Raw genomic sequence first — 72089 nt, forward strand, 5'->3', positions numbered from 1 at the left:
TCAAGGAAGAAATAGCGAGGCATCTGGATGGAAATTGTTCCATTGGGCAGACGCAGCATGGGTTCAAAAAGGGCAGGTCGTGCCTAACTAATTTAATGGAAATTTTGGGGACATTACCAGTGCGGTAGATAACGGGGAGTCAATGCATGTGGTATATCTGGATTTCCAGAAAGCTTTTGACAAGGTGCCACACAAAAGTTTGCTGCAGAAGATAAAGATGCATGGCATTAAGGGTAAAGTAGGCGCATGGATAGAGGATTGGTTAATTAATAGAATGAAAGAGTGGGGATTAATGGGTGGGTCTCTGGTTGGCAATCAGTAGCGAGTGCTGTCCCTCAGGGGTCACAATTGTTCAGAATTTACATAGATGATTTGGAGTTAGGGACCAAGTGCAATGTGTCCGAGTTTGCAGATGACGCTAAGATGAGTGATAAAGCAAAAAGTGCAGAGGATACCAAAAGACTGCAGAGGGATTTGGATAGGTTAAGTGGATGGGCTTGGGTCTGGCAGACGGAATACAATGTTGCCAAATGTGAGGTTATCCATTTTGGTAGGAATAACAGCAAAATGAATTATTATTTAAATGATAAAATATTAAAATAAGCTGCTGGGCAGAGAGTCCTGGGTGCACTAGTACGTGAGTCTCAAAAAGTTGGTTTACAGGTGCAACAGGTGATTAAGAAGGCAAATTGAGTTCTGGCCTTCATTGCTGGAGGGCTGGAGTTTATAACTAGGGAGGTTATGGTACAATTATAGAAGGTGTTGTGAGGCCACACCTGGAGTATTGTGTTCAGTTTTGGTCTCCTTACCTGAGAACGGACGAAATGGCGCTGGAGGGTGTGCAGAGGAGATTTACTAGGTTAATCCCAGAGTTGAGGGGATTTGATTACGTGGAGAGATTGAGTGCACTGGGACTGTACTCGTTGGAATTTAGAAGGATGCGAGGGGGGGGGGGATCATATAGAAACATATAAAATTATGAAGGGAATAGATAGGATACATGCAGGCAGGTTGCTTCCACTGGCGGGTGAAAGCAGAACTAGGTGGCATAGCCGAAAAATAAGGGGAAGTAGATTTAGGACTGGTCTTAGGAGGAACTTCTTCAACCAAAGGGTTGTGAATCTATGGAATTCCTTGCCCAGTGAAGCAGTTGATGCTTCTTCATTAAATGTTTTTAAGATAAATATAGATAGTTTTTTGAAGAATAAAGGGATTAAGGGTTATGATGTTCGGGCCGGAAAGTGGAGCTGTGGCCACGAAAGATCAACCATGATCTCATTCAATGGCGGAATAGGCTCGAGGGGCCAGATGGCCTACTCCTCGTCCTAGTTCTTTTGTTCTTACGATCTGTACCTGCCCTGAGAGTGTTTGATGGTGACAGTGCAGAGGGAGCTTTACTCTGCATCTAATCCTGTGCTGTATCTGTCCTGGGAGAGTTTGAAGGGACAGTGTAGAGGGTGCTTTATATGTATCTAATCCCGTGTTGTACATGTCCTGGGAGTGTTTGATGGGTACACTGCAGAGGGAGCTTTACTCTGTGTCTAATCCCGTGCTGTACCTGTCCTGGGAGTGTTTGATGGGGACAGTGTCGAGGGAGCTTTACTCTGTATCTAACCCCGTGCTGTACCTATCCTGGGAGTGTTTGATGGGGACAGTGTCGAGGGAGCTTTACTCTGTATCTAACCCCGTGCTGCACCTGGCCGGGGAGTGTTTGATGGGACAGTGTAGAGAGAGCTTTACTCTGTATCTACTCCCGTGCTGTACATGTCTTGGCAGTGCTTGATGGGGGAAAGTGTAGAGTGAGCTTTATTCTGTCTAACCCCGTGCTGTACCTGTCCTGGAAGTGTTTGGTGTAGACAATATAGACCGAGTTTTAAATCATATGCTTTCAAGCTGTGGGTACGTCGGGGGGGAATAGCCTATCAGGGGAAAACAGCAGCGGCCAGTCAGTGGCACCACGGCTGGTTCTGATGTTCAGCAGGGAGGGTCAAAGCGCAGAAGAGCAATAGTCATAGTGGACTCTATAGTCAGGGGCACAGAGATGCGTTTCTGTGGACGTAAAAGAGATTCCTGGATGGTATGTTGCCTCCCTTGTGCCAGGGTCCAGGATGTCTCTGAACGGGTAGCGGACATCCTGAAGGGGAAGGGCAAACAGGCAGAGGTCGTTGCACATATTGGTACGAACGACATAGGCAGGAAGGGGACCGGCAGCAGAGTTTCAGGGAGCTAGGAAGAAAGTAAAAAGACAGGACCTCAAGGGTTGTAATCTCAGGATTATTCCCTGTGCCACGTGCCAGTGAGGCTAGAAATAGGAAGATAGAGCAGCTGAACACGTGGCTAAATAGCTGGTGTAGGAGGGTGGGTTTCAGTTATCTGGACCACAGGGAGCTCTTCCGAGGCAGCTGTGACTTTTATAAGAAAGACGGATTGTATTTGCACTGGAGAGGCATAAATATACTGGACGCGAGGTTAGCTAGTGTCACACGGGAGGGTTTAAACTAGTATGGCAGTTGTTGGGCACCGGAGCAAGAGGTCAGAAGGTCAAAGAAATGAGGGAGAACTAGGAAATAGGGCCACTATGGCTCTGAGGAAGAGCAAACATAGAGATGTTGCTGAAAACAGCGGGACTGGTGGCCTGAGTGCATATGTTTTAATGCAAGAAGTATAACAGCTAAGGCAGATGAACTTAGAGCTTGGATTAGTACTTAGAACTATGATGTTGTTGCCATTATAGAGACCTGGTTGAGGGAAGGACAGGATTGGCAGCTAAACATTCCAGGAGTTAGATGTTTCAGGTTGGATAGAGGGGGGGGGGGGGGAGAACAGGGCCGGAGGAGTTGCGCGACTGGTTAGGGAGAATGTCACAGCTGCACTGCGGTAGGCCACCTCAGACGGCAGCGAGGCTATGTAGGTAGAGATCATGAATTAGAAGGATACAGTCACAATGTTGGGGGTTCACCACAGGCCACCAGCAGCCAGAAGGACATAGAGGAGCAGATTGGTAGACAGATTTTGGAAAAGATGAAAAGTAATAGGGTTGTTGTGATGGGAAACTTTACCTTCACCAAAATTAACTGGGACTCAATTAGTGCTAGGGGCTTGGACGGGACAGAGTTTGTAATGAGCATCCAGGAGGGCTTCTTAAAACAACATGCAGATAGCCCAACTAGGGAAGGGGCTGTACTGTCCTGGTATTCGGGATTGAGACCGTCCAGGTAGTAGACGTTTCAGTAGGGGAGCATTGCGGAAACATTGACCATAATTCAGTAAGTTTTCAAATGATGGTGGACAAGGATAAGAGTGGCCCTAGGGTGAATGTGGTAAATTGGGGGAAGCCTAATTATAACAATAAGAGGCGGTAATTGAAGAACATAGGTTGGGGCGGATGTTTGAGGGTAAATCAACATCTGACATGTGGGAGGCTTTCAAATGTCAGTTGAAAGGCATTCAGGACCGGCATGTTCCTCTGAGGAAGAATGATAAATATGGCGAATTTCGTGATCCTTGGATAACGAGGGATATTGTAGGCCTCGTCAAAAAGAAAAAAGGAGGCATTTGTCAGGGCTAGAAAGCTGGGCACAGACGAAGCCTGTGTGGAATATGAGGAAAGAAGGAAGGAACTTAAGCAAGGAGTCAAGAGAGCTAAAGGAGGTCACGAAAAGTCATTGGCAAATTGGTTTAAGGAAAATCCCAAGGCGTTTTACGCTTACATAAAAAGCAAGAGGGTAACCAGGGAAAAGGTTGGCCCACTGAAGGACAGGGGATGAATCTGTGTGGAACCAGAGGAAATGGGCGCATACTAAATGAATACTTTGCATCAGTATTCACCAAAGAGATGGAATTAGTGGATGTTGAGTCTGGTGAAGGGTGTGTAGATAGCCTAGGTCCCATTGAGATCCAAAAAAAGTTTTTGGGCGTCTTGAAAAATATTCTGGTGGTTCAGTCCCCAGGGCCTGTGGAAACTACCCAAGAACACTGAAGTAGGCAAGAGAGGAAATTGTTGAGGCCTTGTCAGAAATCTTTGGATCCTCACTGTCTTCAGGTGATGTCCCGGAGGACCGGAGAATAGCCAATGATGTTCCTTTGTTTAAGAAGGGTAGCAAAGATAATCCAGGAAACGACAGGTCGGTGAGCCTTAAGTCAGTGGTAGGGAAATTACTGGAGAGAATTCTTCGAGACAGGATCAACTCCCATTTGGAAGCAAGGGGTCGTATTCGCGAGAGGCAGCACGGTTTTGTGAAGGGAACGTCATGTCTTAATAACTTGATAGAGTTTTTCGAGGAGCTCACAAAGATGATGCAGGTAGGTAGTGGATGTTGTCAATATGGACTTCAGACAAGGTTCCTCATGGCAGACTGGTACAAAAGGTGAAGTCACACGGGATCAGAGGTGAGCTGGCAAGGTGGATACAGAACAGGCTAGGTCATAGAAGACAGAGAGTAGCAATGGAAGGGTACATTTATGACTGGAGGGCTATGACTAGTGGTGTGCCGCAGGGATCAGTGCTGGTACCTTTGCTGTTCGCAGTATATATAAATGATTTGGAGGAAAATGTAACTGGTCTGATTAGTAAGTTTGCGGATGACACAAAGGTTGGTGGAATTGCGGATAGCAATGAGGACTGTCAGCGGATACAGCAGGATTTAAATCGTTTGCAGACTTGGGCGGCGAGGTGGCAGATGGAGTTTAATCTGGACAAATGTGAGGTAATGCATTTTGGAAGATCTAATACAGGTAGGGAATATACAGTGAATGGTAGAACACTCAAGAGTATTGACAGTCAGAGAGTTCTAGGTGTACAGGTCCACAGGTCATTGAAAGGGGTAAACAGGTGGAGAAGGTAGTCAAGAAGGAATACGGCATTCTTGCCCTCATTGACCGGGGCATTGAGTATAAAAATTGGCAAGACATGTTGCAGCTGTATAGAACCTTATTTCGGCCACACTTGGAGTATAATTTCCAATTGTGGTCGCCACACTACCAGAAGGATGCGAAGGCTTTAGAGCGCGTGCAGAATAGAGTTACCAGGATGTTGCCTGGTTATGGAGGGCATTAGCTATGAGGAGAGGTTGAATAAACTTGTTTGTTCTCACTGGAAAGAAGAAGGTTGAGGGGCGACCTGATCATGGTCTACAAAATCATGAGGGGCATAGACAGAGTGAATTCCAGAGACTTTTTCCCAGGATAGAGGGGTCAATGACTGGGGGGGGGGGGTCATATGTTTAAGGTGCGAGGGGCAAGGTTTCAAGGAAATGTGCGAGGGAAGTTTTTTTACACAGAGTGTAGTGGGTGCCTGGAACTCGCTGCCGGAGGAGGTGGTGGAAGCAGGGACGATAGTGACGTTTAAGGGGCATCTTGACAAATACATGAGTATGATGTTAATAGAGGGATACGGACCCCGCAAGTGTAGAAGAGTTTAGTTTTGGCGGGCAGCATGGTCGGCGCAGGCTTGGAGTGTCGAAGAGCCTGTTCAAGTGCTGTACTTTTCTTTGTTGTTTGTTCCTTGTATCACAACCTGTGCTGTACTTCTCCTGGGAGTGTTTGATGGGGACAGTGTAGAGGCAGCTTTAATCTATATCTAACCCCGTGCTGTACCCATGCTGGCAGTGTTTGATGGGGGACAGTGTAGAGGGAGGTTTACTCTGTATCTAACCCCGTCCTGTACAAGTCCTGGGACGTTGCGATGGGACAGTGTAGAAGGTGCTTTATTCTATATCAGCTGTCCGAGTGCTGTTATACCGACACTAGGTGAGGCAACACCCTGAATATTGCGTGCAGTTTTACTCTCCCTACCTAAGAAGGGTAGAGTTGCCATTGGGAAGGTTTTTTTCGCCTGATAGCTGATTGGTGGCACTGTACTACGAAGAGAGAGAGGAACAATTGTGCCCAATTTCAGATCTGATTGAAACGCATTCAATTCTTGCAGGGAAATACAGACTAGAGGCAGGAAGGATGTATTACCTGGTTCGGGAGCCAAGGTGCAGGGGATACAGTTCAAGGATCCGGGATAGACCATTTATAGGACTAAGATTAGGAAATATTTCTTCACTCAGAGGGTAGTCAGCCTGTGGAATATTCGACCCCAGAAGGCAATGGAGGCCAAGTCACTGAATGAATTGAATATAGAAACATATATATATATTTGATTTTATTGGCAGCAAGAGGAATGTGGAGGCAGCGCAATATGACAGTGAAATCGAGGATCAGTCATGATCACATTGCATAGCGGAGCAGGCTCGAATGGCCGAATGGCCTACACCAGCTCCAAATTTCCATCACCCTTCGTCTGTTCCTCCCTTTCTCCCCCACTGGCCCCGTGTCTCCCTCTCTGCCCCTGTGTCTGTCTCTTTGTCTGTCTCTGTGCGCCACTCTGTCCGTGTCCCTCTCTCTGTCTCCCTCTGCCTCTCTATCTTTGTCCGTCTTTCAGTATTCTTCTCTCTTTGTCAACCTCTCCATGTCCTTCTCTCCGTGTCCCTATCGCCATGACTCGTTCGCCGTGTATCTCTCTCCACGTATCTCTTTCCATGTGTTTCTGTCCGCGTCTTTCCCTGACCCTCTCACTGTGTTCCTCTCTGTCTACATCTCGCTCTCAGTATTTCTCTCTGAATATATTCTTCTCTATATCTCTGTGCGTCTGTCTCTATGCGTCTGTGTGTGTGTGTGTGTGTGTCTCTCTCCGGGTCTCTCACTCTCTCTTTCTCGCTCTCCCTGTCTCTGTGTGTCCCCTCTCTCCCATCCTGTGTTTCTCTCCCTCTCACTCTGTATACCTGAAACTCCCGTGGAGTTTCAGAGATGAGCAGTTTTTCCACAGAATTTGAGAAAAAATTGCAAGGACTTTGTTATAGACTTTAAAACAATTTAGGCAAAATTTATGAATGTTTCGTTCTTTTGGAAAAATATCTGTAAAAAGCTGCTGAATTCAATTTCTACTGAGTATGTTTATATTTACAGGGATATGGGGTTGGGAATGTTTGAATGGACATTTCTGTTTTGTGCCGAAGTAAAGTGTAAATTTACTGACAGAAGCTATTTACAGTAAGTGTCCCGAGACAGTGAATTGTTTCAGTGATGTTGACGTCTCCGACACATCAGAAACACGAAGTAAATATTTTTGAAAAAGAGAGATAGCAGGAAATCCCTACAATTAAGTGTGAGGTCTAATCGGTTTCTACCGCGCTCTTGGTCCTACCTTCGAGCGGCAGAGTGGTTTGCGCTGCTGCCTCACAGCTCCAGGGACCGGGTTCAATTCCGGCCTCGGGTCACTGTCTGTGTGGAGTTCGAACTTCCTCCCAGTGTCTCTGTGGGTTTCCTCAGGGAACTGCGGTTTCCTCCCACAGTCCAAAGATGTGCAGGTTAGGTAGATTGGCAATGATCAATTAACCCTTAGTGTGCAGGTATTGGGTATGGAGATAAAATGGAGCCGAGGGCATAAGTGGGGAGCCCTTTCTAAGGGCCGGTGCAGAATTGATCGGCCAAATTGCCTGCTTCTGTACTGTAAATCCCATGGTTCTCTCTGTTTCCCTGCAGTGCTGCCGGAGGCCATTCGATCCATCGATTCTGTACTGGTCTCCGAAAGGGCACTCGCCCTCGGTCCAAGCTGCATCGTACCCCGTGGTCCTGCACATTTATCATGGCCAATCCACCTAACCTGCACATCGCTGGACTTTAGGAGGGAACCGGAGCACCCGGAGGAAACCCACACAGACACGGGGAGAAAGTCTCTGCACACAATCAGTCTCTAAGGTTTGGAATTCATCTGGGAGCATGGCATAGTGAGGCAAATGAACCCCTATCTGGAACTCACTCTTGGGTGTCTGTTATTCTGAATGAAAGATCATAAGACATTGGAGCAAAATTAGGCCACTCGGCCCATCGAGTCTGCTCTGCCATTCAAGCATGGCTGATATTTTTCTCATCCATATTCTCCTGCCTTCTCCCCATAACCCCTGATCCCCTTATTAATCAAGAACCTAGCTATCTCCGTCTCAAAGACACTCAGTTATTCGACCTCCGCAGACTTCTGCTGCAAAGAGTTCCACAGATTCACCACCCTCTGGCTGAAGAAATTCTTCCTCATCTCTGTATGAAAGGGTCGTCCCTTAAGTCTGAGATTGTGTCCTCTGGTTCTCGATTTTCCTGCAAGTGGAAACACTCCAAGTCCACTCTATCGAGGCCTTGCAGTACATGTGAGTTTCAATAAGATTCCCCCTCATCCTTCTGAACACCAATGAGTACAGACCCAGAGTCCTCAACCTTTCCTCATACGACAAACCTTTCATTCCAGGGATCTTTCTTATGCACCTCCTCTGGACCCTTTCCAAGGCCAGCACATTCTTCCTCAGATACGTGGCCGAAAACTGCTCACAATAGTCTAAATGGGGGTCTGACCAGAACCTTATACAGCCTCAGAAGTACATCTCTGGTCTTGCATTCTAGCCCTCTTGACATGAATTCTAACATCGCATTTTCCTTCTAACTGCCGTTTAAAGAACAAAGAACAATGAAATGTACAGCTCAGGAACAGGCCCTTCGGCCCTCCAAGCCCGTGCCGACCATGCTGCCCGACTAAACTACAATATTCTACACATCCTGGGTCCGTATCCCTCTATTCCATCCTATTCATGTGTTTGTCAAGATGCCCATTAAATGTTACTATCGTCTCTGCTTCCACCACCTCCTCTGGCAGCGAGTTCCAGGCACCCACTACCCTCTGCGTAAAAAACTTGCCTCGTACATCTACTCTAAACCTTGCCCCTCTCACTTTAAACCTATGCCCCCTAGTAATTGACCCCTCTACCCTGGAGAAAAGCCTCTGACTATCTACCCTGTCTATGGCCCTCATAATTTTGTAGACCTCTATCAGGTCTCCCCTCAACCTCCTTCGTTCCAGTGAGTTAACCTGCCCATTAACACATTAACACATTAACCTGTCCTTTTACAGATCTTTGTATCATCTGCAAACGTAGAACAGTTCCTTCTTCCAGGCGGTTTGTTCTTTCACCTTTGTTTGTTCCCACCTTGTTATCGAGAATCTCCTTTGCTCATTCTGAACCCCCTCACCTCGCGGTTTTATTAAATCTGATATTACCAGAAGACATAGGCCCGTCGAGACTGCTCCGCCATTTAATCATGGCTGATAATTTTCTCATCCCATTCTCCTGCCTTCTCCCCATAACCCCTGACCCCCTTATTAATCTGTTCTTCTGTCGGACCATTCCGCACGCTACCACGCATCTAATGTCCGGTTTTGTTGGATCGTCACTTGTGCAGGCAATTGGACCTTGTTTCGCTGGGATAGGATCGGTGACAAGCAGGAACAGACCAGAGCGAAGACAGCCAGGCCCGTGTGAGAATTTATCTATGTCTGAAACACATTCAGTGAATTGGCCTCCACAGCCTTCTGCGGTAAAGAGTTCCACAGATTCACCACCCTCTGGCTGAAGAAATGTCTCCTCATCTCTGTTTTAAAGGATCACCCCTTTAGTCTGACATTGTGCCTCTGCTTCTATCGTTTCCTACAAGTGGAAACATCCTCTCCAAGTCTACTCGCTCCAGGCGTCGCATTATCCTGTAAGTTGCAATAAGATTCCCCCTCATCCTTCTGAACTCCAACGAGAACAGACCCAGAGTCCTCAACCGTTCCTCATATGACAAGCTCTTCATAACCAGGTATCATTCTTGTGAAACTTCTCTGGATGCTATCCAAGGCCAGCACATCCTTGCTCAGATACGGGACGCAAAACTGCTCACCATATTCCAAATGGGGTCTGACGAGAGCTACGTACAGCCTGAGAAATACATCCCTGGTCTTGACCTCCAGCCCACTCGACATGAATTTGCCTTCTTAACTGCCGACTGAACCTCCACATTAACCTTAATAGAATCGTGAACAAGGACTTTGATGGGTCGTCACTTGTGCAGGCAATTGGACCTTGTTTCGCTGGGATAGGATCGGTGACAAGCAGGAACAGACCAGAGCGAAGACAGCCAGGGCCGTGTGAGGATTCACCACTGGCGGCTCCGTGTAATTTCGAAATTATGCTGACCTGGCATTATGGATTCTCAAATTGGTCATTAAACGAAACGGGCCAGTCTCGTATCCGGTGCGAGTGTAAGGGAAGGACGTGAATATACATGTGGACCATCTGTGGAGCTCAATGGAACAGATACCGAGGACTATCCACGGATCCAGTGCCTGGTGTTGTCTCTCCCTCAGGAGCGATTGCCGGTGGCACCCAGCAATGCGACCGCACTTTGGGACTCTGCAATATGGGATTTGGACCACTTTGACCAGGAGTCGGACATTGACGTTTCTGCCCACAGACATCGCCGCAGGTTCAGGAGTGATCGCTGAAATAAAGGCTGACGAATCACCCAGAAACGACGCTTCCGGGTCCATTTCACCCCTTCGGGCCTGGAGCACTTGTCAAAGGTAGCAATGAATTTCGCGCCTTCTGTCGAAATTGACGACGTGATGGACGTGGTTGTTATCCTACAAGAGTCCCATAACTCTGTGACGTCTGGGTCCCTGTGGCGTTAACTGGATCACAGCGACCCAGCTGTTAGGGGGGGGGAGATCTAATAACAGTTTCCTGGGACATCTGGAATATAAATAACCCGGCCCATGTGGGCTGGGCGCGGGAGACCCATTGGGGAATGGGAGGGATGTATAGTAACCAAAATAAAACTGAACGTTTCTCCAGCCAAATAGGCTTCCGAGTGGTCGCTTGCCTGAGATTGCACAGATACTATCGATGGGAATGGCCTCACAGACGAAAGCGGCACCAGGCGAGGAATTCAGTAGTTGCAGGAGATTACTTGAAGGGGAAGAGATGGGAATTCCTGTGGCCACCATTGAGTCTCCAACATGGCACGTTGAATTACAATTCCATAGCAATGCTCAAAGACACTGATTGTCAGACACCTCGATCTCATTTGTATGCAATGCCATCAACTGAAATATATATCATGAGGAACACATATTTTGTAACATTGAGGCGCTGACAATTCAGGTTCTTCAGTCCTTTCCTGGTAGCTTGACTCATGTTTACCGTTCTGCAGTTAGTAACATCCTGTGTTGTAAGATGTGTTACTGAACCAACAAACTGTGTACTTCCCTTATCTCCAGCCCAGTCACAAGGACAAGGAAGAAGGTGAACATCTATTTTGGCCTTTCTGAACATTGATACGAATCTCCTTGGGAAAAGCAAAATGTTTACTTTGTCAGTTCTGCTTTGGATCCGTGAGTATGGCTTCCTAGATTATTCCTGAATTAGCTGCATTGAGGAAAAGAGGTTCAACATGTAAATAACAAAGTGCTGAAACTGAGGAAATGGAGGTGCAGTGTGTAGCCAGCAATATGAACACTTTACATATTGAGACTCGAATTTATATGATTTGCATTTTTGAAATCGAAGGAATTTGCAAAAAAAGGAAAAGCCTTAATGGAATGAGTTGTTTGCATTGGATTTGGATTTGTTTATTGTCACGTGCACCGAGGTACAGTCAAAACTATTTTCCTAAGAGCAGCTCAACAGATCATTAAGTACATGAAGAGAAAAGGAAATAAAGGAAAATACATAGTAGGACAACACAAGGTACACAATGGAACTACATAACACCGGCATCGGGTGAAGCATACAGGGTGTGGTGTTAATGAGGTCAGACCATAAGAGGGTCATTTAGGAGTCTGGTAACGGCGAGTTAGAAGCTGATTTCGAGTCTGTTCGTGCGTGTTCTCAGACTTCTGTATCTCCTGTCCGATGGAAGAAGTTGGAAAAGTGAGTAAGTCAGGTGGGAGGGATCGTTGATTCTACTGCCCTCTTTCCCCACGCATCGGGAGGTGTACATGGTGTCACTGGGTGGGAGGCAGGTTAGTGTGATGGACTGGGCGGTGTTCACGCTTCTCTGACGTTTCTTGCGGTCCTCGGCCGAGCAGTTGCCATAACAGGCTGTGATGCAGCCCGATAGGATGCTTTCTATGATGCATCTGTAAATGTTGGTAAGAGTTAATGTGGACACGCCAAATGTCCTTAGTTTCCTGAGGAAGTATAGGCGCAGTTGTGCTTTCTTGGTGGTAGCATCGACGTGGCAATACTAGGACAGGTTTTTGGTGATGTGTCCCCCTAGGAATTTGAATATTTGAGTTTGGGTATCTGAAAGTGGAAAACGGGAGGACGATGTGTCCCGCTTCTGAAACCTCAACATACTTTATAAGAGACGGGCTGAATGGATTAAATTGGGAATGTAGATCCAGAGAATAGAAACGTAACATTCCAACAGAATAGAAGGAGGCCATTTATCCCATCCAGTCTGCACCGACCCTCTGAAACTGCGCCCTACCCAAACCCAAACCTATTCCCCCGTCCTCTAGCTGTTATCTGCCCTGCACGTCCCTGAACACTAAGGGGTAATTCTACACTCGCCAATCCACCCAACCTGCACATTTTTCGACAATAAGGCACACTTTAGCTTGGCCATAGCACCTACCCTGCAAATCTTTGGACTGTGGGAGGAAACCGGAGCACCCGGAGGAAACCCACGCAGTCACGGGGAGAACGTGCAGAGTCCACACAAACAGTGACCCGAGGCTGAAATTGAATCCGGGTGCCTGACAGTGTGAGGCAGCCATGCTAACCACTGTGCCACATGCCACCCCTGAAATGAAAATAGAAACAAAATATCTCAAGGATACATTTAGAGTCCAGAAATGTGCAGACCGGGTCCTGCTAAATTGCCCCTTATTGTCCGAAGGTTAGATAGGGTAATGGGGGCAGGGAGTAGGGATTGGGACTGAGGAGGTTGAATTCCAGAGATTGAATTGCAGATGAACCGAATGGCCTTCTGCAGCGCAGGGATTCTATGATTCTGCCGAACTCACTGCAAACTAGAAATGATGATAAAAGAAAGTTTGGAGACGGAGTTAACATTGACGTCTGGAGACGATGAATTATATTCAGCTCAGATGAGGTCAGGCGTGAAAGACGATTAATAAAAACAGTGAGGATAAACTGTACTGTTCGATAGTACCTGTGACACCATTCATTACCAAATGGAAATGGACAATGTTGAGCAAGAGGGACTGATATAGGAGGCAGGCGTTGCCACAGCATGTTGGGGCACGGTGTGGATCTAAATCCGTAGCTGGTGATTTGAGAGGATGGGACCTATGGGAAGTGTACTAACACAGACATGTCCAATTTGACACCAGGAGATAAAATTACTCAGTTGCTTCGAATGAACGAACACGTATTTTGGAAGAGAACAAGCAGGTGGGAGGGGGCGAAGAGAGATGGACGGAGCAAGGAAGGTGGTAATGATCAGGGAGGCTAAGTGAGACAATTACCAAACAGAACATTAATTCTCCGAACTCATATATACTTTATGGCATGGTGGCACAGTGGTCTGCTTGGGTTTCCTCCGGGTGCTCGGGTTTCCTTCTACAGTCGGAAGATGTGAAGGTTTGGTGGATTGGCTATGCTAACTTGCCCCTTATCTTGCAGGTTAGGAAGGGTTATGGGGGTTGCGTGGGAATTATAGGGCGGTGGACTGGGCCTGGGAGGGTATTTGTAACGGTCGGTGTTAGTCGAGCTGGGCCGAAGTGCCTCCTCCTGCGCTGTCGGGATTCTATGGTTCTATATTAGGAGTTGTTTATATCTTCCATTCTCCGGATATGATTGAATTCAGCGAGAAATACAGTAATTTTGTAGTCTGCCTACAGATGCTTCCTGAACTGCAAAGTGTCTCTGCATCACCTACTTCTCTATTTTGTTTCCCGTCGTTACCGAGCAACTTGCTGTCCAAAATATTGGATCCATCCAATTATTGTTCTCTGGGGAAGTTGTTCGCTCTGCATCTGAGGAGGTCAAAGGGCAATAAAAGTCACAAGCTGACTTTTTACACAAATCGTTATACAGGGAGACAGAGGATATGGAAAAATAGGTCTTTGAGCCAATCGATCAGGAGGCAAAGGTATTGGTTAGATGATTTTATGTGTGTGAATGGGCAATGGTTTCCGCGAGAGTTCCATTTGGCACGTACGCGGGGCTACTGCTGTTTGCTGTTCATTTAGCAATTTTGTCTTTACTGTTGGGGGCATGATTAGGAAGCTCTAATCTTAAGTCCCCCAACATCCCTCATCAGAATTTGCAAGAGCCGGTGCAGATTCGATGGGCCAATGGCCTCCTTCTGCATTGTAAATTCTATGATAATCTATGATAATTTCAGACTGCTCCTTATTCTGAGTCTGTGATTCTTGATTGTAGATTCAACAGCCATGGCAGGATGTGGGGCGTGTGGGGAAGGGATTATAAAATCTGTCCTGCCCTGTAATAGTTTTGTAAGTCCCAATTACATCTTTGCTTCGAAATAGTAGAGGTAACAGGCTCAGTTACCTCAATCGCTCCTCACTGGCGAGTTCCGCCATCCCTGGAATTAACTTGGTGTATGCTTTAAGGCACATCTGAAGTTCCTTAGGAACGGAGACAAACACTGTGCACAATACTCCCGATGCAGACTCAACACGTCTGTATCGCATTGCAGCAAGGCATCTTCATTCCTGTCCTCAAATCCTCGTAAATTAAAGGGCACAATGGCATTTTCGTTGCCAAATGCGGACTGCACCCACCAATGCCCCGTTGCCCTTCAGAAGGTGATGCTGTTCGTGAACCGGTACAGTCACTGGGGGCAGGTGTTAGGTCCTTATTTGAAGGAAATGTATGTTGCCTGGCACTTGCTCTGCCTTTCTGTTCATTTCCTACCCAACTGCATACTTGCACACTTATTCATGTCATATACCACCTGTCAGGAGCAAATAATGCGTGTCCTTGATATGTATGTCCCTGTCAGGCAGGGAGGAAATGGTCGAGTGAGGGATCCATGGTTTACAAAAGAGGTTGAATGTCTTGTCAAGAGGAAGAAGGACGTAAGGATGAGAAAACAAGGTTCAGTTAGTTCACTCGAGGGATACAAGATAGCTAGGAAGGAGCTCAAGAAAGGGCTTACGGGAGCTAGGAGGGGGCATGAGAAGTACTTGCCGCAGGACCAAGGTGATGTTAGGGCCGGTCACGGACAAAAGTGGGAACGTGTGCATGGAGTCTGAAGATACAGGAGAGGCCCTAAATGAATACTTTTCTTCAGTGTTCACAAAGGAGAGGGGCCATGTTGTTGAGGAGGATATTGCGATACAGGCAGCCAGGCTGGAGGACGTAGGTATTCGGAAGGAAGATGTGTCAGAAATGTTGAGAAGCCTGAGGATAGATAAGACCCCTGGGCCTGATGGGATATACCCTTGGATTCTTTGGAAGGCGAGGGATGAGATTGCAGAGCCTTTGGCTTTGATCGTTATGTCCTCACTGTCAGGAATAGTGAATTCCTCACTACAGGAATTGTGCCATGAGACTGGAGAGAGGCGACTGCTGTCTCCTCGTTCAAGAAAGGGAATAGGTATAACCCTGGGAATTATAGGCCGGTTAGTCTCACTTCGGTCAAAGGTAAATTATTGGAAAGGGTTCTCAGAGATAGCGTTCAAGATCATTTGGAAAGATACAGCGTAATCCAGGATAGTCAGCATGGATTTGTGAGGGGTACGTCTTGCCTCACAAGTTTGATTGTATTCTTTGAGAAGGAAACTGTGTACATAGATGAAGGTAGAGCAGTTGACGTCGATGCTTGGATTTTTGTAAGTCGTTTGATAAGGTGCCCCATGGTCGGCTCATGCAGAAAGTAAGGAGGCATGGCATAGAGGGAAATTTGGCCGATTGAATCAGTAACTGGCTATCACATAGAAGACAGAGGGTGGTAGTAGACGGTACATTTTCATCCTGGAGCCCAGTCACCAGCTGTGTACCACAGGGATCAGTGCTGGGTATTCTGCGATTTATGATTTTTATCAATGAATTGGATGATGGAGTTGAAGGTTGGGTTAGTAAATTTGCTGATGACACCAAGATTAGTGGAGTAGTGGATAATGTCGAGGGCTGTTGTAGGCTGCAAAGAGACATTGCTCGGATGCAGAGATGTGCTGAAAAGCGGCAGATCGAGTTTAACCCTGATAAATATGAGATGATTTATTTTGGTAGGATAAATTTGAATGTGGATTACAGGGTTCACACAGGTTTCTGTAGAATGTAGAGGAGCAGAGAGATCTCGCAATTCATGTCCATAGATCTCTGAAAGTTGCCACCCAAGTGGATAGACCCGTGAAGAAAGCCTATAGTGTGTTAGCATTTATTAACGGGGGGGGGGGGGGGGATTGAGTTTTACAGCAGCGAGGTTATCCTGCAACTGTGCAAGACGTTGGTTAGACCACATTTGGAGTATTGTGTGCAATTCTGGTCACATCATTATAGGAAGGATGTGGAAGCAGTGGAAAGGGTGCAAAGGAGATTTACCAGGATGCTGCCGGGATTGGAGGGTAGGTCTTATGAGGAAAGGTTGAAGGTGCGAGGGTTTTTCTCATGGGAGAGAAGGAGGATGAGAGGTGACTTAATTGAGATGTATGAGGCGATGAGAGGGATACATAGAGTGGACGTTCTGCGACTTTGTCCTCGGTGGATTATAGCTGTTACAAGGGGGCATAACTTTCAGGTTCATGGTGGAAGATATAGGAGGAATTTCAGAGGTATCTTCTTTACTCAGAGTGTGGCTGGGGCTTGGAACGCATTCCCAGATATGGTAGTGGAGTCGGACACTTCAGGAGCTTTCAAGCGGTTATTGGATAGGCCTTTGGAGTGCACTAGAATGATTGGGAGTAGGTTGATTTGACCTTAGTTTCAGACTAGTTCGGCACAACATCGTGGGCCGAAAACCCTGTACTGGGCTGTACAGTTCTATGTTCTATATTGAAAAACAATCCTAGCTATCGTGTTTATATCAGTAGCTAGCTTGCACATATATTTCATCTTCTCTCACCTTTTGCTTTTTTAGTTGTCCTCTGCTAGCTTTTAAAGGCTGACAATCCTCTGGCTTCTCACTAATCCTCGCCACTTTCTGTGCTTTTTCTTTCGCTTTAATTATGTCCCTGAATGCCTCGTCTGCCACGGGTGCCTCGCCCTCCCCTGAGCAGGTTTACTTCTCCTTGGAATGAATTTCTGTAGAGCCTCAACTCTGGCCAATTCCTCCCTCATGTCTTTGTCGTTACCCTTATTTGATTGGGAAATCGTTACATCTGATTGCAGCTTCTCCCTCTCAAACTCCAGGGAAAATTACTTCATATGTGGTCACTTCTCCCTCAGGGTACCTTCGCCTTAACTTCCCGAATCAAGTCTGCCTCATTACACATCACCAAATCCAGAATTGGCTCTGTCACAAGTTGCTCCAAAAAAGCATGTTCTCGACATTCCACAAATTCCTTTTCTTGGGACCCATTACCAACATGATTTTCAAAATACACTCGCATATTGAAGTACCCCGTGATTCATATCATATTGCCTTTTCGATCTCCTGATTTACTTTCTGTCCCACATTCTGATCACTGCTCGGGGAACTGTACATAACTCCCATCAGGACCTTTTTACCTTTGTAATTCCTCAATCCCGCAGAGTTTCTATGCATTCTTATCCTACATCGCTTCTTGCTTTCGATTTATCTTCATTCCTTACGAACAATTCAACCATTTGCCCATCCACCTGTCCTTTCGATAGGATCCATATCCTTTAGATCCCAGCCTTGATCCCCTTGCAACCCCGTCTCTGTGATGCCCACAGCATCGTACCGGCCAATGTCAATGCGCGTGACAAGCTCATTTTCCTTGTTTCGTATGCTGCACGCATTTACGCACAACGGCCTCAATGCTGCATTGACCACCTTTCTATCAGGTTGCCCCTCAACCTCTGTCGTTCCAGTGAAAACAACCCGAGTTGACCCTACCTCTCCTCACAGCTGACACGCTCCAGACCATGCAACATCCTGGTACATCTCCTCTGTATCCTCTCCTGCTGATAAGCATAGGAAGGGGTGTTGGATACCAACCATTCCTCAAGAAGAGCCATGGAACAGCAGGAAGGATTAGGATTGATAGCTTCTCACACCTTTGACCACCCTTCTCACACTTGTCACCTTTTTTGCTCTTCCTGAGGTTAGCTTTCTGCCACTTTCTATAATCTCTGGTCTATTACGTGTTCGGGAAACTTAACTAAACTCTCCTGAGCCTCGGTTCATTTAACTAGTTGAACGTCCGTATAATTAACCTGCCCTTCTACCCCCTCATATAACTTTGCTTTTCCAATTCTCCATGAAATTGAACCCGCCTTCCCCCACTATTAAGTTTAAACCCTATCTACAGCCCTAGTTATACGGTTCGCCAGGACTCTGGTCCCAGCATGATTCAGATGAAGACCGTCCCAACAGAACAGGTCCTCTCATCTCCAGTACTGCTGCCAATGTCCCATGAATTCAAATCCATTTCTTCCACACCAGCCTCTGAACCGCTTTCATGTTCCATGACAAGAAATTAGCACACACAAGTAATTCCTTACTGGTTATCTATGTCCAATCGTGACTATCGATTAAGGGTACATCATGCACATTATATGAGCACAATTAACAGATAAGATGCATGCTTAATTAAGCAATAAGATCACAACAAAGGCACTCAGAGCATCTTGATTTTTTGATATCCAATATCAGGGATGTAGCTATCAATCCTAATCCTTCCTGCTGTTCCATGGCTCTTCTTGAGGAATGGTTGGTATCCAACACCCCTTCCTATGCTTATCAGCAGGAGAGGATACAGAGGAGATGTACCAGGATGTTGCATGGTCTGGAGCGTGTCAGCTGTGAGGAGAGGTAGGGTCAACTCGGGTTGTTTTCACTGGAACGACAGAGGTTGAGGGGCAACCTGATAGAAATCTACAAAATTGCAAGTGGCATGGACAGAGTGGATAGTCATGTGCTTTTTCTTTGGGTGGAAAAGTCAAGAACGAGGCAGCAGACGTTTAAGGTGTGAATAGGAAAGTTTAGAGTAGATGTGTGATCAAGGTTTTTTTAAGAGTGTGGTGAGTGCCTGGAATGCGGTGCCCGATGACGTGGTGAACGTTTAATAGGCATCTTGAAAAATAAACAAAAAGGATGGGGCTAGATGGCAAGGTACCTCTGAATTGCAGCAGGTTTTAGTTTAGATAGGCATCGTGATCGGCGCAGCATTGGAGGATCAAATGCACTGTTCCGGGGCATCAGGAACATATATGAGAAAACAACATGTTCTGTCTGGCAAATTAATCTGTTGGACTAGGGTCAAGGCAACTCCAGGGATGAGAAACAGGACAGAAATGGGTTCTGAGATTGTCTGTTTTTCGGTAAAAAGAGAGGGTGAGATCAAAGCGTTATTGATCTCAGCCTTCCTCTCGTGCGTTCCATTTATGGATGAAGCAATTGGCTGAAATAATTAGGACTATTCGTCGACCGACAGAATTCACTTCCACTGCTGAGTGAATTTTCAATTCTAGTTTCAATTCCGAAATACTGAACTGGCTGGGAATATTATAGAAATCACAGAGTTCCTACAGTGCAGAAGGAAGTGCACCAGAATGATTGGCTCATCATGTCTGCACGACCCTCCGACATAGCACCCTCCCGAGGACCACACCATTTATCCGTAACACCACATAACATTTTGAACACCAAGGTGGAATTTAGCATGGCCAATCCACCTAATCGCCACATCTTTAGACATGAAAGAAGAAGTTATCACGGCCAACTCACTTAACATGCAAATCTGTGGACACTGAGCGACAAATTTAACATGGCCAGTCCAGCAACCGTGCAGATCTTTTTGCCATCCGCATTGGCCAATCAACCTACGCCCCACATCTTTGGAAGTGGGTGGAACCCGGAGCATCAGAATAAAACCCACGCAGACACGGGGAGACCGTGCAAACTTGACCCAAACAGTCCATGTTTGGAATGGAACCTGAGTACGCAGCACTGTGCGGGATGTGTTATCTAAACGTGTTACAATCCGAAATCGTCTTATTTCGCTCGTAATCATATACGGAGCTGTTGCTCGTTCTTGAGCAAGTAGCAAACGGAAGTATATCTGTCCCATGGTACAATGAGCGCTAATTGAAATGAAATTAAAACGACTTATTGTCACAAGTAGGCTTCAAATGAAGTTACTGTGAAAAGACCGAGTCGCCACATACCGGCGCCTGTTCGGGGAGGCTGGTCCGGGAATTGAACCGTGCTGCTGGCATACCTTGGTCTGCTTTCGAAGCCATTGATTTAGACCTGTGCTAAACAGCCCCTGAGAGGCAGATCTCATCAGGGATGGGACGAGTAAATATTATTCAGAGAAACATTTGAAGGGAGTGTCAGATACACCCACCCAGAAGCTTGCTGTACAATATGTTCATGCACCAAATTGGTGTTCGATTAGTCGTGTTTCCTTGTGTTTTACCTGACGACCACTCCGAACATCTACGCGTCTGTGGCGAATTCAAGTGGTCAATGAACTGTTCAACAGAGTAATCCCTCAATACTGAGTGCTATGCTACTGTCGCCAATAGAGATAAGGAAAATAAGGAGAATGCATTTTCTTGGGGACCTCACCAGAGGCTCCGTCGATATGAACGATGATTGGATGAAGGATATTCGGTCAGCCAAGGCTTGCCACATGTTGCAGTAACACGTTCCATAGCATGAGAGAGGGGAGGGAGGTGGATTGGGGGTCATTGTGGACTTTCTCCGTTTCTCTCAGTTAGAACCTCCACACACCTCTTTCAATGGACCCTGACCCACCCTGTTGTGAGGCAAGGAGAGAGAATAGCAACACAGTTGCCACCGGGCCCTATCTATCCTCGCAACCTGTTTCACTCGCGTTATGTCTCATCCACCTTTTCCTGCTCAACTTGAAAATCTGTGGATCACGAGGTGCACAACTTTCAAACCATTATGCCACCCGTTGTCCAGACAGAAATTTTACTTTTAAAACGTTATTTCTGAATGGCATCGCCCTTGCCAGAATGCCATGTCCCTCTCCGTTCCACCCCGCCTCACCCCAACACCCTCTGCCTCCATCACTCACTTCACCACACACCGTGCCTTCGCACACTATACTCTGCTTCCTCTCTACACCCTCTGCCTCCCCATACTTCAACTCATTCCAACACCCTCTGTCTCCCCTCAGCACACCCACCTTACTCAAAGCCCTCTTTCTCACACTACCTGACTCCAATACCCTCTGCCTCCCCTCAGCACATCCACCATACTCCAACGCACTCTTTCTCACCCTACCTTACTCCAACGCTCTCTTTCGCACCCCACCTTACTCCAACACCCTTTGCCGTCCAACTCACCCCGCGTCACCCATTTACCCTCCGCTTCACCATCACACCCTAGCTCATTGCAATTCGCTGTGACTCCCCCACCTCACCCATACACGTTCTGCTTCCCCGTCACGCCTCCCCACCTCAATCCAAGACCCCGCCTCCGACACATATCCCTCACGACAGCACCCTTTGCCTCTCCCCACACCACACGCCACCACACCTGATTCCAGTACCCTGGACCTCCCCCACAGGACGCCTCACTCCAATAACCTCTGCCCTCCCTAACCGCACCTCCCTAGCCAGCATTCTATATTGTCTCTCTATCCATAAATGTATATTGTCTCTCGATCCATAACTTTATACTGTCTCGCTATCCATAACTTCATATTGTCTCTCTATCCATAACTCTATATTGTCTCTCTATCTATAGCATTATATTGTGTCTCTCTATCCATAACTTTATATTGCCTCTCTATCCATAACTTCATATTGTCTCTCTGTCCAGAACATTATATTGTCTCTCTATCCTTCACTTCATATTGTCTCTCTATCCATAACTTTATATTGTCGCTCTATCCATAACTTTATATTGTTTCTCTATCCATGACTCTATATTGTCTCTCTATCCATAACATTAAATTGTGTATCTCTATCCATAACTTTATATTGTTTCTCTATCCATACCTTCATATTGTCTCTCCGTCGAGAACTTCGTATTGTCTCTCTATTCATAACTTCATATTATCTCTCTATCCATTACTTTACATTGTCTCACTATCCATAACATTATATTGTTTCTCTATCCATAACTCTACAGAACATAGAACATAGAAAAATACAGTACAGAACAGGCCCTTATGCCGACTATGTTGCGCCGAACTTTTGTCCGAGATTAAGAAGAAATTAATCTACACCCCATCACTCTACCGTAATCCATGTACCTACCCAATAGCCGCTTTAAGGTCCCTAATGTTTCCGACTCAACTACTTCCACAGGCAGTGCATTCCATGCCGCCACTACTCTCTGGGTAAAGAACCTACCTCTGACATCCCCCCTCTATCTTCCACCATTCACCTTAAATTTATGTCCCTTGTAATGGTTTGTTCTACCCGGGGGAAAAGTCTCTGACAGTCTACTCTATCTATTCCCCTGATCAGTTCATAAACTTCTATCAAGTCGCCCCTCATCCTCTTCCGTTCTAATGAGAAAAGGCCGAGCACCCTCAACCTTTTCTCGTAAGACCTACTCTCCATTCCAGGCAACATCATGGCAAATCTCATTTACACCGTTTCCAAAGATTCCACATCCTTTCTAAAATGAGGCGAACAGAACTGCACACAGTACTCCAAATGTGGCCTTACCAAGGATTTGTACAGCTGCATCATCACCTCGCGGCTCTTAAATTCAATCACTCTGCTAATGAACGCCAGCCCACCATAGGCCTTCTTCACAGCTCTATCTACTTGAGTGGAAACTTTCAAAGATCTATGAACATAGATCCCAAGACCTCTCTGCGCCTCCACATTCCCAAGAACCCTACCGTTAACCCTGTATTCCGCATTCTATATTGTCTCTCTATCCATAACTCTGTATTATATATCCATTCATCACACCCATGTTGCCTATCTGTTGATAACTGTATATTTTATTCTCCGGTATCAGAGACTTGTTCTAATTGGAATATGTTCAGGAACGTTTTATTCAATTTCATTATTTTTCCCGTAATTGTGTAACTCTGCTTTTTACAGTTGAAGTCGGTGAGCTGGTCGGGGATGTCGAAGCAGGTGAGTAACACGAGCATAAAAGGAATTGATTTTCAATCATGTGGATCAGGTTTACACAGAATGTCTGATGCGGACTTTACTCTGCACCTTTGTTCTCTTATGTTTCTACTTCTCCCAACCAATCACCTTTAATTTTTGGAATGGCAATCACGGCTTCTCAAAAGTTTGTCAATTGTATTCGGCACAATTCCCACCAGTCACCGTGTGGGGGCTGTGAGGTTTAACATTACAGCAGTTACACTGGCACACTCTGTTCTCTGAATCTTCAAAGAACCATTCCGCATGTGGGTACAATTGATTTTAAAATGCACGTTTATTTCGGCGCACTAGATTTATTGGAACATTAAACACCGAACCTGCTAAATATCGACTTCTATGTTATTTCATTGAGGAATCGCATCTCGCTACTGTGATTGTGGAAGTCGGTTAATGCGATCTGCAGACATTAGTTTCTGCACATACATTGTTTTAAATGCGTTTTGTTTTTATTCCAGATCGTTTACGGAAACCAGTCGTGACTGTGGATCCAGCTTTTCGGAAGTTTATTACCGGAGAGAAAATAACTTTGAGTTGCCGGTGCGACTGTCCTGCCACACGGATCGAATATTTTCACAATGGGCAAGATGTTGATCATAAGGACTTTAAGAAAATACAATGCAAGACATATTTAGATCATTCCTTCTCTGTAGGCAGGGCAGGAAAGTATATTTGCCGATGTCAGACTTGGAAGAAGAACGGATGGATACATTCAGATGAGAGCGATCCCGTTCAGATACACATTGGAGGTAAGATACCAAACCTGAGTCCGCCTGTGTCATTACATCAACTGCCGATTGCTCTGAAAGTATCAGATCGGTTTCCCCCAAAGCGAATATCAATGGGATTCACTTTGGCCTTTGGACATTGGTCTGCCAAGCTAGCCACTTCAAATATTTTTGTTACATTTTTCCAGGCTAATGTCGGTCTCTTGTCGGCCAACAAGGAAGTAAACGTTCAGATTCCTCATCAAATGCTCGTTTTTAAAATTGAATAATCAGTATTATTTCTCGGGGGAACAATACTCCATCTGCCTAATTGTTCTGCATTGCATTACAAGCAGCGAGAAACAGTGTCAGCAGATTGCCAGGATCTGTCCCGTTCAGCACTCTCGGCTAACTGCTGAGGTGCGCACCTCCTGCTGGCAATGAAATTCGCAGCGGAGTGTTTGAAGCAATGTGTCCCTTTGAACGCAGAATCGGCTCCTACGGATTAAATTGAAGAATGGGTTTCCTCCGGGTGCTCCGGTTTCCTCCCACAGTCCAAAGATGTGCAGGTTAGGTGCATTGGCCATGCTAAATTGCCCTTCGTGTCCACAAAGGTTAGGTGGGGTTCCTGGGTTCAGTGGACAAGGCGGAGTTGTGAGGTTAGGTAGTGTGCTCTTTACAAGGGTCGGTGCAGACTCTCTGGACCGAATGGCGTCCTTCAGCACTGTAAAATCTATGATTCTCTGAGACCATAAAAACCTTGACAACACGTTTTTAGATCGTTGCCAAATGTATAAGTTTACACCAGTTATACCTCTGCTGGAAAGGTTTTCCACATTTCCCTGTCTGAAAATTTTAACTTAAACTATGTTGTGGTGAATTAGAGGCACGGTTGAAAACAAAACGAACTTTAAAATTGCTGGAGTGGATACAAAAAGGGTGATCTCAAAATCGACTGACAAGCGATTGGCAGCGGATGGGAGAGGTCACTCTGCGTCGGGTAATCCGTTACGCCGGTTGGTCAATAGGGTTTCCCATTGAAGGGCAAACCCACGCCGTCGGGAAACCCCGGTGCTGCAGGCAAAACGAAGCATCTTGCCGGTGGGGAATACAGCCCAATGTTCTCCGGTTCCTATCTGATTTTCTAGTTGACTGTTAGGGTAGTTGAGGGGAGGAGTTCGGAGCATCCGAATGAAACCTACGCAGACACGGGAGAAAGTGCAAACACCACACAGTCAGTGACCCAAAGTCTGTAATTGAACACGGATCCCATGAGCTAAGAGGCAGCGCTGACCCACTGTGCCAACTAGTGTGCCGCCATGGCGACCCCAATTGTCTAACAGTTCTTTATCATTATATCATATCATACCTCTTCCGAAAGCCTTGTCCTGTTTTACCGTTCTGAGTCAGTTCAAAGGCGAACGAGATGAGGGAATAGGATAGTTCAGGGGTCGGTGATCCAAAATAATGCAACTGTTGCAGCACAACAGATTACAACGTCAACCCAAATATATTTGTCTCGGCCACACCTTATCAAAGACATGGCACAACTTGGGGTCCATGATTCCAGCAAACCCAAATGCTACTTTCGTAAATTCTAAAATGTACAGTTATCAATATCATTATGATTGATTTACTTGTTACCATCGCTGCCGCTAATTCTGCCTCAGTATATTTGCATGAAGTAGAGTGGGATGTTGAAGGGATTCCTTCAATAAATACCTTCATTGATTCGACGACAAATATTATATTGGGCACATGGATTTGTCACAATGGTAAAATCGTGTTCCAACTACCTCCACCAGTACACACATTTTTTCATCGACCATATTCTTTCCAAGACATTTCAAAACGGTTATTTGTGAAGGTCCAAAGGTTTCCAAAAGATTTCCAATAGGTTATCTATGAAGGCCTTGGCTTCTCAAACTTGCCTGAGCTGTGATCATCCTCAGGTGAAATCACCACCATTCAACACTCACATTCAAAGAGGTAACAGCCGATGGTCATCGGGACTGTGGCGACGTGGCCACCTTCTTTGCCGTATTGTTTCTGAACTCCAGTGGTACGCAATAGGGTGCTTACCAGCAGGCACGTTCCATTCCATTGTTTTTATTATTTGACAACATGTCGATCACAAAAGTTAGGAGAATACAGGTGTTGTGTCTGACGTTTACAGGGAACTTATTAACTTTCCGTAAGATGTATCCCAATGAGCAATGACGATTCGCAAAGTGTGCATCCTCCGTGGTTAACTAAGGAAGCAAAGGTGAACATCAAAATGAAATATAGACTGTAGAATTCTTCGTCAATTCGTGTGTTTTGTTGTTTGCTGCACAGAAGGCGGCGATTTGCCGCATCGTGTCTGCACCGGCTCCCGATGGAACTACCCAACTTGTCCCATTCTCCATCCCTATTTCTGCGGCACTCTGAATTAATCCTTTTTAATATGTATCCAGCTCTCTTTTGATACCTCCGATGGAATCCACATCCACCACTCTTCCAGGCAGCGCATTCCAAACCCAACAATTCCCTGAGTAAAAACATTTCTGCTCATTTCACTCCGAGCCCTCTTGATGACCATCTTGAAATTGTGATCCCCTCGTCGTTGACATACCATCTACTGGAAACAGAATATCCCTCTTCACTCTGACAAAATGTTCAGAATATTGAACACATCAATTAGGTCACCTCTCAATCTTCTCGGATCCAAGGAGAACAATTCCCATTTCTCTATTCTTTCCTTGTATCTAAAATTCCTCATTCCTGCTATCATTCTAGGAACCCTCATCTGAACTCTCTCCAGGGCTTTAACATCCTTCCTGAAATAAGGTGCCCTAAACAGAGTCCCAAATGTGGTCTGACCAAAGATGTGTAGGGGTGTCGCACCTCCTGGCGTGTATCTCAATGACTCGCTTTGTATACTAGGGATCCTCTTCTTAACAACTGTTTCAACTTGCCTGGCCACCTTCAGAGAATTATGCACGTGACCCCCATGGTCCACGTGCTCCTGGAGTCTCCTCAATGCTCAGCCATTGAACCGAGATTGCCTCCCCAAGTTTCTTCTATCAAAATGCATGACCTCACATTTCACTGCATTGAGTTTCATCTACCAGGTGCCTGCCCATTTGGGGCACGTTAGAACCTGGGACCAATTTGGGGAACAGCAAATATTTACTGGACCGATCAGATACAGGGGCGAAAACGGCGACCTATAGACAACAAGACTACGATATAAAAATGAACCGTAAAAATGTATTTAAGGATTGACATAAGGAAAAGTAAAAAAGTGGTTCATGGCAGTCTAGTTTATTGTCAGGTCCGCGGCGAAGATTTGATGCAGGAGGATACGAATCTCATCAACTGTCCATAAAACTTACTAATGGATGCACGGTAGCACAAGTGGATAGCACTGTGGCTTCACAGCGCCAGGGCCCCAGGTTCGATTCCCCTCTGGCTCACTGTCTGCGCTGAATCTGCACGCTCTTCCCATGTCTGCGTGGGTTTCCTCCGGGTGCTCTGGTTTCCTACCACAGTCCAAAGATGTGCAGGTTAAGTGGCTTGGCAATGATAGATTGCCCTTCATGATCATAAAGGTTAGGAGGGGTTATTGGGTTACAGGGATAGGGCGGAAGAGGGCTTAAATGGGTCGGTCATACTCGATGCGCCGAATGGCCTCCTTCTGCACGGTGTGCTCTATGTTATATGTTCTATGTTCTAATGTTGAGTTGGAAATCTTCTCCAGCCTGGGTTCTCGTCTATCATGAGATATTAATGGACTCTTCGGCCAGTTTTCCACCAAAGGGGAAGGTTGGGCATGAAATTATTTTGTTTGATTCATCTCTCCATTCCATTCTTTCAGTGAAAACACTAATCTTAGGGTGTCTGCCAAATTTTCGCGTGCGCGGTCGGCACGAACAAAGAATGAGATAACATCCGGGGCATTAAGAATGGGACTACAGTGTGCGTCTGGTAGGCGGAGTGAGTTCAACAAGCCTCAAACATTGTCCAGGAACGGTTTTAGGGAGTGTCACTGCAGGGCTGGTGTTTCTTCCTGCTGCTCCTTGTGAAGAGAATCCGTTCTTTTATTTAAGTGTAACTTCTATTTAACTCTAAAATGTGTTTCTCGCTTCTTTCGGGTCTTGGTGACCTTGTTGCCGTATGGGAGATAGTAACGCTTTCATCAGTCTTAAGCAGTGTCGCTAATTGCCCCGTAAAACAACTTAATTAACTGGGGATTTCTGGGTGTGAAATGTAAATACGCTCTCTGTTCATACGTGATATGCCCGTTCTTAACCCTCACATTGCATTGACGTGCGATTCTTGGGAACAAACACTGTAAACATACCGGATCCGGTGGGAGCTGCATAGCCTGGATTGCTTTATAGACCCTCGTAATCACATTTTGATTTGATGTTCCGAAATTTGACTAAAATCAAACGCTATTTGTTGTGCATCTCAACTTCTTGTCTCTGCTTTGTTACAGACAAAGTTTCGCCGCCAACCATCAGCAAACGCCGATCAAACAGTGACACTGTCCTTATTTCCTGCGAAGGTGACATTCGGTTTGCCGGGGGAATATTTTACTTGCACAGAATTCCCAGCGAACAACATGTACAAACTCTCGAAGTGAGCGATGGTCAGAAAAAGCTGACATTTGCTATAAATGTCACGGATCTGGATTCTTTAGGAAATTATAGTTGCCGTTACCAAACATTTGTTTTGGGACATTGGAAGCTGTCCCCGTTCAGCAAATCTGTGGAGGTTACCGAGAAAGGTAAGGATCAACAAACAAGCGGTATTTTTTGTATCTCAATATTTTACTCGTTGTCGGCATTCTGTTAACAGAAGATAATAGAAGTTAACAGAATGTTCCCATTAATTTGAACATATATGAGATACTTATTGTAAGAAGAGGCTGATTGCAGAAACATATATATAGACAAAGTCAAAGATGCAAGACGATACTTTGAAAGCCACTGATCTTCGGGAAAGCGTTCTTCAGGACACGCGACAACGCAGAATCGCCGAGCAGAAACTTATAGCCAAGTTCCGCACACATGAGTGCGGCCTCAACCGGGACCTTGGATTCATGTCGCATTACATTCACACCCCACCATCTGGGCTGGGCTTGCGAAATCCTACCAACAGTCCTGGCTTGAGACAATTCACAACTCTTTAACATGTGATTATCCCTCTCTCCAGTCGCAACGTCTGAACCTGTAAAGACATAATTACCTGCCAAAACTCGCATTCAATATAGCATCTTGCACCATTGACTTTGTCTATATATGAGTTCGTGGAAGTCACCACTTCATTCACCTGGTGAAGAAGCTGCGCTCTGAAAGCCAGTGTTTGAAACAAACCTGTTGGACTTTAACCTGGTGTTGTAAGACTTCGTACTGTGCTCACCCCAGTCCAACGCCGGCATCTCCACATCTTAATAATCAAGTAACCTATCTATCGCTGTCTCAAAGCCACTCGGTGAGTTGACCTCCACAGCCTTCTGCGACAATGAGTTGTAAAGTTTCACCGCGCGCTAGCTGAATAAATTCACAGAGACATGAACGATATGAGCAGGAGGAAGCCATTCGGCGTTCGAGCCTGCTCCGCCATTCGTCACGATCATGCTGATCATCAAACTCAATAGTCTGATCCTACTTTCTCCCCAGAGCCTTTGATCCCATTCGCCTCAAGTGCCATATCTAGCCGCGTATGGAATATTTTAAATATATTATCCTCAACTACTCTCTGTGGTAATGAATTCCACAGGCTCACTGCTGTTTGTGTTTAGCAATGTCTCCTCAATTCTGTCCTAAATGCTCTTCTCTCAATCCTAAGACTGTGACCCTGGTTCTGGAAACATCCAACATGGGCAACTTCCATCAGCATCTACCCTATCTAGTCCTGTTTGAATTTTATAAGTCTCTGTAAGATCACCCCTCATTCTTCTGAACTCTAGCGAGAACAATCCCAACCTGGTCATTCTCTCCTCAAACATTAGTCCCGCCAACCCAGGAATCAGTCTGGCAAAGCTTCGCTGCACTCCCTCGAGAGCAAGAACATCCTTCTGCAGAGAAGGAGAACAAAAATGCACAAAATATTCTAGTTGTGACGTCACCAAGGCCCTGTATAATTGCAGCAACACATCCCTGTTACCGTGCTCGAAACCTGTCATTTCAAGCCAACATGCAATTTGGATTATTTGACGTCTGCTGCACCAGCATGCTTTTCAGCGACTGGTGCACATGGACACCCAATTCCCGCAGCATACTCCCCTCTCCCATCCCCGCAGACCAATCTAACAACCGTTCAGGTCGTAATCTGCCTTTTTGTTTTCCGACCAAAGTGAATAACTTCACATTTATCCAAATTAAACTGGTAGATCCTCCACATTTATGGTTTAACGGATAGTTCCTTCATTCTGATGCTTGCCCTCGGGTTCTAGTCGCTCCGAATAGTGGAAACATCCTCTACACGTCCACTCTATCCAGGCCTCTCAGTAAGCTGTAAGTCTCAATGAGATACCCCCACAACCTTCCAAATTCAGTGGAGTAAAGCCTCAAAATCCTCAGCCGTTCTTCGTATGACAAGACCTTCATTCCGCCTTCTTGTGAAGCTCCTCTGTACCTTCACCAAGGACAACACATCCTTCTTCAGGTTCCGAGCCCATAACTGCTCATAATATTCCAAATAGGGTATGGGCACACCCGTACAGAGCGTCAGCCGTACATTCCTGCTGTTGTATTCCAGCCCTCTCGACATGAATGTTGGCATTATATTTGACATCCTAACTGCGATATGAAGCTCCATGTTATGTAGTGCATTAGGTATGAGGAGAGGTTGGAAACATCTGTTTCGTTCTCACTGCAATGACGGGGGTTGAGAGGCGATCTGATAGAAGTCGACAAGACTTTGAGGGGCATGGGCAGAGTGATTAGTCGGAAGATTTTTTCCCAGGGTGGAAGAGTCAATTACTAGGGATTAGGTGTGAGGGGCAACGTTTAAGGAGATGTGCGAGGGAAACTTTTTACATTGAGAGTGGTGGAAGCCAGGAACCCGCTGCCCGAGGACGTAGTCGAAGCAGGAACGATAGTGACAGTCAAGGCCATCTCGACAAATACATGTATAGGATGGGAATAGAGGGATATGGTCCCCGGAACGGGAGGGAGATTTAGTTCAGACGGGCAGCATGGTCGAAGGGCCGAAGGGCCTGTTCGTGTGCTGTTATTTTCCTTGTTCTTTATTCTTGTTCTTTGTTAAATTTAAGAGAATCCTGAACTGGGACTCCAAATGCGGCCAATGAAAAGCTCTGTTTGCAAAATGAACAAGCCCGTTGCAAAGGATATCAAGTATGATGGATTAGAAATGCGGCTATGTAGTTGGCAGAAATGTTTGTGTGTATGTGGGGGTGGGGGGGGGGGCGGCTTGAGTTGGTATTAGATTGGCCCCTTGTTTCTTTTATCGCTGACCACAACGGAACTGAGCAAGGACGTGCTTGCAGTGATCGTCCTTTACACACAGTGTTCCGAATCCGTTCAATTGAGACAATATATATATGGCCGCATACCATTTCTACGTTTCTAAGTAGGTAATGAGTTTCTGTTTGATAGTTTGCAGGATGTACCAATAGTTCGTATGGTTTTTCAACAAATGTGCTGTAAACAGTTGTATCGAACATCAGTCTGTGGTGTATGTTTGTTTATCACAAGCCCTTGGATTTAAGGTTAGGCAGCCAAACCATGCGAAGGTATGTTTGGTGGGAAGATGCCTCAGGCATCTGTATCAAACTGCCATTATTTGATTGAACTGAATTAGAAATAAAATTCATCAGTTGATGGCGAAGGATAAACATTTGCTAATAACACTGCAAAAATTGACTGAGAAACGAGTTTATGTAATTGGCAGGGAATGGTGAGTAGTGATATTTGTAGCTCTGGGAAGGCTTTTATTGGAAATACATTTGTCCACCTTCAGAGGGCACAGCAGTTAATGGCTGCCATTGAAATCAGCAGAATAAATTGCCTATCAAGCGTGACATCTTGCAATCTCTTTTTACATAATGATACATGAACCGAAAAACTCTATCGTGGCGGAGGTATCGAAAGATACATGCATTATCATAATGGTCTCTGCCAGAAGTGTTGACATTCCCTCCCCCGCCCCCGAAAAATTCTTACACTGATTTCCCATTTTATCACTTATTAGTTGAACAGAATAACATGTCGTTGGCCATTGGCCCAGTGTGTGCTGCCTTCATCATCGTTTTACTGATTGCGGCGCTCATTGCTGGCGTCATCATCAAGCGTCGTGAGTAATTTTGCAAAACAGTTCTATATATTGAACCAGAGAATCGCTATAGTGAGGATAGCTCTGGACACTAAGGCGCGAATTTAGCATGGCCAATCAACCTAACCAACAGACCTTTGGAAACTCAGGGGACACATTTAACCTGCACATCGTTGATCAGCAAGAGGCAAACTAGCATGATCAATCCACCTAATCAGCACATCTTTGGACAATGAGCAACATTAAAAAAAATATAACCCACCTAACCGGCACATCTTTCGACACTAAAGGACATTTTTTTATTGTGGAGAATCCACCTAACCTGCATAGCTTTGGATACAAAGGGACAATATAGCTTTGCAAATCCATCTAACCATATCACTGGACACCAGGGGGCAATTTTTGCATGGTCACATCATCTAACCTGATGGATGCCCATGGAGGCGGATTCCTTTAATGTTCTGCACGCGCATCCCTGTTCCATGTGCCTATGGTCATCCTTCACAGAAAATAAGTGTTGTATTTCCCAGTGGCAAAATTTCCGAAGGTTAATTTCGATTGACAAAATAGTTCAATATGTGAGGAGGCAGGCAAAAGTAACTGTTCGTTCTGAAGGAAAGTCAAAATACGAGCTAAGCAAACAATATAGATATGTCCATCAGCCTTAAGATAAACGTATTTATAAAATGGGAGAATTCCTGAGATCCATATAGTGCATACATTGTTGAAGGAGGCCTTTCGTCCCATCGAAATTAGCATGCCGCCCAATCCCACTACCCTCCCCATCCCCGTAGACCAATCTAACATTTGAACACTATGCGGTAGATTTGCATGGCCAATGCACCTAACCTGCACACATTTGGACACTGAGGAGAATTTATCATGACCAATACACCGCACCTGCACATGCTCGGGCACTAAGGGACAAATTAACATGGCCAATCAACCTCATCGGTACTTCTTAGGATGTTAATGGTCAATATTGTCAGGACCTTTCCACATGTTTTGACACTAACTGTATTCAGCAATGCCAATACACCGAGACTGAGTGTGGTATACGGAGGTCGCGGCGGAGCAGAGAAAAAGTGCAAACTCCAGAAAGACAGGAACCCAAGGTCAGAATCCAACCGGGTCCATTGATTTATACATACAATTTGAAACGATCGAGAGGAATTTTATTTTTTCTAAGTTTGTATTGTCGAATTTGCCACCTTTTACTAAACAGGCCAAGTTCCTTTCCGTTTCAAACATAGGAAAACAAAGCTCTGCGAGCTGTCAAATGGCTGCCCAAAATTCAAAGGAGGCCGCCACATGATATTGGGCCAAATTGAATCCCAACTAGACTCGGCAGGTCCTTCCTTCACTTAAACATGCGCAGTTTCACTGTTACGTAGCTTGCTCGGCTGAGTTTCACACACAACGTATGTCCAGTATGAAGCTTGCGTCTTCAGGCATGGGGAGGACAATTTCGAGGAAAACCGACGACCTTTTTGACATGTTTCACCATCTGTTTTCACAACAGGGCGAACAGGAAGTCAACTCAATGAGAGGTGAGACTATAATCTGCTGCATTGAATGTTGATAATGGCACATTTATTCAATATATCGAGTTGCACAATAATTACCTGCGTTATGCAGGTGAATCGTTCCGAAACTTGGTGTATTTTAAAAAGTAAATTTAGTTTGGCCTTCATTCAAAATAACATACTGCCGTTTTCCATATTTTATAGTGCTCCAGCCAAAGGAGGTGGAACTCGAAGGTATCAAGAAGATGATGGCACGTGTGAGTGCAGAATCGATGCTAGTCGCTAGTTTTCATGATCAAGAATTTATTTTAGACGTTTTTGGGGAATTCCTGTGACGAAAAATGTTTTAAAGGCAGAAAAACATAAAATACTGGGCAAACTCAGAATCTCTGATTGCATCTGTGGAGAGCGAAGGAAGTTAAATGTTCCCGTCTGCATGACGCCTTTACAAAGCTGGAGGGAAATGGAAATAGGTCAGATTTATACTGTTCTGCGCGTGTATGTGTGTGTGTGTGTGGGGGGGGGGGGGGCGTGAAGCGGTGGAGCTGGAGGGAGGGCCAGGAGTAGGGTGAGATTGTCTAAGATGTCTTGCACAGAAAGACGAAATGAATATTAATGTGGTGATTATGGCAAACAAGGATGCTGATAGTGGAACAAAAAGAGATTAGAATGTGTGAATGGAGGAACAAAGGTCAGCACTGTGTTGAGGGCAACGAGGAACAAATAGCTCAAGTGGGGTCGCGGGATGGGGAACAGATCAATGGAACAAATGAAAATAAATTGATTGAAATAAAAATGGGTGATGGTGGAGGAGAGAGTTCACAGTCTAATGTTCTTGAATTGATTATTAATTCCGGAAGGCTGTAAATTACCTAATCGGAAGGTGAGGTGCTGTTCCTCCAGTTGCGCTGGGGTTCACTGGAACATTGCGGCAGGCCCATCACGGACATGTGGACGTCAGAGCAGGACGGTGAGTTGAGCGAACAAAGAACAAAGAAATGTACAGCACAGGAACAGGCCCTTCGGCCCTCCAAGCCCGTGCCGACCATGCTGCCCGACTAAACTACAATCTTCTACACTTCCTGGGTCCGAATCCCTCTATTCCCATCCTACTCATGTATTTGTCAAGATGCCCCTTAAATGTCACTATCGTCCCTGCTTCCACCACCTCCTTCGGTAGCGAGTTCCAGGCACCCACTACCCTCTGCGTAAAAATCTTGCCTCGCAGATCTACTCTAAACCTTGCCCCTCTCACCTTAAACCTATGCCCCCTAGTAATTGACCCCTCTACCCTGGGGAAAAGCCTCTGACTATCCACTCTGTCTATGCCCCTCATAATTTTGTATACCTCTATCAGGTCCCCCTCAACCTCCTTCGTTCCAGTGAGAACAAACCGAGTTTATTCAACCGCTCCTCATAGCTAATGCCCTCCATACCAGGCAACATTCTGGTAAATCTCTTCTGCACCCTCTCTAAAGCCTCCACATCATTCTGGTAGTGTGGCGACCAGAATTGAACACTATACTCCAAGTGTGACCTAACTAAGGTTCTATACAGGTTCTAACATTTATAGCGTTCGGTCATCATAGGATTTAGAACAAAGAAGAAAGAAATTTACAGCACAGGAACAGGCCCTTCAGCACTCCAAGTCTGTGCCGACCATGGTGCCCGGCTAAACTAAAACCTTCTGCATTTTCGGGGTCCGTCTCCCTCTATTCACGTCGTATTCACGTGTTTGTCAAAATGTCCCTTAAACGTCACTATCGTCCCTGCTTCCTCCACCTCCTCTGGCAGCCAGTTCCAGACACCGATTACCCTCTGTGTAAAACACTTGCCTCGTACATCTCCTCTAAACGTTGCCCCTCGAAACTTAAACCTATGCTCCCCCAGTAATTGTCCCCTCTACCCAAGGAAAAAACCTCTGACTATCCACTCTGTAGATGTCCCTCATAATTGCGCAGACCCCTATCAGGTCGCCGCTCAACCTCCGTCGTCCTAGTGAGAATAAAACGAGTTTATTTAACCTCTCCTCATAGCTAATGCCCTCCATACCAGGCAACATCCTCGTAAATATCTTCTTCCCCCTCTCTAAAGCCTCCACGTCCTTCTGGTAGTGTGGCGACCAGAATTGCATAGTCCACTCAAAATGCGGCCTAACCAAGGTTTTATATAGCTGCAACATGATTCTTCAACTCCAGTACTCAATGCGCTTACTGATGAAGGCAAGCGTGTCATGTCTACTCTTAATCACATTGGGCACCTGTGTTACAGTATTTAGGGAACTGTGGACCTGCACGCCCAGATCCCTCTGGATGTTAATGTTCCTAAGTGTTCTACCAGTAGCTAGATCTCCATTTTCAAAACTAAACACCCTTCCGCTGCTACTCTCTGTCTTCAATAACCAAGTAAGACGTCTCACAACACCAGGTTAAAGTCCAACAGGTTTGTTTCGATGTCACTAGCTTTCGGAGCGCTGCCGCTTCACCTGAGGAAGGAGCAGCGCTCCGAAAGCTCGTGACATCGAAACAAACCTGTTGGACTTTAACCGGGTGTTGTAAGACTTCTTACTGTGCTCACCCCAGTCCAACGCCGGCATCTCCACATCATGTCTTCAATAACCAAGTCATTTCTGTATTCAGTGAGCCAGTCCACCCGGAATCGCATGTGATATTAGTTTTAATCCCCGTCTGCCATGTGGGACCTTGATAAACGCCCTACAGAAGTCCTTATAAGCAACATCCACAGCACTTCTTCATCGATCTTCTTTGTTCTCTCTTCAAAAAACTCAAGCAACTTGGTGAGTCATGACCTTCCTCGTAGAAAACCATTTTGTCTGTCACAACCCGTCAATTTTCTTCCAAATGTTCATATAGCCTGTCTCTCAGTATCTTCCCCATCACTAAGGAGAAATTTTCAGGAACTGGAATGCAAAACGGCTGGACTTTGATTTGATTTCCAACCACATACCCGATCGGATAATCGGTTCCTTTGAACACACCATGGGATAGAAGCAGGGCTTGCCATATCACAGGAGGCAGATATAATTTGTGCTTCCAGTCACAATGTGGGATTATCCGCTTCGGTCGCAAAAAATAGTAAAGCAGTCTGTAATCTGAAAGGATTCAAGTTGGGAGAGGTGGGAACTCAGCGAGACCTGATGTGCGAGTGCAGCAGTCGTGAAAGGTAAGCGCGCAGGTACAGCAGGCAGGAGAGAAGACCAATGATATTTTGGCCGTCATAGCTAGAAGACTTCAGTATAGGACTAGGGATGTTTTACTACAATTATACATGGCATGTGGTGAGTCCACATCTGGAGTACTGTGTGCAGTATTTGTTTCCTTTTCTGAGGCAGGATGTTCTTGCTATGGAGGGAGTGCAGCGTTGGTTTACCAGGCTGATTCCTGCGATACTGGGGCATATGAGGTGGAACTAAGACAGTTACCATTACATTTATTGGAGTTTGGAAGAGTGAGAGATGATCTGCAGGTCACTGATAAAATTCTAACAGGATGAGACAGGGCAGATTCCGAAAACATGTCCCTGATGGTGGGGGAGTCCAGAACGAGGAGCTCATAGATTCTGGATAAGAAATAAACCGTTGAGGACTGAGGTGAGGAGAGTGGTGAACCTGTGGAATGCACTACCGCCGAAATTAGTTGTGGCCAAAACGTCGTGTATATTCAAAAATGATATGGAGATGCCGGCGCTGGACTGGGGTGAGCACAGTACCAAGTCTTACAACACCAGGTTAAAGTCCAACAGGTTTGTTTCGATGTCACTTGCTTTCGGAGCGCTGCTCCTTCCTCAGGTGAATGAAGCTGTATCATATGATAACCATATGATACCTCTTCATTCACCTGAGGAAGGAGCAGCGCTCCGAAAGCTAATGACATCGTAAAAAACCTGTTGGACTTTAACCTGGTGTTGTAAGACTTCGTACTGTATTCAAAAATGAGTAAGATATACATCTTGGGGCTGAAGGGCTCAGGGGATATGCCGGGAAGGTGGGATCAGGATACTGAACCTGATGGTCCACCATGATCGTAATGAATGGCAGGGCAGGCTCGAAGGCCAAATGGTCTCCTCCTGCTTATGTTTGGTAAGTATGTTACTGTTTTTTCACTCATGTACCGTTCTTGTCCCCGAATATCAAATACAGGTCTGAATGTTAAAGGCACAAATATGCCATTGTTTTAGCCTGAATAACCATGGAGGGGCTGGGTGGGGCGGGGTGGTCTCTCTATGGATTCAATAGATGCCGGTCAAACGCACATGGGATAGGCATCTTTGTATTCTATGCCTCTGTTGCACCTGAAAACTTGGAACGGTGTTGGAAATGAAAGGACCCGAAACAGTTTATTTCTCAGTATCCGGCAAAATGACTCAAACATATTTGAATTTTTACAACGTGATTTGAAAATTGGCAAATTGCTTCCCGAAATGTTTTTTTCCCCTTCTGGATGATAGCTGCAATGTACATTGACTTTCTGGTCACAGGATGTGTGTGTAGCTGGCTGTGCCAGTAGTTATTGCCCATTCTCCTATTGCCCTTGAACTGAATGGCGTTTCAGAGGTCCTTTACGAATCCACCACATTGTGGGCAAGACTTTTTTTAATTGAATTCAAATGTCACCATCTACTTTGCGGGGGTGGGGGGTGGGGGTGGGGGGGGGGGAGTCAAACCTGGGTCCCCAGGTCACTCCACGAGCTTTGCCAACTTGCCACTTCCGTGACAATACCACTGCGCCCCTACCTCGTCTCGATTGCCACCCACTATATCGATACTGGAACAGGCATTTATTGATGGACCATTCATGTGTTTTATTTCAGATGAAGATGTAAATGAGCCTCCGCAAATAAACGTAATGGTACATATAATTTTCCAAGAGAGATATAGATAGATAGATAGATAGATAGATAGAAAGTTAGATAGATAGACAGATAGAGAGAGATAGAGATAAATAGATATATTGATAGATTAATAGATAGATAAATACATAGATAGATAGATATATACATAGATAGATAGATAGATAGATAGATAGATAGATAGATAGATAGATAGATAGATAGATAGATAGATAGATAGATAGATAGATAGATAGATAGATAGAGCTTGCGGCATTGATTAGTACCTGGGACTTCGATGTTGTCGCCATTACGGAGACATGGATAGAGCAGGGACAGGAATGGTTGTTGCAGGTGCCGGGGTTTAGATAATTCAGTAAGCTCAGGGAAGGTGGTAAAAGAGGGGGAGAGGTGGCATTTTATGTCAAGGACAGTATTACGGTGGCAGAAAGGACGGTTGATGAAGACTCGTCTACTGAGGTAGTATGGGCTGAGGTTAGAAACAGGAAAGGAGAGGTCACCCTGTTAGGGGTTTTCTATAGGCCACCGAACAGTTCCAGAGATGTAGAGGAAATGATTGCAATGATGATTCCGGATAAGCGAAAGCAACAGGGTAGTTGTTATGGGGGACATTAACTTTCAAAATATTGACTGGAAGCGCTATAGTTCGAGTACTTTAGATGGGTCCGTTTTTGTCCAATGTGTGCAGGAGGGTTTCCTGAAACAGTATGTAGATAGACTAACGAGAGGCGAGGCCAGATTGGATTTGGTACTGGGTAATGAACCAGGACAGGTGTTAGATTTGGAGGTCGATGAGGACTTTGGTGATAGTGATCACAATTCGATTTTATATAATTGCCAGGGAATGGTGAGTAGTGATATTTTTAGATCTGGGAGGGTTTTTATTGGAAATACATTTGGCTACCTTCAGAGGGCACAGCAGCTAATGGCTGCCATTGAATTCGATTACGTTTAGTTTAGTGATGGAAAGGGTTAGGTATATACCGCAGGGCAAGAGATATATCTGGGGTAAGGCAATTATGATGCGATGAGGCAAGACTTAGGATGCATCGGATGGAGAGGAAAACTGCAGGGGATGGACACAATGGAAATGTGGAGCTTGTTCAAGGAACAGCTACTGCGTGTCCTTGATAAGTATGTACCTGTCAGGCAGGAAGGAAGTGGTCGAGCGAGGGAACCGTGGTTTACTAAAGCAGTCGAAATACTTGTCAAGAGGAAGAAGGAGGCTTATGTAAAGATGAGACATGAAGGTTCAGTTCGGGCGCTCGAGAGTTACAAGTTAGATAGGAAGGACTTAAAGAGAGAGCTGAGAAGATCCAGGAGGGGACATGAGAAATCTTTGGCAGGTAGGATCAAGGATAACCCTAAAGCTTTCTATAGATTTGTCAGGATTAAAAGAATGAGTAGAGTAAGAGTAGGGCCAGTCAAGATCCGTCGTGGGAAGTTGTGCGTGGAGTCCGAGGAGATAGGAGACGTGCTAAATGAATATTTTTCGTCAGTATTCACACAGGAAAAAGACAATTTTGCCGAGGGGAATGCTGAGATTCAGGCTACTAGATTAGAAGGGCTTGAGGTTCATAAGGAGTAGGTGATAGCAATTCTGGAGAGTGTGAAAATAGATAAGTCCCCTGGGCCGGATGGGATTTATCCTAGGATTCTCTGGGAAGCTAGGAAGGATTTTGCTGAGCCTTTGGCTTTGATCTTTAAGTTATATTTGTTCAAAGGAATAGTGCCAGAAGACTGGAGGATAGCAAATGTTGTCCACTTGTTCAAGAAGGGGAGTAGAGACAACCCCGGTAACAATAGACCAGTGAGCCTTACTTCTGTTGTGAGCAAAGTCTTGGAAAGGGTTATAAGAGATAGGTGTTTAACCTCCCCCTCACATTCACTACCCACTCACCCACTCTACCTGCTCACTCCAGGACTGGTGTTTAACCTCCCCCTCACTACCCACTCACCCACTTTACCTGCTCACTCCAGGACTGGTGTTTAACCTCCCCCTCCCATTCACTACCCACTCTACCTGCTCACTCCAGGACTGGTTTTTAAACCCCCTCCCATCCCGTTCACTACCCACTCACCCACTCTACCTGCTCACTCCAGGACTGGTGTTTAACCTCCCCCTCCCATTCACTACCCACTCACCCACTCTACCTGCTCACTCCAGGACTGGTGTTTAACCTCCCACTCCCATTCACTACCCACTGACCAACTCTACCTGCTCACTCCAGGCCTGGTGTTTATCCTCTCCCCTCCCAGTCACGACCCACTCACCCACTCTACCTGCTCACTCCAGGACTGGTGTTTAACACCCCTCCCCTCCCATTCACTACCCACTCACCCACTCTACCTGCTCACTCCAGGACTGGTGTTTAACCCCCCTCCCCTCCCATTCACTACCCACTCACCCACTGTACATGCTCACTCCATGACAGGAGTATAACCTCCCCCTCCCATTCACTACACACTCACCCACTGTACATGCTCACTCCAGGACTGGTGTTTAACCTCCCCTTCCCATTCACTACCCACTCACTCACTCTACCTGCTCACTCCAGGACTGGTGTTTAACATCCCCCTCCCATTCACTACCCACTCACCCACTCTACCTGCTCACTCCAGGACTGGTGTTTAACCTCCCCCTCCCATTCACTACCCTCTCACCCACTCTACCTGCTCACTCCAGGACTGGTGTTTAACCACCCCCTCCCATTCACTACCCACTCACCCACTCTACCTGCTCACTCCAGGACTGGTGTTTAACCTCCCCCTCCCATTCACTACCCACTCACCCACTCTACCTGCTCACTCCAGGACTGGTGTTTAACCTCCCCCTCCCATTCACTACCCACTCACCCACTCTACCTGCTCACTCCAGGACTGGTGTTTAACACCCCTCCCCTCCCATTCACCACCCACACACCTACGCTACCTGCTCACTCCATGACTGGTGGTTAACCCCCCTCCCCTCCCATTCACTACCCACACACCTACGCTACCTGCTCACTCCATGACTGGTGTTTAACCCCCCTCCCGTCCCATTCACTACCCACTCACCCACAGTACCTGCTCACTCCAGGACAAGTGTTTAACCTCCCCCTCCCATTCACTACCCTCTCACGCCAGGACTGGTGTTTAACCTCCCCCTCCCATTCACTACCCACTCACCCACTCTACCTGCTCACTCCAGGACTGGTGTTTAACACCCCTCCCCTCCCATTCACAACCCACACACCTACGCCACCTGCTCACTCCATGACTGGTGTTTAACCCACCTCCCCTCCCATTCACTACCCACATACCTACGCTACCTGCTCACTCCATGACTGGTATTTATCCCCCCTCCCCTCCCATTCACTACCCACTCACCCAATGTACCTGCTGACTCCAGGACAAGTGTTTAACCTCCCCCTCACATTCACTACGCTCTCACTCCAGGACTGGTGTTTAAACTCCCCCTCCCATTCACTACCCACTCACCCACTCTACCTGCTCACTCCTGGACTGGTGTTTAACCTCCCCCTCCCATTCACTACCCACTCACCCATTGTACATGCTCACTCCAGGACTGGTATTTAACCTCCCCCTCCCATTCACTACCCACTCACCCACTCTGCCTGCTCACTCCAGGACTGGTGTTTAACCTCCCCCTCCCATTCACTACCCACTCACCCACTCTACCTGCTCACTCCAGGACAGGTGTTCAACCTCCCCCTCCCATTCACTACCTTCTCACTCCAGGACTGGTGTTTAAACTCCCCATACCATTCACTACCCACTCACCCACTCTACCTGCTCACTCCAGGGCTGGTGTTTAACCTCCCCCTCCCATTCACTACCCACTCACCCACTCTACCTGCTCACTACAAGACTGGTGTTTAGCCCCGTCCCCTCCCATTCACTACCCACTCACCCACTCTGCCTGCTCACTCCAGGACTGGTGTTTAACCTCCCCCTCCCATTCACTACCCACTCACCCACTCTACCTGCTCACTCCAGGACTGGTGTTTAACCTCCCCCTCCCATTCACTACCCACTCACCCACTCTACCTGCTCACTCCAGGACTGGTGTTTAACCTCCCACTCCCATTCACTACCCACTCACCCACTCAAACTCCTCACTCCAGGCCTGGTGTTTATCCTCTCCCGTCCCATTCACTACTCACTCACCCACTCTACCTGCTCACTCCAGGACTGGTGATTAACACCCCTCCCCTCCCAATCACTACCCACTCACCCACTCTACCTGCTCACTCCAGGGCTGGTGTTTAACCCCCATCCCCTCCAATTCACTACCCACTCCCCCACTGTACATGCTCACTCCAGGTCAGGAGTTTAACCTCCCCCTCCCATTCACTACCCACTCACCCACTCTACCTGCTCACTCCAGGACTGGTGTTTAACCTCCCCCTCCCAATCACTACCCACTCACCCACTCTACCTGCTCACTACAGGACTGGTGTTTAACCTCAATCTCCCATTCACTGCCCAACTAACCCACTCTACCTGCTCACTCCAGGACTGGTGTTTAACCTCCTTCTCCCACTCACTACCCACTAACCCATTGTACATGCCCACTCCAGGACTGGTGTTTAACCTCCCCCTCCCGTTCACTCCCCACTCACCCACTCTACCTGCTCACTCCAGGACTGGTGTTTAACCTCCCCCTCCCATTCACTACCCACTCACCAACTCTACCTGCTCACTCCTGGACTGGTGTTTAACCTCCCCCTCCCATTCACTACCCACTCACCCATTGTACATGTTCACTCCAGGACTGGTGTTTAACCTCCCCCTCCCATTCACTACCCTCTCACCCACTCTTCCTGCTTCGTCCAGGACTGGTGTTTATCTTCTCCCCTCCCATTCACTACCCACTCACACACTCTACCTGCTCACTCTAGGACTGGTGTTTAACACCCCTCCCCTCCCATTCACTACCCACACACCTACGCTACCTGCTCACTCCATGACTGGTGTTTAACCCCCCTCCCCTCCCATTCACTACCCACTCACCCACTCTACCTGCTCACTCCAGGACTGGTGTTTATCCTCTCCCCTCCCATTCAACACCGACTCACCCACTCTACCAGCTCACTCCAGGACTGGTGTTTAACCCCCCTCCCCTCCCATTCACTACCCACTCACCCACTGTACCTGCTCACACCAGGACTGGTGTTTATCCTCTCCCCTCCCATTCACTACCCACTCACCCACTCTACCTGCTCACTCCAAGACTGGTGTTTAACCTCCCCCTCCCATTCACTACCCACTCTACCTGCTCACTACAGGACTGGTGTTTAACCCCCCTCCCCTCCCATTCACTACCCACTCACCCACTCTACCTGCTCACTCCAGGACTGGTGTTTATCCACTCCCCTCCCATTCAACACCCACTCACCCACTCTACCTGCTCACTCCAGGACTGGTGTTTAACCCCCCTCCCCTCCCATTCACTACCCACTCACCCACTGTACCTGCTCACTCCAGGACTGTTGTTTATCCTCTCCCCTCCCATTCACTACCCACTCACCCACTCTACCTGCTCACTCCAGGACTGGTGTTTAACCCCCTCCCCTCCCATTCACTGCCCACTCACCCACTGTACCTGCTCACTCCAGGACTGGTGTTTAACCTCCCCCTCCCATTCACTACCCACTCTACCTGCTCACTACAGGACTGGTGTTTAACCGCCCTCCCCTCCCATTCACTACACACTCACCCACTCTACCTGCTCACTCCAGCACTGGTGTCCAAGCTCCCCCTCCTATTCACTACCCACTCACCCACTCTACCTGCTCACTCCAGGACTGGTGTTTAACCTCCCCCTCCCATTCACTACCCACTCTACCTGCTCACTACAGGACTGGTGTTTAACCCCCCTCCCCTCCCATTCACTACCCACTCACCCACTCTACCTGCTCACTCCAGGGCTGGTGTTTATCCGCTCCTCTCCCATTCACTACCCACTCACCCACTCTACCTGCTCACTCCAGGACTGGTGTTTAACCTCCCCCTCCATTTCACTACCCACTCACCCACTCTACCTGCTCACTCCAGGACTGGTGTTTAACCTCCCCCTCCCATTCACTACCCATTCACCCACTCTACCTGCTCACTCCAGGACTGGTGTTTAACCTTCTCCTCCCATTCACTACCCACTCTACCTGCTCACTCCAGGACTGGTGTTCAACTTCTCCCCTCCATTTCACTGCCCACTCACCCACTCTACCTGCTCACTCCAGGACTGGTGTTCAACTTCTCCCCTCCCATTCACTGCCCACTACCCACTCTACCTGCTCAGTCCAGGACTGGTGTTTAACCTCCCCCTCCCATTCACTACCCACTCACCCACTCTACCTGCTCACTCCAGGACTGTTGTTTAATCCCCTTCCCCTCCCATTCACTGCCCAACTCACTCACTCTACCTGCTCACTCCAGGACTGGTGTTTATCCTCTCCCCTCCCATTCACTACCCACTCACCGACTCTACATGCTCACTCCAGGACTGGCGTTTATCCTCTCCCCTCCCATTCACTACCCACTCACCCACTCTACCTGCTCACTCCTGGACTGGTGTTTATCCTCTCCCCTCCCATTCACTACCCACTCACCCACTCTACCTACCCACTCCAGGATTGGATTGGTGTTTAACCTCCCCCTCCGCTTCACTGCCCAACACAACCACGCTTCCTGCTCACTCCAGGATTGGTATTTAACCTCCCCCTCCCATTCACTGCCCAACACAACCACGCTACCTACTCACTCAAGGATTGGTGTTTAACCTCCGCCTCTCATTCAATGCCCAACACAACCACACTACCTATGGACTCGGCAAAAGGTTATATGCAGCACACAAAAAGGGCAGAGGAGAGAGGGCAGCCCTGCCTGACTCCGGATTTGATCTGGAACTTTTCTGATTCCCACCCATTGATTGAGACTGCGCTATAGATATTTGTGTCGAGCAGTTTGATCCAATTGCGAATTCCCTCCCCAAACCCCATTTTGGAGAGCACATCCATCATGTAGGTGTGCGATATTCTGTCAAAAGCCTTCTCCTGGTCAAGGCTGATGAGGCAGGTGTCCACCCTTCTGTGCTGCACGTAGGCAATCGTATCCCTGAGTAGCGCGAGGCTATCATAGATCTTCCTGCCGGGTACAGCACAGGTCTGGTCAGGGTGGATCACCGACTCCAGAGCAGACCTGACCCGATTGGCGATGACCGTGGCTAGAATTTTGTAATCCACATTCAACAGTGAAATGGGTCGCCAATTTCGAATTTCTTCCCTTTACCCCTTCTGGTTGTAGATGAGGGTGATGATTCCTTTCCTCGTGGACTCTGACATGCTGCCTTCCAGAAGCAGACTCTCGTACACTTCCAGCCGGTCTGGGCCAATCCAGCCCCACAGAGCCGAATACAACTCAACCGGTAAGCCGTCGCTTCCGGGACTTTTGCTCATCTCGAAGGATTTGACGGCCTTTGTCAGCTCATCCAGAGTTAGTGGTTTGTCCAGGTTTTCCAGCTCGCTGTCGCCTACGACCTCCGTGATAGTCGACAGGAAGGTCTGGGAAACAGTGCTATCTGTTGGCTTCAGGTCATACAGTCCGGCATAAAAGGATTGGCTGATCCTCAGGATGTCAGACTGCGATGACTTTACAGAGCCATCTTCTTCCTTCAGGCTGCTGATCACAGAGGTCTCTCTATGCACCTTTTGGAAGAAGAAGCGAGAGCACTTTTCGTCCTGCTCCACGGAGCGGACTCTGCAACGGAAGATAACCTTGGAGGCCTCCGAGGTGTAGAGCGAGGCTTGCTGGCTCTTCACCTCTTGGAGATCCTCCTTGACATCCACCCCCATCGACTGCAGCTGGAGCAAATTCTGCATACTTTTCTGGAGCCTGGACATGACCCCTCGTCTCTCTCTCACCTTTTGAACGCCCTTGAGGATGAAAAACCTCTTGATATTCCCCTTGATTGCTTCCCACCAGAGATGTGGGGCCTCAAACAGGGGTTTCACGGTACTCCAACCCTTGTAATCTCTCCTGAGTTCCTCGAGGTTCTCAGGGGTCAGCAGTTTTACATTCAGCTTCCATGTCCCCCTGCCTACCCCCTGGTCTTCCTGCAGGTGGCAGTCGGCCAGTAGGAGGCAGTGGTCAGAGTAGAACACCGGCCTTACGTCGGTGGACCTGACCGTGAAAGCTCGGGACACAAAGAAGAAATCTATCCTGGAGCGGACGGACCCGTCTGACCGTGACCATGTGTATCTACGCTGCGCTCCGTCTGCAGGGTGGCTGCAGACGTCGAGCAGCTTGGCGTCTTTTACCGTTTCCTTCAGGAGTCTGGACGTAGCGTCTAGTTTGCTGTCAGCTCTGCCGGATCGTCCAGCCGCATCGATGATGCGGTTGAAGTCACCGCCCAGGATGACCGGCTTGGAGGTGGCCAACAGCAGTGGGAGTTGCTGAAGGACTGCCAGCCGCTCACTTTTTACGGCCGGGGCGTACACATTAATAAGTCTGAGAGGGGTGTTTTTGTATTTCACATCTGCTACGAGGATGCGCCCGCCCACCACCTCCTTAACGTCGGAGATGGTGAAGTTGCCTCCCCGCAGCAGAATACTCAGGCCGGAGGAGCGGCAGTCGTTTCCTCCTGACCAGATGGACACCCGTGGGACCACCAGCTCGACCAGCGCCTGTAGTTGCTGAGGTGCGGAATTCCGCACTCCTGCAGGAACAGTAGGTCGGCTATCACATTTCCCAAATAGTTGAGTGTGGCTACACACCGCGAAGTATCTTTCATGCTTCACAGATTTATGGATGCAATTTTTAAACCCATTGTAAAAAGGTAGATTTACCAGTCTCAAGAGTCCAGAGTCTATACAGTTGGCTGTTCCAGCTGTTGGATGTTCCCCAGCATGCCGGTGGTGCTCGCAAACTTTAGCACAGTTGCAGGGCTGAGAAAACTGTTCTGGTCCGCACTGGCCCCGTGAACCTGTTGCAGGTGCATTGTGGGGGGCGGGGGGGGGGGGTGTAGCCCTGGCGTTCGTTGTGGCAGTCAGTAGGTGCTGGGGTTGCAGGCCGTTCTTCGCCTGGGTTGTTGCTGCTTGTTACTATCGGGGGTTGGTCTGTGACCTTGTTTTCGATGTCCGGCGTTTGCTGGCCATTGGTCATATTGCTGTTCCCATGAGCCAGGGGTTGTTGTCTCGGCGGGTTTTATTTTCTTCCCGGTCTGTGGTCTGGGGTGGGGGGGGGGGGCTGTGCCTCCCGTTCCACGTTGGTGCTTTGCCGCTTTATTTGAGGCCGATTCTTGTCCTGTTTTCCCTCATCGGAGGAGGTGTCGGCGCTAAGTGCGCTGGCTGAAAGATGTCGCTTTTTGCCACTCCCCCTCGGGGGGGGGGGGGGGCGTTCTTCAGTTTGTTTTTTTGTTTTCTCTTTCGTTTGTCCCTGTTCACTGTTTCCAGGGCTCTTTATTCTTTGTCCCATCGTCTTCCTCTTCCATTGAGTGTTCCTCATCAGATGGGGCTGGGTTGTCAGGAGGTGCTGGGGCCTCCTCTTTTTGTTGGGGCCCCTTCTGTTGCTTTTCCGCATTCTGTCCCGTGGTGTCTTTTTCGGTGGAGGGTGTATGCACCTCCTCTCTGGTCGCCTTTTTAACTCCGCTGCTGATGATTTGAGCATATGTCGCCCCGCGTTTCGGGCAGGCCCTGTAAAGATGGCCGGCCTCCCCACACAGGTTGTAGCACTTATCTTCCTTGCACTCCTTAGTCATGTGTCCCTCCTGCCTGCAATTTTTGCAGAAGGTCACAGTGCAGTTTGCGGCAACATGCCCCGTTTTGTCACAGGTGTGGCATACTCGTGGCTGTCCCACGTAGTAGAGGTAGCCACGATTTACTCCAATAGCGAAACTGGAGGGGGGATGCAGGATGGTTCCGTTGCCGTCTGTTCTTAGAGTCACCTTGATCTGGTGCTCACTTGTCCAGATGCCGAAGGTGTCTTTCACTTGCACGCTGTCACTTTTCAGCTCAGCGTAGCTGGCGAGGAACGTGGGCGCATCAGACACAGGGACGTGGGGGTTGTACGTGTGCAGTGTAACAACCGGATTTCGCTGCGACGGTAGCGTAAACAGAGGCTCCGCAGTCAGGATCGACAGGGGACTCTGGTTACCTTTTTCCTTGAATTTGATGCACGCTGCGACGCTCTTGAAGGTGATATCAAAAATACCATTGTTGGGGAAGTTTTGCAAGCAGAAGATCGCTGTTGCTTTAAACCCAGCAGCACCGGCTTCACGAAGTGTTTCCGGTCCACAGGTGACTCTCCTTCCGTTTTCTTTACTGTGACTCGGACAGTGTTTCGCACTCCCCAGTCTGGTGGTCGGGATGCAGCTGCATCCATAGCTCGTACGTTGGGTCTGAACTGTATAGCGTTAGGCCTAAACCAGAGGTTTAGGCCAGCATGTAGATCCACCAATAGCAGCCAAGCTCCAAACGTTTCCTCTTTGACGACTTCAATTCCTCCGAGTTCTCCAATCCATGATCGACATCGAAATCCTCAGCTTCTCTCGATCAAATTTTTTTTTTTCAAAAAATATACTTTATTCATAAAATTTATCATAAGCATTACAGAAACATTTCAAATTGTCTTGACTGTACATTTCCGGCAGAGTTACACATTGCCTTGACTTTCTTCCATTCAATTTTGATATTATTATTCACATATCACTCTTTACATTACAATTCCTTCTTAAATATTTACATTGTCATGTTTGTTTTATACATTGGAGTGTTGGTGGCCCAGACCGAGGGGGTTTACACTGTTACCCGCCCCTCGGTGTACCTTTGCTGGAAAGACCTTACACAGTGGTCTTTCCCCATTGCGCCTTGGCGGCAGCTGCCCCAAGCTTGAGTGCGTCCCTCAGCACGTAGTCCTGGACCTTGGAATGTGCCAGTCTGCAACACTCGGTCGAGGACAAATCTTTGCACTGGAAGATCAGCAAGTTTCGGGCAGATCAAAGAGCGTCTTTCACCGAGTTGATGACCTTCCAGCAGCAGTTGATATTTGTCTCGGTGTGTGTCCCTGGAAACAGTCCGGAGAGCACAGAGTCCTGTGTCACAGAGCTGCTCGGGATAAACCTTGACAAATACCACTGCATCTCTCTCCAGACCTTCTTTGCAAAGGCACATTCCACAAGGAGGTGTGTGACCGTCTCATTTCCCCCACAGCCACTCCGAGGACAGCATGCATTGGCGCAGAGCCTTCTGGTGTGCATGAAGAATCTGACAGGGAGGGCCCTTGTCACCACCAGCCAAGCTAGGTCTTGGTGCTTGTTTGAAAGTTCTGGTGATGAGGCGTTCTGCCAGGTGACTCTGGCAGTCTGCTCAGGGAACCATCCAACGTCCTCCACGGTCTCCTTTTCCTTGAGGGCCTCGAGAACATTACGTGCTGACCACTGCTTCATTGCCTTGTGGTCAAAGGTGTTTTTCTTCAAAAACTTTTCCACGAAGGACAAGTGGTACGGGGCGGTCCAACTACTTGGAGCGTTCCGCGGCAATGAGGCCCGGCTCATCCTTCATAACACCGGGGACAGGTCGAACCTCAGTATGTAGTGACACTTGGTGTTTGCATACTGGGGGTCCACGCACAGCTTGATGCAGCTGGACACAAAGGTGGCCAACAGGATGAGGGAGGCGTTGGGTACATTCCGCCCTCTCTTCTCTAGAGGTTTGTACATGGTGTCCCTTCGGACACGGTCCATCTTGGATCTCCAGATGAATTTGAAGATGACTCCACTTGATCTGAGCCAAAAGGCCGAGAAGCGATGCACAATGCTCTTGAGTTGCCCAAGTGCCATATGCCTTCCCTCTTTTACAGCAGACTGACAGCATTCAAAGACTTTCCGATGTAAACACTGAGACTTTCCCTCTTGGCGTATTGCTGCTGGCCTTTCTCATTGGAACAGGAGATTCATATTTACAGAACTTGCCTCTTCCCCCTTTTTCAGCCAGACTGCATGACACTTATGTAGATGAGGAGTGCGCCACCAATCAGATGGGAGCTCGTCACTGTCACAGGCAGCTGCTGCAGAGCAAGCTTTTGAAAACACTTGAATGAGCAGCAGCAGAGGGAACGAACTTGTCTGGTGCCACACGCCCTGCCTTTTCCCAGAGCCCTGTAAATATTTTCCCTTCAGATAATTACCCTTTTGAAAGGCAGGATTGGAACTCTCATGATGTGGAGATGTCGGCGTTGGACTGGGATGGGCACAGTAAGAAGTCTGACAACACCAGTTTAAGGTCCAACAGGTTTGGAAGGAGCAGTGTTCTGGAAGCTACTGATTTGAAACAAACCTGTTGGACTTTAACCTGGTGTTGTAAGACTTCTTATTGTTGAAACTCTCAGGCAGTGCATTGCAGATTCTAACCACTCGTGCTGTGCTATTAAAAATAGGAGTGTTCGGGATGTATTTGGCAGCCCTGTCAGCTTCAGGAAGGAGGAATTGAGGTATAGGGACACTGCGGAGTGTGGGTTGTTTTGTTCCCTTTGTGTCTGCTGTGTGTTTCCAGCATTTTCTCTTATAATTCAGAATTCTACCAAGTTATTTTCTCTTTATTTCTACTTTGTCTGCTTCCTGCACCTCCATTCTGAGTCACTGAACCGACTGACTGGGGTCAGTTCCATCGTTTGCGTGAAGAAACCGTCAGGTGATCAACGGAAATGTATAGACCCCAAGGATCTCAACAATAACATCATGAGGTAACACTATCCCATTCCAAAACGAGAGGACATCACCAGCGAGGTGGCAGTTACGCCTGTTAGTAGTCCAAGACACACTTTTTCAATTTGAGCATATCGACATTCTGTTGGTGTCAGCGCACGAGATACATATGCAACAGTACTGCTCCTATTCTGTCCTGACACGCATCAGTCAAAATTTTCGTCTTCCTATTTGGATCGAATGATGCTGTTATAGGTGCAGTCGTTAATTGCGATTTTAATCAAGCCACGCTGTTTGATGATCACTTGTCCATTCGAAAGTGGAAAGAGGAGAGCGGGGCTGTTTAGCAGAGGGCTAAATCGCTGGCTTTGAAAGCAGGCCAGCAACGCGGTTCGATTTCCGTCACAGGAATTCCCTCTATGCGCCTGGAATATCTGAGTTCCCCTTTATGATCGTATCGGTCAATGTGCTTCTGGGCACATATCAACCACTTTTCAATATAATGCTTTATATATTGATCAAAACATGCCTCCAACAAAAGTTCTTCATTCTGTCTGTTCTTGCTGTTCCATGATGATCGCAATCCTCAATAAATTGATTGATTACCTAGTTACAATCTAGGGTTGGCAACACACATCTTCCATCTTGAAGACCTAGACCGTCCCTGTGATGTTTAATTGTTTTTCTACTTCTAGGAGATCTAGGAGTACAGGTCCACAGATCACTGAAAGGGGCTACACAGGTGGAGAAGGTAGTCAAGAAGGCATACGGCATGCTTGCCTTCATTGGCCGGGGCATTGAGTATAAGAATTGGCAAGTCATGTTGCAGCTGTATAGAACCTTAGTTAGGCCACACTTGGAGTATAGTGTTCAATTCTGGTCGCCACACTACCAGAAGGATGTGGAGGCTTTAGAGAGGGTGCAGAAGAGATTTACCAGAATGTTGCCTGGTATGGAGGGCATAAGCTATGAGGAGCGATTGAATAAACTCGGTTTGTTCTCACTGGAACGAAGGAGGTTGAGGGGCGACCTGATAGAGGTATACAAAATTATGAGGGGCATAGACAGAGTGGATAGTCAGAGGCTTTTCCCCAGGGTAGAGGGGTCAATTACTAGGGGGCATAGGTTTAAGGTGAGAGGGGCAAGGTTTAGAGTAGATGTACGAGGCAAGTTTTTTACGCAGAGGGTAGTGGGTGCCTGGAACTCATTACCGGAGGAGGTAGTGGAGGCAGGGACGATAGGGACATTTAAGGGGCATCTTGACAAATATATGAATAGGATGGGAATAGAAGGATACGGACCCAGGAAGTGTAGAAGATTGTAGTTTAGTCGGGCAGTATGGTCGGCACGGGCTTGGAGGGCCGAAGGGCCTGTTCCTGTGCTGTACATTTCTTTGTTCTTTGTTCTTTGTACTTCTTCAATGATGATCAGAATGGGTTCGAATGGGTTTCAAAACAAATTGTTCCTTTGGAATTGAAAAAGACCGTCACATCGAGGCTGCCGTACCGGGGCAGCAAACTGGCCTCTTACTTAGCAAACACATCTGCATTTAGAATGCCTGTTAGCGACGGTCTATGGCGAATATTTACCTTAATTAGTCCATATTGTTCTCCTTGGGAGTTCTCGATTACATATTTTAGTAAGGTGGTCGACGGGAGAGACTGTTCATCCATTAACTCAATCCTCCCTAAAAAGTCAGTCAGTCCATTAGAAACATACATGCTGTCTGAAAACATATCATGTGGTTTAGAAGGGGGGCGGGCGGGGAGGAGGTGATCCGAGTAGGTGATTGCAAATGTTACTGCTGTTCATCACTCACTCTGAGAGCTCATGGCACGGGTAGGTTCACTGTTCTTGCCTCTATCACCTGGCCTTGACTGTTTACCATATGATTACCACACCCGCAATTCCCTCACTCCATCCTCATTCCAGGATCCCTCTATTAGATGTTTTAGTGGGTTTTTGTGTCTGTCTGTTGCTCTCTGGTTTCTACCGTGCTATTGGGCACTACCCCTACTTCCCTCTTTTATTTTGGCAGATTTTGTCCACTGGCACTGGGTGCTGCCACACACTGACAGTCGAGCGCTTCCCCGCCATTACTGATTTCTGCAAGGTTAAGTGCGTGTAATACTTCTGACCTTCCCTTGTAACGTTAACATTCATCGGGCTTTGTGATCCTGACTAAGAATTCCATCTCTTATGCGTCCGTCTAATAATAATTGGAGGTGAGCCGGTACTACTGAAATAGTGAGTGGATTAATACCAATTACATAGGTAACGAACTGGACTGCCCAGGAAACTGCCAGTATGTGGCGTTCAAATGAGGAAAATGTCTGTTGTATCAGACGTATCAGTCAGAGATTGTAGCGTCCATCGCCGCAACCGGAATGTCAGAAGGTAATTCTGGATTCGGTTTGTTTGGCTGGCGCCTGAGTCAATGACTTTTTAGTTCACGAATGGCCTATGTGAACAAGGGGTGTTCTTTTTTATTAGATCAGACAACGGTGAAGCTTTTTGTTCAAAAACTGTCCATGTGGTTTCAGCAATATCGTAACAATTCTAAAAACGAATTGTAAGAATTTTAAATCGAGCGTAAAGGGAATTGGCAGGTGGTCTAAAGCCTTTTCCTTTCTATGTCGCGATTCGTCCAGGTCACCATAGCGCTTTAGTTGGTGACCCGGCTTCTCATAATACAAGCGTTTTGGGTTAACGTTCTGTCCCAGGATGGCGAGCAGGCCTAGCAAATCATCGCGGATATTTCAGTGTTCCTCTCTCGGTACGTTTTGGAGGATAAGGCCATCTACATATTGAATTAAAATTTTAGGTTTGGAATATGGGAATATTGTGAAATCCCTGCGGTAAACATGTGCAGGTGGACTGACGACCCAGGAAGGCGAAGAGGATTTGTATTGGCGTTTCTTTCTTAAGGAAACGGAACAACATCTATTACTGATATCTAAAACAGTAATATTTCGGGCGTGTGTTGTTCGTTATATTAATATCTCGGCACTGATCACCACCGTGGGGCAGGCCAAAGCGGTTGTTTGATTCAATATTCGGTAGTCGATACTTAGGGGCCAAGTTGCATCCGGCTTCTTCACTGACCAGATAGGGGAATTATTTTCTGAGACGACGGGAAGTAGGACTCCCTACCCCACTAATCCGGTAATCACGTTCGGCACATTTTCTTCTGATTTCTTGGGGAACGCATATTATTTCTGAGGTTGGTTCGAGCCCCTCTATAGCAACCTCTAGAACATATAATATTCCTGCGCAGTACAGGCCCTTCGGCCCTCGATGTTGCGCCGACCTGTGAAACCACTTCAAAACCCATCTACGCTATTCCCTTATCGTCCATATGTTTATCCAATGGCCATTTAAATGCCCTTAATTTTGGTGAGTCCACTTCTGTTGCAGGCAGGGCATTCCACGCCCTTACTACTCTCTGAGTAAAGAACCTACCTCTGACATCTGTTCTATATCTATCTCCCCTCAATTTAATATGACCCCCCCTTGTGCTAGACATCACCATCCGAGGAAAACGGCTCTCACTGTCCACCCTATCCAATCCTCTGATCATCTTGTATGCCTCAATTAAGTCACCTCTGAACCTTCATCTCTCTAACGAAAACCGCCTTAAGTTCCTCAGACTTTCCTCATACGCTCTTCGCTCCATATCAGGCAACATCCTGGTAAATCTTCTCTACACCCTTTCCAATGCTTCCACATCCTTCCTATAATGCGGCGACCAGAACAGCACGCAACACTCCAAATACGGCCGCAGCAGAGCTTTGTATAGCTGCAATATGACCTCATGGCCCCGAAACCCTCTACCAATAAAAGCTAAGTACGAAGTCTTACAACACCAGGTTAAAGTCCAACAGGTTTGTTTCGATGTCACTAGCTTTCGGAGCGCTGCTCCTTCCTCAGGTGAATGCAGAGGTCTGTTCCAGAAACACCATCCAACAGACCTCAGCATTCACCTGAGGAAGGAGCAGCGCTCCGAAAGCTAGTGCCATCGAAACAAACCTGTTGGACTTTAACCTAGTGTTGTAAGACTTCGTACTGTGCTCACCCCAGTCCAACGCCGGCATCTCCACATCAATAAAAGCTAACACAACGTACGCCTTCTTAACAACCCTATCAACCTGGGTGGCAACTTTCAGGGATCTATGCACATGGCCACCGAGATCTCTCTGCTCATTCACACTGCCAACAATCTTACCATTAGCCTAGTACTCTTTATTCCCGTTACTCCTTCCAAAATGAATCACCTCACACTTTTCTGCATTAAACTCCATGTGCCACCTCTCAGCCCAGCTCTGCAGCATATCTATGTCCCTCTGTAACCTGCAACATCCTTCGGCACTGTCCACAACTCACCGACTTTAGTGTAATCAGCAAATTTACTCACCCATCCTTCTACGCCCTCCTCCAGGTCATTTATAAAAATGACAAACAGCATGGTCCCCAAAACACATCCTTGTGGTACACCACTAGTAACTGAACTCCAGGCTGAACATTTCCCATCAACCACCAACCTCTGACAATATGCCGCTAACAGATTTGTGTTGGGCTGAAACCGCATCTCGATTGCCGAGCACATGTTGCACTAATGGACCCCGTGTCATTTTGTCTTTCTGAACGCACAGTTTGCACACGGTACACATTTTGTCCATGTATTTCACACAGAGATCGGGGATGATGTCTTTAACTCTCCATCAATTTGTCAAGCAATTTTGTATGCCAAAGAATGAACTAAACTTTCACATTCGCTCGAAGCCAAGGATGTGTTCTGTCCTCGGGAAGAATCACTCAAGATAGCAGAATGGAAAATCAATATGACTTCCAGTCTAAACTCTAAAGGGTGAGTTTCTCCACCATATCACATGTGGCCCTTGAAACCGCTCAACAGGATTTCCCTTTGATTGCACCATTCCATTCTGAGTGAGCTGCTGATTTTAAATGTGGTGCGTGACCTCCAGTATCACCGGCATTTGACTGGATGCCTCCTCCCCAACCGCTGGCTAGCAGGCGACCTGTATTCTCACATTTGACGCTGCAGAACTATTCTGCAAAGGCCTGACACCGTCATTGATTACATAACGGAGCGTGGGTAGATGAGTCAGGAGCGTGCGCCCCTCAAAACTACAGAGATGATTCTTTCCTGCATATTGGTGCATCCGAGTTCCTCCAGGCCCGTGCAATGGTTGGAGAGTTTTCTCAGCCCCCTGTGAATAATGTTTAGGTTCGCAAGATTCTTGGAAAGTAGTTGGTCACAATTATAACACCGGCCGGTTGACGCTAGTCCTGGTCTGGTCGGTAGCGCGGGATGTGTCCTGTTTGTGGGTTCACCATGTCTCTTATCTGGAACGGGTCTCTCGTGATAAGGAGGGGAAAGTAGTTTTATTCGTATCTCTCTGTGCCCACCGTCATTTTCCCAGATTGCCCTGTGTCCCTGAGTTGGAGCAACAACATTTTGCCATTTTGGGTTCCCCGTGGCCTGAGCTTCCCTTTGCCGTGCTCGGGTTAAACGGTGGAGGATCCATGTCACAGTGTGTGTTGAGTCAGGAGGGTCAACAGATTCCCAAGCTTTCTGGCCATTTCGGGCTGCATGTGAGACGAACGCATTAGTCAATCTGGTATCATTTGTGGTGCGCGTGTCTTGTCAGAACAAATAATTTTGTTCCGAGTTTTGATCTCTCGAAACTCACCACAGCTTTTATTACAGAGATTGCTACAATGATTATCACTCTCTCCTTTCGTATTCATCTTGTTCAATGTACAAACCTCAATTCCTCGGCGTCACTGTGATATCCATGGCTGATTGTTAGATTTTAGTCAATGTCTGATGCAAGTCCTGTCTCATTGAAAACAGTTCACTGCACCTGCTTTCTCACTGCTCAGGTTGTTATTATTCCCTGAAGGACATTAGTGAACCAGCTGGGTTTTTACGACAATCGAAAATGGTTTTATATTCACCATTCGGAATTTATTTCTTTATATTTACTGGATTCAGTCCCTCCAAATGCCCTGATTGCATTCAAAACCAGGACCACAGAGCATTACCCTGGGTCCCTGAATTACGACTAACTGCTTTTTTCAGATAATGGAAATCGGATCAGCCTCCTTGGAGCCAAATTGTTTCCCTTGGGGAATTCCACTTTATTGAAAACGAGACTCCTTTCAAGGAGTTCTCCCATAATCTCTTTGGCAGCATCGCTTTGGCAACTGAGAGAGATCAGCGGCTGCAGGCGGTGCGAGGGGAGAGATTGAAATCTGAGATTCGCAGCCTGGCATGTTACAACAATGGCTGTGAATGTGAGAACAATGGATTGGAATAATACAACAATGCTTCCGAATCTGACAACTGTGGGTAGGATTGTTCCATCAATGGATGAGAATCTGGAAACAATCCAAGTTGGCCAGAATCTGAGAACAAATGACTGGAATGTTCCAACAGTAAACAGGGGTTTTTTGGCTGCGCTTTACCAACTTTCTACATTTTATAAATGGATGTCATTGGAAAAACGGATCTATTGGACACTCCAAGTTATTCAGGCGGGTTACTATCCCTTCCTTGCTGGTTTCGGTGTCCCTGGTAAGAAACTTTATGTCTTTAATGCTCCAATCCATTGTTAACCACGGTATTTTGCTGTCATTTATATTTGTATGTGAAAATGCATTTTATGAAGTTCAATCTGAAACACCTTTACCTCTCCATCAATGTAATCTGTCCAATGTCTGAGCCTTAAGAAAAGACAGTTCACAATCTCTGCAATTGCTTTAACGTTGAGGTGATTTCCGTTCCCACATCATCTCCAGTACCAAATCTGTATTATATCACCTCCAAAATATCACTTCCCCAATTCTGCCTTAGAAAACTCCTCACATATTGTCAAAATGTAGAACTCGAGACCTCCAATGTCATCAGCGAAACACTACAGATTACCAAACTTTGTACCGCACAGAACATCCATATCTCTGTAATCTGAACTGCATATCACAGAAGATCAGTTCAATCACCATTCTGATGCATGATTTGGACTGGGGTGGGCACAGTCATGAATCTTACAGCACCAGGATAAAGTCCAACAGGTTTGTCTCGAATCACTAGCTTTCGGAGCGCAGCTCCTTCCTCTGGTCCTTCCTCACCTGATGAAGGAGCTGTGGGCCGAAAGATAGTGATTCGAAACAAACCGGTTGGACTTTAATCTGATGTCGTAAGACTTCATTCTGATGCAAGCAGACGCACATGTATTCCCTTTCGCGCTGCTCATTGACTTTTTCCATATTTCTGCAACATCTATCCACTTACGGCTGTTCCCAATCCCTTTTTGAAGTTAATTTACTTTTATATATATATCTTCTTTGTCGCAATCTCCGGAGCTCTCTGTCACCAAGAGAATGCGCTGAGACTGTTACGTGACTGGACGTGAGTGCTTTCGAGCTGGGTAAAAAACAGCGAGTTCAAGTGGTGAGTTCTAACGGGTTATAAGGGGGTAACTAGTCATTAAACTGATCTTCAATTGAAAGCTAAATCAGCCCCTCAAATCGGGTAATAGAAAACTAATCGTTTGGCGAGTTGAATTCCTGAAACAGGATGCAGCTGAGTTACACTCAACTGTATCTGTTGGATTGTGCAACTGGTTTAATTCTGTTTCCAGAGCATTGGATTTTGAGGCCGATAAACAGGGAAGACAATCAGCATTGTTTGTCTGCACTGTGAAATTGGCAGACGGGGAAACGGAAATATCGGACGCAGAGCTGAGCAGGAGATTATCGAACAGATCCAGGGAATGTAAAGCGGTTTCATGATTCACTGACACAGTGTTCCGACTTGGGGGACGGGGGGGGGGGGGGGGGGGGGGATGAAGAGTGTCATCACAGGAAGATGTGATTTTCTTGGCGAATAAGGAATCTGTTCAAATTTGAAAATCCATTTTAAATTTCCTGTTATAAATTGCGTTCATGTTGAAGTAGTGGGGGAATATTAAAAATGTTTTAAAAGTTAAAAAAAATTAAAATCTAATTTAAAAAACTAGAGATTGAGGGACGCGTGGTGTGTTCTTCCGGTATGATGTAAGAGCTGATGGGCCCCATTGAGGTTCCTAGCGACCACATCTGTAGTAAGTGTTGGTTGCTTGAGGAACTCCGGCTCAGATGTGATGAGTTGGATTCTGAGCTTCGGACGTTGCGACAGATCAGGGGGGGGGGGGGGGGAGAGGTACCCAGACACTGTGTTCCAGAAGGTAGTCACACCACTTAGGCTCACTACCTTGAATTGAACCAGTGGTCAGGGACAGACAGGAGAGTGTGGCTGCTATTGAGGCAGGTCGAGAGTTACTAACTTCAGTCATGGAGGTGTCTCAGCTCTTGACCTTTTCCAACAGTTACGAGGTACTTGCTCAATTGTTGATGGGGACAAGGACTGTAGGGAGGATGAGTTAGCTGACCACTGTGCCGTGGTACTGGAGGTCATTCAAGCGTGTAATCAAAACGACAAGTGGTAGCAGCAGTGGATTCAATGATTAGGGAGACAAAGAGCATCCTTTATAAGCAGGACCAACAGTGCCACATGGTAAGTTGGCTGCCCGGTGCCACGGTGACGGACATCTCTAACTGGCGTGAAGTTATATTGGAGTGGGAGGGGGAGGATCCAGTTTTAGTGGCCCACATTGATACGGACAACATAATAAAGACAAGGAAAGAGGACCTGTTTGTGAATTATCATGAACTAGGAACAAAAGAATCGAACAGGTCCTCAAGGGTTATATTCTCTGGATTACTGCCCGAGGCATCTGCAAATGGGCACAGGAATGAGAAAATTAGGGAGGTAAACACGCGGCTAAACGAGCGGTGCAGGTGGCGTTCCATTTCATGCAGAACTGGTATCAGTATGTTGACAAGACGGATATGTTCCGTTGGATGGCGTCCACCTTAATTGGACTGGGAACATTGTTCCAGCGGGAAGGAGTAAATAAAGTGGTCACAGGACTTTAAACTAGCAAATAGGGCGAAGGGAGTGGTCACAGGACTTTAAACTAGCAAATAGGGGGAAGGCAATGGTAAAACTACAAGAAGTATAATGGTTAATGCGAACCAGAACAGCAGGTCAGCATGTGAAGAGAAGGTAGAAATTAATAGAAATAACAGTCAGGGCTCGTCTATCCGCTGGGAAGGCGGAAGGACACGGGAAAAAATGTTAGATGACTGGGGGAGCGAATGCTGTGGATGAAGTACATTGTTACCAGAGATTAATGAAGGAGGTCAGAATGTGTGAAAAGCAGAGTGCGCAAGAAAATCGTCCAAGCGAAAGACAAACCAGTCGGACATATTTGGACAACGTCCCCTGACAACGCGTTCCAGGCACTCACCACCTTCTGCGTAAAAAACCTGCTTCGCACATATCCTCTGCACGTTGCCCCACGGAACTTAAACCTGTGTCCCATGGTGCCTGACCCGTCCATCATGGGAAAGAGTGCCAGCCCATCTACGCTATCTCTGCCCCCCATAATATTGTAGACCTCTATCAGGTCATCCCTAAACCTCCGTCTTTATAATAAAAACATCTATTCAGCATCTCCGCATAGCTAAGACCCTCCAGACCAGGAAAAACCCTGGCAAACCTCCTCTGCACGCTGTCCAAAATCTCCATACCCTTCTGTAATGTGGCATCCAGAATTGTGTGCAATATTCCAATTGCAGCCTTACCAAGGTTCTATCCATGACTTGCTAATTTTTATACTAAATGCCACGTCCAATTAAGGCAAGCATTCTGTATGATTTCCTCACTACGTTGTCCACCTGTGTTGCCACTTTCAAAGATCTCTGGATGTATGCCCAGTTCTCTCTGATTTTCTATATTCCTAAGTTTTGCTATTTACGGCATATTTCCACTCTATGTTAGACCAAACAAAATGCATTAATTCGCATTTATCCTGAATAAAACCCATTTACCATTTCCCTATCCAAGTCACCAATCTATATCTGTCGTGCTATGTCCTCTGACAATCCTCAACAGTATCGGCCACTGCACCAAACTTGGTGTCATCCACAAACTTACTAATCAGACCAGCTACATTTTCTCCCAAATCGTTCATATATACTCGAAACAATAGCGTCCCAGCACAATTCCCTGTGGAACACCGCGGGTCATTGCCTTCCAGACAGAAAAAAACCCTTTCACTGCTACCCTCTGTCATCCGTGACCGAGCCAGTTTTGTATCCATCTTACCACCAGACCTCAGATCCCGTGTGACTTCACCTTTTGTACCAGCCTGCCATGAGGCTTTTTGTCAAATGTTTTTTTTAAATAAATTTAAAACACGAATACATTTTTTTCCAATTACGCGGCAATTTAGCATGGCCAATTCACCTACTCTGCAATCTTTTGGTTTGGGGGGCAAAACCCACGCAAACACGGGATGTATGTGCGAACTCCACACAGAGAGCGTCCGAGAGCCGCGATCGAACCTGGGACCTCGGCATCGTGAGCCGGTAATGCTAATCACTGTGCCACCGTGCTGTCCTTTGTCAAAGGTTTTACGGAAATTCATGGAAACAACATTCACCGCCCTCCCCTCATGAGTCATCTTTGTCACCTCCTCAAAAACTCGATCAAGTTAGTGAGGGGCGAACTCTCCTTCACAAAACCATGCTGTCTATCGCAAATGAGCCAATTTCTTTCCAAATGGGGATCAATCCTGTCCCTGAACGTACTGTCCAATAATTTATCCCCTGCCTTTGCGAGGCTCAACGTATAATTTCCTTCATTATCGCTGCTGCTTTTCTTAAATAGAGGTACCACGTCAGCTATTCTCCACTGCTGTGGTATCTAACCTGTGGTCAATGAGGATACAAAGATGTCAGTTAAGGCCCTAGCTATTTGCTCCCTTGCTTCCCTCAGAATTCTGGGGTTAGCCCATCCGGCCAAGGAGACTGGGATCAACTTTAATATAATATGAAATACCCAATACTTCCTCCTTTTTGATTTCACCATGGCCCAGATTATCCACACACCCGACCCAAGAATCGGCTTCCACAAAGTTATTTTCTTTGGTGAACACTAATGAAAAGTATTCACTTAGTACCCTTCACCTCCTCTGATTCAACATATAGATACCCCCACTCACCTTAACTGGTCCAATTCTTTCGCTGATCACCCTTTTGTTGTTTTACGTACGAATATGATGCTTTGGGATTCACCTTCATCTTCCTTGCCAAGGAGATTTATTGGTCATTCCCAGACCTCTTAATTTCCATCTTGATCACCTTCCTACTTTCTTTATACTCTTCTATAAAGTATCGAGGTTTTCATCATAAAGGATTCCCATCAGCCAACAGCATCGGTGTCCTTTCCGAAGCAATCACCTAAGAATGTTACTGTATTCGGTGACATATAGAACATAGAGCATAAAACAGTAGAGCACAGAACAGGCCCATCGGCCCTCGATGTTGTGCGGAGCCGTTGTCCGAAAACAAGATCAAGCTATCCCACTCCCTTTCATTCTTGTGTGCTCCATGTGCCTATCCAATAATCGCTTGAAAATTCCTAAAGTGCCCGACTCCACTATCACAGCAGGCAGTTCATTCCACACCCTAACCACTATCTGAGTATAGAACCTACCTCGGACATCCCTCCTATATCCCCCCCCCCACCCTGAGCCTTAAAGTTCCGCACCCTTGTAACAGCTACATCCACCCGAGGAAATAGTCTCTGGACGTCCACTCTATCTATTCCCCTCATCATCTATACACCAAAGAAAAAAGCCCGAGCTCCCTCAACCTTTCCTCATAAGACCTATCCTGCAAACGAGGCAGCGTCCTGGTAAATCTCGTTTGCACCCTTGCAATGCTTCCACGTCCTTCCTATAGCGAGGTGACCAGAACTGCACACAATACTCCAAATGTGGTCTCACCACGGCCATGTACAGTTGCAGCATAACCCCGCGGCTCTTAAACTAAAGCCCCCTGTTAATAAACGCTAACACACTATAGGCCTTCTTCACGGCTCTATCCACTTGAGTGGCAACATTCGGAGATCTGTGGACACGAACCCCAAGATCTATCTGTTGCTCCACATTCCTAATAATCCTGACGTTGACCCTGTAATCCGCATTCACATTTTTTCTACCAAAATGAATCACCTCGCACTTATCAGGGTTAAACTCTATCTGCCATTTTTCTGCCCAGCTCTGCATCCTATCAATGTATCATTGCAGCCAACAACAGCCCTCCACCTTATCCACTACTCCATCAATCTTGGTGTAATCAGCAAATATACTGACCTACCCTTCAGCCCCCTCCTCCAAGTCATTGATAAAATCACAAATAGCAGAGGACCCAGCACCTGTGTACCTGTGGTACACCTCTGGTAACTGGTCTTCTGTCTGACAATTTTCCATTAACCACCACCATCTGTCTTCTATGTGATAGCCAGATACTTATCCAATTGGCCACATTTCCTCTATCCCACACCTCCTTACGTTCTTCATAAGCCGACCATGGGGAACCTTATCAAACGCCTTACTAAAATGCATGTATACGACATCAAATGCTCTACCTTCATCTACGCACTTAGTTACCTCCTCAAAGAATTCAATCAAATTCGTGAGGCAGGCCTTCCCTTCACGAATCCGTGTTGACTATCCCGGATTAAGCTGAATCTTTCCAAATGGTCATAAATCCTATCCTTCAGGGCCTTTTCCATTAACTTACCGGCAATCGAAGTAAGGCTAACCGACCTATAATTACCATTTTCTTGAACAGAGGAACAACATTCGCCACTCTCCAGGCCTTTGGCACTATCTCCGTGGACAGTGAGGACCCAATGATCAAAGCAAAGGCTCTGAAATCTCACCCCCTGTCTCCCAAAGAATTCCCTCACACGGTCATTCCTCCCTGCCGGACAGGGACATACATATCAAGGACACACAGTATTTGTTCCTTGAACAAGCTCCAGTTTTCATTTGTGTCTTTTCTTGACAATGTCTTTCCCATCTTATGCTCCCTAATTCTTGCATAATCGCATCATAATTACCCCTCCCCCAATTATAAACCTTGCCTTGCCGTATGTCCCTATCCCTCTCCATTGCAATAGTGAAAGTCACCGAATTTTGGTCACTATATCCAAAGTGCTCTCCCACAAACAAATCTAACACTTGGCCCGGTTCATTACCCAGTACCAAATCCAATGTACCCCCCCCCGCCCCCTCTTGTCGGCCTATCCACATATTGTTCCAGGAAACCATCCTGCACACAATGTACAAACACTTGTCCATCCGAACTGTTCGACCTATAGAGGTTCCAATCAATATTTGGAAAGTTAAAGTCACCCATGACAACTACCCTGAGACCTCCACACCTATCCATTATCTGTTTTGCAATTTCTTCCTCCACATCTCTATTACTATTTCGGGGCATATAGAAAACTGCTGACAACGTGACCGCTCCTTTCCTGTTTCGAACTTCGGCCCATGTTAAGTCAGTAGGCAGATCACCTTCGAACTGCATTTCTGCAGCCGTTAAATTATCCTTGATTAACAATGCTACTCCTCCATCTCTTTTACCACCTTCCCTACTCTTACTGAAACTTCTATACACCGGAACTTCCAACAACCATTCCTGTCCCTGTTCTAACCATGTCTCCGTAATGGCTACAACATCGTAGTCACACGTACCAATCCACGCTCCATGTTGACCCAGCTTATTTTGGATGCTCCTTGCATTGAAGTAGACACACTTCAACCCACCTTTCTGTCATGCGCTCTTGATACCCTCCTCAGTACCTCACTACTCTTAACACTGGCTTCTGGACTACAGCTGGTTTCCCTTCTCCTTGACAAATTAGTTTAAACCCCCCGAAGAGCCGTTATTCATACAATCAAATAATTCACTGTGCAGAAGGAGGCCATTCAGCCCATCACTCTGCACCGGCCTTGGAAAGAGCACGCTACCCGGGCCCACGCCTTCACCCTATCCCCGTAACCCAGTAACCCCACAAAACCATTTTGGACATTATGGGGAACTTAGAATGGCCAATACACCGAACCTGCACATCTTTGAACTGTGGTAGGAAAGCGCAGCACACGGAGAAAAGACGCATGCTGACACGGAGAGAACGTCAAGACTCCGGACAGACAGTGACCCAGGCCGGGAATCGAACCTGGGCCTGGAGCTGTGAAAGAGCAGTAACAACCACTGTACACCGTGCCGACCTAATATATGAAACGGATCAATAATCATTCTGTCAATCTAACGTTTTTCTCTCCATCCAGATGCAGAATTTCACTGTTTATTTTGTTTCCCTCCAGCTAATGTGGCGACAATTGTGACCCTGGCACTTCGGAATTGTGGACTCTCCAGATGTGTCACTCGCTACCTGCTGGCCATGGCAGCAGCAGATCTACTGGTCATTATTATCGATCTAATATTCAGACACATCCCGATTGTTTACTGGGAGCGGTTTTATTTCCTGTGGTCTATGCCTGTGTGTAATATCCATGCTGCCTTTCTTTATGCAGCTACGGACTGTTCTGTCTGGTTTACTGTGTCTTTCACCTTTGATCGATCTGTTGCCATTTGTTGTCAGAAGCTGAGCAATAAATATTGCACTGAGAAAGTGGCTGCTGTGGTTCTCGGAACCGTGGCTGTGCTGAGCTGTTTTAAAAACATTTTTTGGTACTTCATGTTGTCAGACAGGTACACGATTAGTAACACACCCATCTTCTGTATTATAACATTCTCCACTCAAGTATCTCATATTTGGATAGCCATCGAGTTTCTGCATCATATTGTGACCCCGTGTGTCCCATTCGTCCTGATTCTGTTGCTTAATGTTGCAACCATCAGACACATAGTGGTGAGCAGTAAAGCCCGCAGCCGACTTCGGGCAAACAATGCTGCGAAGAGTTCCAGAGACCCAGAGATGGAGAGTCGAACAAAATCAATCATATTGCTGTTCGTTATATCGTTGAATTTCATCCTGTTATGGACAGTTTTAATGGTGTATTCTATATGGAGACGGACATATTATTTGATAGATGACTCTGCATTGATGAGTGATGTTGTTCTGGAAATTGGCTTCATGTTGCAGCTTCTGAGCTGCTGCACAAACACTTGTATTTATGTCGTGACCCAAACTATTTTGGGAGCAGTTGTTGAATGTACTGAAGTATCCATTTGTTTCGATTTTTCGATGCATTCAGAGATGTTCAGAAATGAATAATTGACAATTTGGAGAAATTAATTGCTTGTTTCAATTTTCCCATTGGTGTCGTTGGGAGAGAGCAGACCGGAAGTACTCTGACAGGAAAAAGCGGGGGAGGGGCCACTGTCACTGTCGCAGCATTAGCAAGTGTTTCTCTCTTTGGTTGGCTCTGAATATGGTCGCCTTCCTTAATCCTAATTATGTTTGCTCTAGAGTCGTCAGGTATCTTTCGCTACCGCCACAAGGTTCAAACCCGAATACTGATCAAAAAGTTGTTACACCAGTTAGTTAGTTCAAAGTCAATACTATTTATTTACACACACAATAATATCTACTCATGCACGGAAAACTACAGACTAAATATCACTACTGCGAAAGCCTACCCTTAGCTTCGGGCGCCCACTCAGTCAGAGGAACAATGGCTGTTGTTCAGTTCTGAGGCTGCTGGGGTCGAAATGGTGAAGGGAAACAGCTAAGGTCGCCCGCCTGGTAGCGAGCGTTGACCTTGGACTGCTTCTGGTGCAGCTGGTGGACGGGTCTCTCCACTGTGAGAAACAAGTCCAAGAGAGCAATTCTCTCTTGGGGCCTTCCACTTATACCTGAAGGGGCTTCGCTTTTGGGTGCGCCTTGAACTTTGCCCCAATCAATTAGGCCGTATCTTGATCACTCGTATTGATCGTCACTAATAAAGGGGTGGATGCCCTGATGGCTGGGCGTGTCCTAGGTGGCCGTTGGCATGCTTTGTTTTCTGGTTTCGGTTTGGGGAAGTGGCGCCGCGAGGTCTGGGGCCAGATCGGTTACTTCAGTATCTTCCTTTGTTCCCGGACATGTGCCATCCATATGCTAATGTGCCTACAGTTTCAGTACTGTCTAGGAGCTGCGGCTCCAATATGCAGACAGGATCTGTGCCTATTTTCTTTCTTTCTATTGTCCATTTTTCCATGCAATCTTTGCAAATGTCCATTTTGTATTCCTGAAGTGGCCATCCAACGTGGCTACACACCCTCCTTGTGATCCTCAACGCGAAGCGTGAAGGATCAAATAACCACATCGTCTTCGTTCTCTTCCCAAGTTGGGCACCCGTAAGCACTTTATAGGCTCTTCACTGCTCTCTCCTATGAATTGCAACTTGTACCTAAATTTTTTATGTCCATACATCATTATAACCTTCGACGGGGCGCTATGACATTCAGGCATGCATTACAAAATAAAAAACTGGAACCTCTGACTATCCTTAACTGAACTATCCTTACTCAAGCAATGAAAAGAATGTAAAGTATTTTAAACAGTACAAATAGCAGCAACACAGGTCTCTCTGGCTTGGCAGTCAAACACAGAGTTTTACATTTATTTTTATTGGAACGAACAAAACACACACACAAAAACGGATGCACTTTAATTCAGTTAAAGGGGTTGGGGTGTTTCTTGAAGTCCGAAAATAGGGGCTCTGAGGGTGTATACCGGAGTGCGAGTGCGGGAGGCTTTCCTTCACCATTTCCGCAGTCTTACAGTCTGAACGACACTGCAGAGTATCGCAAGGACTAATAGCGATTCCACAACGTAGGATAGGGAATACTAGGTAATGAGCCGGTCACACCAGATCGGTGTATCGGTAACTATCTCGTGGTTTAGTGTATGGCAGGGTTGGCAAACATTCACGACCTGTGTGGTAGGGGGGGTCAGGGTGGTGGCACCCGCGCGCAACTGGAGGGATCCCGCTAAGATCCAACTGTAGAGCATGATGGTTGTCTTCATCTTTCTTTCTTTCTGTCTTCTTCTTTTCTTCTTCTGAGTTTCCTGAGGTTCCGAAGTTCTATGGACACAAGCATAATATCTGTTATTATCTTGCTTAAGATCTCGTATGTCTGTCTGTCTGTCCTATTATTGCCAATTGCCCATTATAATTGATCACCATCTGTGACAGCCACATTTATTATTTGAACCAAATATTTTGGACAAGACAACCGAGAAAAAACTGACACAGTGCGAGCCGTCTCGCAGCCTGTGCTATCTACCATCCCAGTGTTCGAGGATGTAAATAGCATTTGGAAGCAACCTAATAAACAAAAAAAAGAGTTTTGAACTTAGAGAACCAAAATGGGGTGCGTATGGGCCGCGGCGGGTAAGAATGGGTGGAGTCCCCGGGTAGGACGGTGACCAGTGCCGTGTGTGCTCTACCCGAGCGTAGTTGACCAGAGGAGGATCCTTAGGGAGGGCGGGGACCAGTGCCGTTTCTCCACTGCCTGAGCGACCGGCAAGAACGGAACGGTCGCCGTGGGGGCTGCCTCTCGTGATTACCTTCAAATCAGGAGAGTTGCTATGATTGGTTGTCTGCCGACAAACTAGTTCCTCTGAACGGTTGCCTGTCGACAAACTTGTTCCATTAACTGCCAGTTGGAGTTAGAAGAGTGGTGGCGGGGGCCATGAAAAACTTGAAATGGACAAACAACATTTAACATTCACAATAACAAACAAACATACATTACAAACATGGTGCAGGTTCCATCAGAAAGGACACCGTAACTCTCCATCGGTTCCTTTTTACCATCATCTGGACACCTCATTGCTCAGCAGCAAACAGAGTCGCAAAGGGATTCGTTTGGTGGGAGTCAGACTCTATGTCTTCATCTTCTCCCAGCTGCCATACTCTTGACTGCAGTAGGTTTGCTAAAGCTGCGAGGGGCTAATTGGGGTCCATCTCATCATTCCGGGTGAGCCTGAACGAATTGTCTCGGTGCCAGAATATTGTGTCGAGGTTGGAGCTGCTAGGGGTTAATCCATAATCGTCGGGCGGTGGGTCTGGGTCAGGGGCTTTAATGTATGTTATCTCGAAGGTGTCGCTGGAATCATGTTCGGTATCACTGGGAGTGGGGCCTGATGCAGAGGTGTAATCGTAGGGTGGTGTGCTGGGGCTGTCGCTTTCGCTATCGCTGTCGCTATCGCTGCTGGTTGAAGGAAGGGAGAGACGGAGACGTGCCTATGGAGTTGGAGTCGAAGTCGTGTCTGAGGACGGGCTGGATTGGTTGGGGAGGGTACGAATGCGTCATTCGTGGGCGGGGCGTGCTCATATGCTGCTGCAAACGACATGTGGTGTGCATGGTTGTTCTGCGAGCCACAAGTCTTAAGCTGGTTTATGTGAAACCACGCAGACTTCCCATCGGGATATGTGATCTTGTGTACAGAGGGGCTGACTTTGTCAGAGATGGAATACGGTCCGGAAGGTTTGGGGGAGAAAAATGAACTGGGGTTGTATAGGGATAGCCTCCCTTGCTATCCTACAGCAAACTCGGTGGCGTGTACCGTTTTATCAATGCAAGCCCTGCTTTGCTTCTTCCCTGTCCCAAGTCTAACAGCTGCTGCGAGCTGTGCTGCCTTCACATTATCATTAATCTGCTGGACTGATTTTTCATGCGTGAGGGCGGTGACTGTGGGGCTGGCCAAATCCAGTCCTAATAAATATTCTGTCCCTTTCATGGGGCGTCCGGTCATGAGGGTGTGGGGGGTGTATCCTGTGGACGTGGATACCGTGTTTCTTATGAACATCAGTGCTCAGGGGAGAACTGAGTCCCAGGTGCTATTGTGCTGTTGCACCATTTTCCTGTGGGTGGATTTCAGAGTTCTGTTCATCCTCTCAATGCCGCGTGATTGGGGCTGGTATGCTATATGAAACGTTTGCTTTATTCCGACATTTGTGAGGACGTTTTTCGTCACTCGTCCTGTAAAATGGGAGCCTTGATCGGACTCTAGACTGCGTGGGAGGCCCCCATCTTGTAAAGATGTGCTGTGTTAGGATTTTAGTTGTCGTTTTGGCAGTGTTTGTTCTGGATGTAAAAGCTCCCACCCATTTTGTGAAGGTGTCGATGACCAGCAGCACATACTTAAAACAATTTCTGCAATTGAGGGGGTGGGGTGGGGTAGGGGTCCTATATAATAGGGGTGTGACTTAGCTGAGCTTTTCTTGCACATCTGTCCGGATTGTTCTGGGCACAGATTAAGCAATTCTCAATGAAATCAGTAACATTGGTTTTTAAATCAGGCCAGCAGCAGAAAGGTCTGAGGTGGGCTAGGGTGGGTTCAATGCCCTGGTGCCCATGATTGTCATGGAACTGACAAATAATTTGGTTCCTGTCCTGGCTAGGGAATACATAAATGCCGTCTTTTAAAATCACACCGTCATGTATGGTTATCGCGTTTTTAATCTTATCATAAGGGGCTGCGAAATTGCCTTTTTAAACTTCACTGAGCTTCTCATCTTCATTTTGAGCCTTTGCCAAATCTTGAATGTTGGTCTGTGAGAGCTGATCCGCGTTTACTGGGGTGCTTTCGGGGGGTTCCAAAAGTGACCATGTCTGGAAACTGCCTTCTGTAGGGCGTCTGCCTTAACGTTACCGGAGGGGGGGGGGGGGGGGGAAGAACGATGATGACTACGAACTTTAATAATGCCGTATTTCCTATCTTGAGCTGTCTCTAGGATATGTAGGAATAATGGGGCTGAGGGTAGAGGCTTTCTGTCTGCGGAAACGAATCCTCTATTTTCCCACAGGGGTAGGAATTCGGTTAAACTGTTGCAGACATATAAACTGTCCGAATATATGTCGGCTGTGGTCGGAAACGAGTCGAGTTGATCTACAATGTGCGCTCTGGCTGCCAGCTCTGCTGCCTGCGAGCCCAAGTGTCCTGGCAATTTCAACGAAACCTCTTCTGGGGGGCGTCCCTGTGCGTCCTCTTACGTAAATACCGCAACCAGTATTTCTTTTCCCATTTAAAACTATGGAGGAGCCATCCACATAGGTTACAATGGGTGCGCACGTGTCTGTGGGCTGGGGTCTCTGGGGTGTAGTACCTGCTTTCCTGGGAGCTCACTTAGGTATCAAGGATCCTGTATTATGTTTAGTGGAGATGATCTCACACGCGTGTGGGGTACCTGCATGGCGTAAATTATCGGCTAGGAAAGTGTGGGTCTTGGTTCTTTTAACTGTTATGTCCCGCCCCTGTAAAAGAAGGGTCCAACGGGTTGCACGGATCTGGCTGACTGTGCCATCCTTAAGTCGACCATCTAGCAGTCGCTGAGTTGGGGTCTGTTCAGTGAGAATGGTGATGGGGTTGAGTCCTGTTATGTCGGCGAAGTATTGTACTGCCCACAAATCTGCGAGCAGGTGCCTTTCGCAGGCAGAAAATCCTTGTTTGACAGGATCTAACACGCATGAGGCGTATACCCCTAAGCGATCATGTCGTTCTTGGAGGAGCACGGCCGAAAGGCTTTGGACGGTGCTTGCTACTTCGAATGGGTACGGGGAAGTGGAAATGGGACCTGGAATGCGGAGGCTGTGCTGAATGCTCTTTTTAATGCATCCACGGCATCCGTGTGCTGTGGAAGCCATTCCCAAGGCGCTTGTTTCTTGAGAAGTTCGGCAAGGGGCGCTGCTTTTATGGCAAAACCGTGAATGTGGTTTCGGCAGTAGCCAACCAGTCCTAGAAATGACCGGAGAGCTGTTATGTTATGGGGAAGCGGCAATTTGACGATCGAGTCAATCATCTTTTGCTCGATCACGCGTTTACCATATGTGAGTACTGTACCCAAGTAAATCACTTTTTCATGCAAAATCTGGGCCTTCTTGGGGTTCACTTGACATCCATTCTGTTGTAGGAGTCCGAAAAGTTCGGCGAGAAGCGAAATGTGCTCTCCCTTTGTGTTCGCCT

General features: G+C 46.9%; 1 protein-coding gene across 1 annotated transcript; it reads left to right on the top strand.

The window, feature by feature from the left end:
* Nucleotides 1-11211: 11211 nt before the first annotated feature.
* Nucleotides 11212-32109, top strand: LOC140399537 (uncharacterized). The gene is made up of 6 exons (XM_072489077.1): nucleotides 11212-11242; nucleotides 23016-23051; nucleotides 23546-23836; nucleotides 28278-28568; nucleotides 31062-31169; nucleotides 32000-32109. The coding sequence occupies exons 1-6, from the start codon at nucleotides 11212-11214 to the stop codon at nucleotides 32107-32109; spliced, it is 867 nt and encodes a 288-aa protein (XP_072345178.1).
* Nucleotides 32110-72089: the final 39980 nt, after the last annotated feature.

Source organism: Scyliorhinus torazame, chromosome 23 (assembly GCF_047496885.1).
Source record: "Scyliorhinus torazame isolate Kashiwa2021f chromosome 23, sScyTor2.1, whole genome shotgun sequence".
Taxonomy (NCBI): Eukaryota; Metazoa; Chordata; class Chondrichthyes; order Carcharhiniformes; family Scyliorhinidae; genus Scyliorhinus; species Scyliorhinus torazame.

What these genes read in the sequence shown, in the direction of transcription:
- LOC140399537 (XM_072489077.1), top strand. Translation starts at nt 11,212, where the DNA reads ATGTTTACTTTGTCAGTTCTGCTTTGGATCC. An exon ending in GGTCGGGGATGTCGAAGCAG is followed by an intron (nt 23,052 to 23,545) that starts GTGAGTAACACG and finishes TTTTTATTCCAG; the next exon opens with ATCGTTTACGGAAACCAGTC. An exon ending in CGTTCAGATACACATTGGAG is followed by an intron (nt 23,837 to 28,277) that starts GTAAGATACCAA and finishes GCTTTGTTACAG; the next exon opens with ACAAAGTTTCGCCGCCAACC.